This window comes from Marmota monax, unplaced genomic scaffold (genome assembly GCF_021218885.2).
Source record: "Marmota monax isolate L192 unplaced genomic scaffold, Marmota_monax_Labrador192_F-V1.1 WCK01_AAM20220418_F8-fsc00186, whole genome shotgun sequence".
Classification (NCBI taxonomy): domain Eukaryota; kingdom Metazoa; phylum Chordata; class Mammalia; order Rodentia; family Sciuridae; genus Marmota; species Marmota monax.
Genome location: NW_026694725.1, coordinates 1,987,673 through 2,045,421, shown reverse-complemented (window position 1 = coordinate 2,045,421; position 57,749 = coordinate 1,987,673). Strand labels below are relative to the sequence as shown.

Sequence of the window (57,749 nt, the reverse complement as noted above, 5' to 3'; positions counted from 1 at the left end):
CACTTCACTTGTCCCCCAAGTCTGTTTTCTCCTTCCCTTGTAATAGAGCCCTCATTTTTAGCTGACCTTATATATATATATATATATATATATATATATATATATATATATATATTTTTTTTTTTTTTTTTTTTTGGTATCAGGGATTGAACTCAGGGATGCTTAACCCCTGAGCCACATCCCCAGCTTTGTTTTATATTTTATTTAGATACAGAGTCTTGCTAAGTTGCTTAGAGCCTTGCTAAATTGCTGAAGCTGGCTTTCAACTCACAATCCTCCTGTCTTGGTCTCCCAGGCCTCTGGAATTATAGGCATACACCACTGTGCCCAACAAAAATAAATAAATAAATACTTTTTTTGTAAAGAGGTCTTGCTATACTGCCCAGCTGTTCTCAATTCCCTAGGCTTGAGTGATTTTCCTGCCTTGGCCTCCATAGTAGCTGGGACTACAGGCATGCACCACCATGCCCAGCTTTAGATACATAGAATTAATAGATATTTCCCAGCTTCCCTTGCAGCAGGGAGGTGACCAAATAACTTATTTTCATTAATAAATATAAATGAAAGCGTTAGGCCATGCGTCGTGTCACATACCTATAATCCCAGTGACTTGGGAGGCTGAGGCAGCAAGATTGCAAATTCAAGGCCAGCCTGGGCAACTTAGCAAGACCCTGTCTCAAAATAAAAAATTTAAAAAGGCCTGGGATATAGCTCAGTGATTAAATGCCCCTGGGTTCAATCCCCTGCCGGGTTTCTGTTCTCGAGACTAAAAGGCTCAGGGGTCACTCCAGTTAAACTGGGCTAACTGGGCTACACGAAATAACCACACAAGAGACACAAATACCTTTTTCTTTGGGGTCGCTCTGACGGCTCCTCTGACCTTAAGGGTCCACAGGAAGAGAGAGAGTGAGAGCACACACTGACCCCTTTTATTGAGGAGAATTTATTTAAATGAGGCAAGGGGTCAGGTTTCAGGGGGCTGAGTGTCTTCATAATGTCCACTGTCAGCAGGTTGCATGACACCTGGGTAGGCCACACCCAAGGGCACAGTAAGAGAAGGGGACACATACAAGGCACTTCCATGGAAGATTCTATCCTAAACAGGGAAAGGGGTTATATTACAAAGGAACAGGTGAGCATAGCTTCACCCATGGGGCTGTAGGAAGGCACACCCATGCACGAGACACCGACCCTCGCACCCAAGAAGGGTGCCACATTTCTGTGACTGAGAGCCTCAGCATCCAGCTGGGGAGTGTAACTCAGTTACATGTAAGGTTGACCTCCCACAAACCCCAGTACCAGAAAAAAAAAAAGAAAGAAAGAAAAATATTAGGTGCAACCTCTGGGTTGTTCCTTGAAAGAAGCCAACTATGGGGGCTGGGGTTGTGGCTCAGCGGTAGAGCGCTAACCTCGCGGTGCGAGACCCTGGGTTCGATCCTCAGCACCACATACAAAAATAAGCAAGTGAAATAAAAGTGTTGTGTCCAACTACAACTAAGAAAAAAGAAAAGAAAGAAAGAAGCCAACTATGGATATCCCTTCCTAAGGCTTTCTCCTTGAAGGCTGGGCAGAATAGGAATACCAGTCCTATAGCTTACAGCCAGTCTTCCCTCATTTACATTACCTAGCAGCCTCCTGTAGGCGTTTAAGTTTGTGTCCTCTGTTCTAGTCTAAACCTCTCCAATCATTCGTTCATATATTGAACAAGTGTTAAGTGTCTCCCAGTGCAAAGAACTCTGCTAGATGCTGGGGATGTGATGTTGGGTATAACAGATATTTTCACCCAAGCTCTGGCTTCTGACATGAACACTAAACAATGAATTATTTCATTATGAGTAGCCAAGTGCTACAAAGGGAGAAGCCCAGAGTACTGGGAGAGCTTATCACAAGGAAGCCTTATTTCAACTGAGAGAAGTGTATTGTAATCATTGTGAGTTTGGGTTCCACTACAAGTGAAAGAAAATCAAAATGAAGCTGGTAGTGGTGACATGTGCCTGTAACTCCAGCTACCAGGAAGGCTGAGACAGGAGTATCTTGAGTTCAAAGCCAACCTCAGCAACTTAGTAAGGTCCCAAGTAACTTAGAGAGATCCTGTCTCTAAAAAAAATTTAAAAAGAGCTGGATGTGGCCCAGTGGTTAAGTGTCCCTAAGTTCAATCCCTGGTATAAAAAATATAACAATAATTGTAGAAGTTCAAATGAGACTGTAATTTATTTCCCACATGAAAGAAGTTTGAAGGCAGGTGTTTCAGAGATGAGGAAGCACCATGCCATACCCTAGCCCCAGGATCTGGGTTTGTTTAAATCCCTGTAACTTCTATGATCATGACTTCCAAAGTTTGAGAAGGCTACCAAATTTCCTTGGCTGGAATGTGTTTCCTTTATGATAAGATCTCTCAGTACCTAGTGCTTCTCCCCCCTTAGTACTTGTCCACTCAAATGGAATGACTCACTGTTCAGTGTCTATCTCACTAAACAAGATCATAGTAACTGTATCTCCCTTTGTACTCTACCCTCAGCAAACTAGCAAAGCAGCTTGGCCACCTGGTAGATGCTCAGTACTTATTAAATGCTTTTTTCCCTCTCTCTCTCTTTCTCTTTCTCCCTTTCTTTCTTTTTAGGTACTGGAGATTTAACCCAGGGGCACTCTATCACTGAGCTATATAGCCCCAGCTCATTTTTATTTTTATTTTGAGACAGGGTCTCTAAGTTGGCAAGGCTGATCTCAATCAACCTTGTGATCCTCTTGCCTCAGCCTCCTGAGTTATTAGGATTATTCACCCTGGCTATAGATAAGACTGGCAGGATAATGTGATACAGGGAGAGTTTTGGGATAAGAAGACAGTCCATAAGGAGGAATCCTAACTTGTTGCTTCCGGGTTGGCTGGAGTTATAAGCAGGATTCGATGGCCCAACTGGTGGGTCACCTGGGGTTTGAGTCAAGGTTTTAATACGCATTCAGAATGTGAAATTGACCTTGTTGTTGTTGTTGATTTGGTAGCAGAGCTGTTAACTGATCAACTTCCCTTATCTCTCCTGCCCTCCATTCTCTGACCCTTTAAATTAAATTTGGGACATCCTAGAATTTTTCTCTTATCAACATGTTTGTGCAATCATCACCACCATCTATCTCTGGAACTTTTTCATCTTTCCCAACTAAAGTTTGGCACTCATTGAACACTCCTCATTCTCCCTCAGTTCCTGGCTATTGAATACTTTTTTTTAATTTTTTTAGTTGTAGTTGGACACAATACCTTTATTTTTTTTTATTTGTTTTTATTTTTATGTGGCGCTGAGGAACGAACCCAGCACTTTGCATGTGCTAGGCGAGTGCTCTACCGCTGAGCCACAACCTCAGCCCCTTGAATACTTCTTGAAGGAATGAATAAAGACTACCTTAGCAGAGGTCACAGTATAATCAACTTCAGGAGCCAGATAATATAAATTTAAAAAGCTGGCTCGGGCTGAGGGTTTAAGCTCAGCCCTCACCTGGCATGAGTGAGTCCCTAGGTTTGGTTCCCAGTACTGCCAAAGAAAAAGGAGAAAAAAAAAAAAAAAAAGCCAGGCACGATGATGTACGCCTACAATCCCAGTGGCTCCTGAGGCTAGAACAGGAGGATGGCGAGTTCAAAGTCAGCCTCAGCAATTTAGTGAGGTATTGAGCAACTCAGTGAGATCATGTCTTTAAATAAATTGTTTTTAAAAAGGGCTGGGATGTGCCTCAGTGGTTAAGCACCCCTGGGTTAAAAAAAAAGAAAGAAAGAAAGAAAGAAAAAGACAAACAAAGGAGGTTCATTACTATAAACAAGAGGGAGGGTAGGGACTGAGACAAACTGAAGAATACCACCTCATCTAATAAGTGCAGCTGCCACCTATGTAGCCCCAGTCAAGTAATACCAAAGTTGAAGTAATACCAAAATGTGAACCCAGAGTTGCCAGCTCTATCAAAATTTGTATAGAAAATGGAAAACCAGACCTTTATATAGTATCTCCTCATTTTAATGTTGGCAATGAATTTAATCTTGTTTTAACACTGAGCACTTCAAACAAAGCTTTCCCAGGGCTGGCTCTAGCTTCAGATCCACCAGTTTGCAGCCTATGGTGGACTTGTAAAAGCCTTCCAGCTCTGTGTCTGTATCTTCTGCAATTGTCTATGCAGATGGGTTCCTAGGAGTCAACAGACTCCAAGAATCTGGCTTACCCTTCAGGCTTTCCAAAGAGGAAAAAAAAAAAGGAAGAGAGAGAGAGAGAGAGAGAGAGAGAGCGAGAGCGAGCGCAAGTTCATAATGAACATTTAGCTGTGTTATTCTTTGTGTGGTTATATATTTTATTTAATCCCACAAAGTAATAGGGCATAGATATCATTTTCCAGACCATACAGATGGGAAAACTGTGACACAAAGAGTTCATAATTCTAAAAACTTGGGAGGCTGAGGAGGAGGATTGCAAATTTAGGGCCAACCTGAGCAACTTAGCAGGAGACACGGACTCAAAATAAAGTAAAAAAAGTTGGGCATGAAAAAAAAAAAGTTGGGCATGGCAGTACATGCCTATGATCCCAACCACTTAGGAGGCTGAGGCAGGAGGATCACAAATTCAAGAACAGCCTCAGCAATTTATCGAGGCCCTAAGCAACTTAGACCCTGACTCAAATAAATAAATAAATAAATAAATAAAGTAAAAATGGGCTGGGAATGTAGCTCAGTGATAGAGTACCCCTACATTCCTACATCCAATCACCAGTACTACACTCAAAAAACTTGGAACTTGGGTGTACCTCAATGGTAGGTTGCTTGACTAACATTTATAAGGCCCCAGATTGGATCTCCAACATTGAAAAAATAAAAGAAAAAAAAAGGAAAAAGAAAACAAATTGCTGAAGGTCACAGAGCTTGTAACCATAACTGGTAGAACTGGGATTTGAATTTACCTATTTGGATTCCAGTCCCTGGATTGTGCCCCTCATCACATTTGCCTCTCCTCTGCACTCAGAAAAGCAAATGGGAGGTGGGAACGGAATGGGGAAATGCAGGAGAGTGATATTGGCCAAATTATATAGTTATATTGTGTGCATGCATGACTATGTAACAACAAATCCCATCAATATGTACAACTATAACGCAACAATTTTGAAAATGTGGGAAAAAACAAAGAAAGGTGAAAATTATGGCTAAGAGAAGTCTTTTCCCATAGCAAGAGAGTGGGTTGAAGCCATTGGCCTCATCTGGGGCTTCTGAGACTTAGTATCACCATATCCTCACCTCTATAGAACCTTTTCCCATTTTAAAAAATTTCTTTTTTAATTGTACGTAACACAATACCTTTATTTAATTTATTTATTTATGTGGTGCTGAGGATTGAACCCAGTGTCTCACACATGCAAGGCAAGTGCTCTACTGCTGAGCCACAACCCCAGCCCCCATTTTCCCATTTTTAAAACACTTTCAATATGGAATCTAAACATTTACATTGAGGTTATAGCTCAGAGGTAGAGCACTAGTTCATAATGTGCAAGGCCCAGGATTTAATCCTAATAATAAGAAGAAGTTAAGAATAGAATGGTGGTTATCAGAAGCTGGGAGAGTAGGGCTGAGGAAGGGATAAGAAAGGTTGATCAATGAGTACAAGTTACAGTTAGGAAGAGTAATCCTGCTGTGCTATTGCACAGTAGGGTGACTATAGAGAACAATAATGAACTGTACACTTAAAGATGCTAGAAAAAAAGGATTTTTAAAGTTTTCCTGGGGCTGGGGATGTGGCTCAAGCGGTAGTGCGCTTGCCTGGCATGCGTGCAGCCTGGGTTCAATCCTCAGCACCACATACAAAGATGTTGTGTCCGCCGAAAACTAAAAAAAATAAATATTAAAAAAAATTTCAAAAAAAAAAAGAAAGTTTTCCCCACTTATGGGGAATGATGGATATGTTTAACCTGCTTTAAGCATTACATCATGCAAACATGTATCGTAACATCACTAATGTATACAATTTTTATGTTTTTATATACTAGTTAAAAAATAATACTGGGGGTGTACCTCAGTGGTAGAGCACTTGCTTAGCATATATGAGGCCTTGAGTTTGATCCCCAGCACTGCAAAAATAAATAAATAAATAAGATTTTTTAAAAATGCACTCTAACATACATTTTTTTCCATTTATTTATTTATTTATTTTTTGGTGGTGCATGCAAGTCAGGCACTCTACCAACTGAGCTATATCCCCACCCTTAACATACACTTTTGCACAACAAACTTCTTTTGGTAATATTTCTATTCTCATTTCATGGATGTAAGTAAAGTTTAACAATCTGCCCCATTACATGATGGTAAGCATGGAGCATGGGGCTTTCCCGTGGTCTGGTGAAGAGCTATTTTTTTGCTGTATGTATTCTGTGTCTTCAGGCTGGAGGAGGGGGAGTAGGCCAAGAAGAGAAAGAAGAAAATGGTAAGCAAAGGGACTCCAGCATGGTGGGAGGCTACAGAGTGCAGAAAACAGTTTATCAGAGAACGCAAAAGGTAGCAGCAGAGTAGGGAGGTTGGGGGAACCAGGTGCAGCCTTCGGTGACCTCCTTACCAGGGTCATCTGCAACTGCACTGACACACTCTGCAAAGGGGCTGGAGTTGGGACTAGGAGGTGGAGAAGGGTTGTAGAAGCTATTCCCTGGGAGGCAGAGTCTAGCAGGGCCAACCCACCTCCCCCTACCCACATTCTCCCAAGTTTCATAATTTTTTCTCCTTTCTTTCTGTTTTTTTCTTCAGTTATGGTTCTCTAAATTGCCCTGATTGATCTCCAGTTTGACATCTTCCTACCTCAACCTTCCAAGCAGCTGGATTTATAATTATAACCATGTGCCACTGTGTCTGGCCTCCATGACCACTTTCTGCAACTCTCAAAGTATAGTGCTTGGGCTTCCCCCACCCCATGGAAGGTTAGAACTGTCACATCTCAGAGCCCAGCCTGGGCTCAGCCAGCTGACACCTGCAGCCCCTGGAGAAACTGTCAGCCTCAGAGTGGAGTAAATAAAACCTGTCCCACCCCAACCCCATTCCCTTCAAAGGAGGAACTCCATTTTGTGGTGGGCCTGAACAGAGAAACCTAAGCCCTTTGCTCTTCTTCTTTGTAGAAGAATAGCAGAACCCTAACACTTCTGACTGATGGAGGATGTAGGGCAGGGCAATTTCTGGGCCTGCCTAGACTCCTGCCCTGTCCCATGGAGCTGAGACCAGTTCAGGGGCAGGATAGACACTGGCAAAAGTCTGACTGCACAAAATACTGCTTCCTGCCAGACACACTTGGCTTGCCAAGTTCTTGTACCTCTGTTTACTGCCAGAACATGTGAATAGTAGACAATGGAGGAGGCTGTCCATGAAAAGACTGGGGATAGCTGGGAATGGTGGCACATGCTGCTTAGGAGGCAGGAGAATTCCAACTTTCAGGCCATTCTAGACAACTTAGGATAAAACAAAATGATGAAGCTCAGGGGTAGAGCCTTTGCCTTGCATGGGCCAGGTTCTGGGCTCCATCCTCAGTACCAAAAAAAAAAAAAAAAATTACATGATGAGCTTGAGTGTTGTGACACATACCTTTAATTCCAACCAGTTGGGGGGCTGAGACAGGAGGATCTCAAGTTTGAGACCAGCCTCAGCAACTTAGTGAGGCCCTGTCAGTCTTTACCACTGACAGTACTTTGTGCAATTAGACCTGTGGCCTGAGCAACTTACTGAGACCTGAACTAAAAATAAAAAATAAAAAGGGCTGAGGATGTTGTTCAGTGGTTAAGCACACCTGAGTTCAATCCCTGGTACCAAAATAAATAAATAAAGGAATAAGTGATGAGAAAGTGGTAACTTTCATCTTGTCCACTCTATCCCTCAGGAGGAAGCCAGTTGCTATGTCATGAGAGGCTGTGTGGGAAGACTTTGAGGCCTCTGGCCCTCAGCCACCTGAGTGAACCTTTTTGTAGGCAGATATTCTAACCCCATCAAGCCTTCAGATGACCACTGGCTTGGCCACATCTTGGCAGTAATCTCATGAGAGACCCATTACTGAAATTACTCAACTAAGCCACTCCTGATTCCTGACTGTGTGAGATAATGTTTATTCTTTTGAATTATTAAGTTTTGGGGTAATTTGACAATAGATAACTAATACACTCCCTTTCTACTTAAGGACCTGAGATGATTCCCCACCCATTCTCCCACTGAAGCACTTGAGCTCCTTAACTCCTAATGTCTCTTCCTGTCCAGGCCTCCCTTCCAGAACACTGGTTTACAGAAATCCTGGTCTGTGTGGTGTAGCGCAGTGGTAGACCATGTGTCTAGCATAGCATACATGAGGCCCTGGGTTCAATCCTCAACACTCCAGTTAAAAAAGAAAGGAAATGCCAAATGAATTAACTCTTCTCTCTGGAGGCCTTAGGAGGCCCCCCAAAGAGCTGGAGATTATCCTCCTGGCTGGAGAGTGGGGTTTTGTAGGGAGAAGGTGGAAGAGTCAGGGATGTCACTCTCTAGGAGAGGCCTCAGGAGAAACATTGTATGCACAAGCCCTCGGGCCCCCTCTTCCTTCCGTCCTTTATTTTCTCTTTCTGGGAGGTGGAGCAACAAGGTGGTCCAGCACTCCGCTTCTGTCCCTTCATGAAAGAGCATGGGGAAGTCCCTGCATGAGCCCCAGCGAGTCTTTGATGATTCCTCTCATAAGCCCAAAGGGCATAGAATGTTATATAGTAGAAAGGAAAAAAGCCACCCACAGAACTTTCCAGGAAACCACTGCCCTGTGAAAGCATGGGGCTTCCACTAAGGCTGTAGAGAATAGGGTCCTGTGGCAGAGCTGTGGAATGTCCTCAGCAGCTCCCCCCACCCCACAGCAGGTGGTGGGAATGATGCTCTGGAGACTTTCAAAGAAGCCCTCAGGACTTTGTTTTAGTGTGATCATCCCTGGCAAGTGCTACAACTTCCTCCTCTCTGTGCAGCTGTTTCTCCACCTGAGGCAAAACAAGAATCACCACCACCATCTTGAGGCTCAAAACATCAGACTACCTCAAATGATTCATTATTCAGGCTTCGGAGGGTGGACCCCTTTCCCTAAGGCTTCACACAGAACGATGGTGTCACTCTCTCCATTCTCCGTCCCCAAGTCTGTGGTTATTGTATCTCCTATCTCCACAGAGACAGTCTTCAACCTCATTATTTGTCCCTTCATGTCACTTTGCACATGGCATACAGGTTCAGAGCAACAACCAAAAAGACAGTTTGTCAACAGCAGTGCATATGCCACTATGTACCTCCCACTCCTGCAGGCTCCCCACGATTTGCTTTCAATATTTTGTTCTCCTGTAGAGGGCTAAAGTTCCCTGATAGACAGAGCTGTCTGCAACCAAAATTTAGGGCCTCTACCCATTACAAATGGTGAGACGATATGCCATGGGCTGAGGCCCAGTGTGCTATGTTAAAAAGGCCAACTATATGGTCCAGAGGCTCTCTCCAAGAAAGACAGAGAGGAGCACAAATGGGCATGGGGGTCTTCAATATCATTATTGGCATAACCAGAACAGGCCCACTTTTTCCTTCATTCAATAATAGAAATTCAGACAAGTACATTGCATATGAAGAGCACTTCACAGTTTTCAAAGTTCTTTTATTATTCCATATTCACAACCCATTTTGGTGGGTTGTTATCATTATCCCTTTTATTTTTCTTTTTGAGATAAGTCTCACTATGTTGCCCAAGCTGGCCCCAAACTCCTGGACTTAAGCAATCCGGCTGTCTTAGCCTCCTCCGTAGCTGGGGCTACAGACACGTGACAGCACCCAGCCATTATCCCATTTAATAGGTGAGAAAACTGAGGCTCTAGGAGATTGGTGACAGTCACATCAGCAGAACCAGAATGAGAAGCCAGGGCTCCTTACTCTCACAGCTTCAGCAACAGCCAGTTGCCTAGATGCTGTTTTTCCTCCCCTTTGTCAAACTTGCATGATAACTCTGCAAGGGTCAGGGCTGTATCTCCTAAAACAAGCAGTTCGGTTCCTCTCCTGCAAGGTGTGTAGGACATGTGAGAGCTGTTGGGTGTACAGAGAATATGCATACCACAAAGCAGTGCCTGCACACCCTGTTGATCTGTGCCCTGCTTTATTCACTGCAGTGTGAAATCTCATAGTCGGCCCAGTGACCTCCTGTAGGGTGTAACAAGCAGTGACCACTGGGTGGCAGTGTGTTCTCATGCCTGGGACTAGAAAAGTGGCCAGGGCTAAGGTATGTGGGGGTGGGGCAGAGGTAGGAACTTCAGCCAACTGCCTAGAAAGGTTGTGAGAGACCCGCTCTCCTCCTGGAGGGCTTGACACGGCAGGGTTCCTGTGTGTGCTCGTGCGTGCGTGCGTGTGTGTGCGAGTGTGTGCGTGTGTGTGCGAGTGTGTGCGCGCGCGAGCGCGCATACGTGCCTGTGGCCGCGCGTTCCTCTGCTGCAGCCAGGGGGCCTAGAGCAAGTACTGAAATGCAGCTGAGCATGGGGTGGGCCAGAGGCACAAAAATCTAAAGGAATTTTAGGGCAGCCAGCACAATGTGGGCGGAAGGACGGAGGAGGGGGCTATAGAGGTAAGAGAGGGCTTTTTGGAGCTTTAGAAAGATGATTACCCAGGAGAGAGAAAAAGAGAGAGACCAAGGAAGAAACACAGCGGTCAGAAACAGAAAAGGGGAAGATGAGGGAGATTGGCTGGAGAAAATAGGTTAGGAGGCTGGCTGGGGTGGGAGAAGGGAGCCTCTAGAGGCCTCTAGAGGCTGAGGAGAGATTGGAACCTTCACTGGACAAGAAAGAGCCAGACTCAGGCTTGCTGCTGACAGGGGATTTATTTGGTCTGAGCTGCTGAGATCTGCTGATTGCCTCAGCCCCAGGTCAGAGGTGCCTTGGCTCCAGCTCTGACTCCAGCTCCAGTTCAGGCTCTGGCTCCTGCTGTGGCTCCAGCTCCGGCTGTGTCTCTGGCTCCAGCTCCATCTCTGGTTCTTGCCCAGGCTCCTCTATTTTGCTTTGAGACTGAGGAGGGTGAATCCCATGCTCTAAGGCAGAAAATCTTCTGGGCCTCCACTGAGAGAAGAGATGGAGAATGATAAAGGGAAAAGGAATAGGAAGGACACTGAGTCCTTCTATTTTTTCCCCAGTCCTCTGCCTTCTCCATCTGGTTCAGGGCCTTCTCTCAGCCCCTTCAAGCTTCCCAGGTATAAGAAGGTCCCTGTGGAAACTTATGAAGGAAGATGGAGGGCTGATGACAAATTCAGGATCCATTTTGATCATCTTCCCTGAGACAGGTGCCAGATAGCATTCTGAGGAAATTGAGAGAGGAAGCCAGTGGGGTGAGTATCCCCGGCTCACCTGTCTTCTCCAACGGTGAAAGCCAAGGGCTCCAGTCACCAAAAGGAGCAATGAGAGGGCACCAAGGATGAGGAGAGAGAGATGGCCTGCCTTGAGGGTAACTGGGGCTCTCCCAGAGCGTTGGGCACCTATAGACAAAACACAGAATTAGGAATAGGGTCAGGGATAACATGGACATTGTGCCACTCTCTCATACTTTACAGATGCAATAAGGTCCAGAGAGTTTCAGGGACTTGTCCAGGATGGTTCCACTAATTAGTAGGAGCAATGGGTGAGGCCTGGACTTGAGGTCAGGTCCCTGACTAGAACAGCAACTCAATTGGAGAGATATTGAAAGAAAAGAGCTGGGGATGGGGAGTGGCAGGAGGAGTTCTGGAAGGGTGATCAAGATGATTTGCTTTTGAGTTGGGGCCATGGCATTTTGGGGCCTTAGACCTGTTGAAGACAGCTCTGGGATGTACACCACTGCTCCGAGAAGCCTCTCTCCTTGGTAAAGTTGGCATTGCCAGGATTGGGAAAGGAGCCTGGCCTCTTGCATCTCCAACCAGGGTCCTGGGGTACTCCTGGACCTCCTGTCCATGGGGTTCCATACAAAACGCTCATATCCTGATGCTGGAGTCACCTCACATAGCAGTTTCCCCAGGGAGCCAGGTAACCCAAAGAGTTTAGGAGTCACTGAAAAAAAAAATTAGAGAGAGGAGATCTCTTGGGGTCCTGACCTGGTTATAATACCACAGATTCTCAGTCACCCTGCTTTCACCAGGGCTCTGGTAGGGCAAGGCTGGGAAGAAGGTTAGGGGTCATAGTCAAATTAATCTTGACAATGCTTGGTCAGATTTCCCCTTGCTCAGTAACATTCCAGATTCCCTATTGCCTTTAGAACATGTTCAAACTCAAACTGGCACTAAAGGCCACATAAGCAATATTATTTCAGATTCTTTTATATTACTTTCTCCTGAAATGCTCACACCATCAATATCAATCAGGTAACTTGGCTCCCAATATGCCTTGCAATAGTCCCCCTTCTGTGATTTGACTCACATCAGTGCCCACTGCCTTTGTGGTACCTCTGAATGAACTTATCCCCCTTTCTGAAAGTTTAGAAGACAGTGAACTGACCCAGTGGTTGAGAGACAGAGCATTCTCAAAGCTCTACAGGATATTTGGAGCAGACAAATGGTGAAGGGCCTTGACCTGTCTGAGTATGGCATATGGGGGAGGTAAGATTTGATGACACAGACACCTGAGTTTAGACAATGAGTCTGGCATGTCCCAGCTGTGTGACTTTGAGAACATTCCTTCTCCATAAAATGGGGGTGGGCTGGGTTTACAGCTCAGCTGGTAGAGAGCCTGCGTCACATGCTCAAGGCCCTGGGTTCAATCCCCAGCACCCCAAAAACAAAACAAAATATAAAATGGAGGTAACAATATCTCTCCAATTGAGTTGTTGCACATAAAATGGTTGGCCTAAAAGAAGACACTGGACAGAAGGAATAGGTGGGCTTTGGTGACTGACTGGACGTGAGGAAGGAGGACTCCAGGGTTAGGATGAGTGGAATTCCAATGGAGTTAATGACAGTCTAAGTGAGAAAGTGAATTGGCATAAGACAATAATGGGGTTCAGGATGAGGCTGAGGACTGTAGAAATTCTCAAAGCAGGTAGATATTTGGAATTGACTCTGAGGAGGCATATTATTTATTAGTGTATTCATTTATTTTTGCAACCAATATGCATTATTAAGCACCTACTAGGTGGTGCTACTGTTACTAAACAGTAACAGGTGACAGGTAACTACTGCAGATGTTGCTAAAATGTCATGGCTAATAGCTACCAATCAATTAACATATTTTTTGAATGCTTTTTTTTTCTGTTTGTTTTATACTGTCTTAAAAAACCCTTGCTCAGTAAATATTTGCTGACCAAGGGGCTGATTTATTAACTCCTTCCAAATCCAGGCAACTTCCTGAAACTTTAACCAGAGCCCTAGCCCCAAAGCAAAAAGAATTCTAGAAATATATTCTACCTACTTTGAATCATTCAAGCTTTTGTCACCTCTCGGAACTTCTCAGACCCTCCCACCAGTTCAGAGCAGGGGAGTCCCTTAGAGAACAATGGAACATTTATTTTGTGACTCAATGGGGAGATTTTCAGTTTCGGTTCTTTATGAAGGGGATGAATAAAGAAGCCACAACTTGTGATCCTGGCATCATGGAGTGGATTTGCAGTATTTGACCAGCCCTTCTCCCAGTCCCTGCTCCCCTGGGATGAGAACTACTCCTTTCCCACCTGGGGCTAACCTGTGATGACTGCCAAAGTGATGGTAGCACTCAGCTGCTGCCCCTGTAGGTGGATGTGGCAGGTGTAGGTCCCAGCCTGGGCCAGGCTCACAGCCTCTAGATGAAGAGTGAAGTTGCCATTGTCTCCAGCCACCAGGAGGTCAGGGCCTTCCCCAGGAGGGGACCACTTGGCAATGAGGGAAGACTGGGTTCCCACACCAGGAGGCAGGTGGCAAGGAAGCTCAGCCCTTGAACCTGCTCCAGCATACACTGTCAAGGGCACTGAGGGCTCAAGGCCTGGAGAGAGAAGGAAACCCAAAGTTAAGCCAAGGGGAATGTTCCAGTGTAGTGGGATGGGAATGCTGCAATTGTAGGGAAGGGAGGCAGAGGAGTGACATTGGGGCTGGGGATGCAGATCAGTGGTAAAGCACTTGCTAGGCCCTAAGTTCAATTTCCAGTACCACAAACAAAAAAAGGTGAGGCGGGCGGGCAGGGAGATTGGGCTAAGAAGAGGGCTAAGGAAAAAGTAAGGTGGATGAATTTAGGATGCTCAGAAATCCAGAAAGTGATTCTAACATGGTGGTACATGCCATTAAGCCCAGTAATTTCCGAAGCTAAGGCAAGAGGATTACAAGTTCAAGGCCAAGTTTGAGGCCAGCATAGGCCACTTAGCTTGACTCTGTCTCAAAATAAAAAAAAAAAAAAAAGAGGGTAGGTAGCTGGGGATATAGCTCAAGGGTAAAGTGATGCTGAGTTCTATCCCCAGTAACATATGGGGAGTGAGATCCAGAAAAAGTAAGTTGGGCAAGCAGGAAACCAAAGGTTGGCAAATGAGGCTGATGGCCAAGAGAAAAGCTAGAAGGGGAACTGGCAGTTAAAAGGCTGCCACATGGGGCTGGGGATGCAACTCAGTGGCATGCAGGAGACTAGGGTTCGATCCCCAATGCTGCAATAAATAAATTTTTAAAAGGTTGCCAGAGAAGAAAGGGGTCAGGCATGTAGGCCCAGAGCAATCAGAAGTGACACCAACTGCTGAGAAACTAACTAGTTTTGGGACCCATGAGTCAGGGGGGTGGGGGTGGGGTGGAATGTGGGTGGGGTAGGAAGGGGTAGTGGTCAAGGGTAAAGGCAGATTAGAGTAGTTACCCAGAATGGTGAGGTTGTACATGACGGAGACGTTAAAGCCATCACTGTAGGTAATGATACATCCCCAGGTCCCAGAGTCCAAGGGGCTGACTTGGGGCAGAAAGAGGAAGCTTTCAGCTAAATGGTGATGGGGGGACTTCTGGACAGGGACTTGGCTTTGGCCCCGGAACCAGCGCACAGAAGCTGGGCGGTCAGGACGACTGAAAGAGCAGTTCAAAATGACCCAATCTGAGGTCCTGAGAGATCCTGTGGGGCTAGCAGTCACTGCAAGGAGAAAGAAGACTTGATCAGCCCCAACGGAAACATATTCCAACCTAAGGGCCTAACCAAGCCAGAAGCTCCCAGAAACAGGGATCTTGTTTTAGATTTACCTTCTCCCCTCCCCCCCAACCTCTACTCCCCTCCAACTCAGTAGCTAGCACCTGGAGGAGTTTTAATGTGGATCACTAAGAGTCCTTGATTTCTTTCCATTATCCCCTGCCCCCAGTTTACTAGGCATCGCTTTCCCTTCTCTTTCTCTGGATCTTGCCTGAGGATGCCCATGAAGCCCCTCCATTCCAAACATATCTGAAATGAATCACTGTGGCCCCATGATCTACCCTCTCTCTGCAGAATAGGTGCCTCCCCACCTCCGCCAGGGCAGTCCTACTGTGGGTGGGCAAAGAGAGGGGGGCTCCAGGGGTGACACAATCTCTCCAAAGGGCCCTCCCTGCATTACACGTGCTTCTCCTGGGGCACCTTTCACTCATCAATCAAGTTCCCGCTGCTTCCTGTACCCTTCTGGAGGCCCTCAGGCAGGGCCTAGGGCCAGCCTCTACAGCAGCCCTTCCTGCCTCGGGAGCAACAGCGGGGAATGGGGGACCACCTCCCCCACGGCTCTCCCTCGTCCCGCCCCACCTACTAGAGGCCTGGCCCACACGTAGACGGAGCCGGCAGGCCAGGGTGCGGTCCTTGAGGCGCACTGCAGCGTGGTACTCGCCAGCGTCGGAGAGCAGAACAGGACGCAGCCACAGTGAGAAGTCCCCGCGCTGGAGGCCGCGTTCCTCCAGCTGGAAGCGGGGCTGCAGGGGCAGCCTCCCGCTGCGCAGGCCTCCTGGAGCCACACTCAGCAAGGTGTAGCGTTGGGGCCCCATGCCCCGGGGCGAGGGCACCACAGAGGCGAAGCTTTTAGACAAGGGACGGCTTAGGGTGGGAGCAGGCGGGTCACTGGGCAAGAGAAATAATGAAATTGAGAAATTAGGGGTTAAGAAGTCCCGGAGAAGATACAGTCCAAAAACGCTTTGAGGTAGAGGAAGCCCGCCCCCAAGAGATCTCTTGACTTCCAAAGCACTGCCCAACACACTCACACACCAACCCCATCCCCTTTCCTGTTGGGCCAGCACCATCCACTAATGGAGAGGTTACATACTCTGGAATGCAGATGTAGGAAAGCAGCCTGCAGAGGAAGGGTAGAAGGGGTGCATGAGGAAAGGGGAGGCTGTCACTGGTTTCAGAGGAAGTGACATCTCAGAGGAAGGAACCAGACTGGTTTGGATGTTGAGCTATGTCTGGATACCATTAGTGCTAGATTGGGAGGTTCTGTTGCCCATGTTTGGAGTACATACCTGTCTGGTTGATGCTGCCAGGTGACAACTCCTCTCCGAAGAAGACCAGGATTTTGGAAGGGGATTGTAAGTCTGCAAGGAAGGTGGGCAGGAGTCCCCTCCTGAGCCCACACCACCAGGACCTCTTTCCCAGGGTCTGGAGCCTCCGCTGGAGAAGCAAAAGAGAGGCCAATGGGAGAGGCCATGAGCCAAGAGACTTAAGAGTACAGAAGGACCTCAATGTTTCCCAAATGAGAAACAGGATAGAGGAAGGGCTTGGGTTTCTTTCTGCCTCTTCTCTGCCAAGGGAGAGACTGAAGAGAAGCTCTGGGAGTGCAAAGACTTGCTCAAGAAAGGCATTAGAAGACTCCACCACAGAGCTAAGGACCTCAGGATCTTTCAAGCCATGGAGAGCTCCCTGCTGGCCCCCTCTTGTTGGTCGGGAGGTCAAACTTCCCCCCATCCCCACCTTACCTGGAGCCACCCACAGCAGTTGCAGAAGCAGCAAACCCAGGAACTGAGCCTCCCACATCTCCCCTATGGCCTGGGCTGAGCTGAACCCTCCAAAAAAAGGAGGTCAGAAAAGGGAGTGGGGGTCTGAGGAATAGAAGAGAAATTCTACAAGGAGAAAGGTAGAGGGAGGAAATCTAGAGGAAAGGAGACCACCAAGAGGGAGGCCTGGAAAGAAGGAGGACCAATAGGCTGAATTTCAAGGGGAAAGATGGCCAGATAAGGCAGGGGTGGTACACCCCAGGGACCAGACTGTGAGTAGCAGAGGGCAGAGCAGAGGCAAGGTGGCTGTCTTGAGCTGGGATGTTGTTCTACTGCTCCCAGGGCCCTGGCCCCTGTCCTTCTGCTTTCCCTCCACCCTCCCCATTGCCCGCCCCCCACACCCCAGGGCTTATGGTTTCGCTTTGCAGTGGAAAGTCTGAGGGGGTTGATTCCCAGCAGCATTACCCTCCACCTCTGAGGTAGCGCTCCCCTTGTTTACTTCCTCAGTCTTGGGTCTCCCCACCACCGCCTTCTCACCCTTCCCCACCCTGCAGACTCTTCCCTCTCCTTGGTACTTCACACTCTTCTCTCCAAATATTTGAGAACTACCCACTTGTCCATCTCTAAACTACCTCCTCAGTCCCAGCATTCACACTTCCTTCTCTGCTCATCTTCTCCTTCCTTTAACCTCCCAGAATTTCATTTATCCCTGTAGACCTGTTCCCCAGCTGTCTATACAGTGTCTTCTGGGAACAAGATAGAAATGAAACTTCACTGCACCCTACATGACAGTAGAAGTGGGGAAGGGAATGTCAGTGTGTGAACAGCTACATTCTTTCAAGCCTTCATTCTGTGCCTGTCACTATATTGGACACTTTATATATAGTCACTCATGAAATGTTTCTCCTCCATTGCACAGATGTGGAAACTAATTCTCAAAAAGATTTAATAATTTCTCAGTGACTCAGAACAAGTTCAAAGCCAGCTTCGGCAACTTACGGAGGCCCTAAACAACTTTGTTTAGGGCTGTGGATTTGGCTAAGTGGTTAAGCACCCTTGGGTTCAATCCCCAGTACCCCACTCCCCCCCAAATTAATAATTTGCCAAAAATTAATAATTTATATGAAGGCAAAAGCTGTTAGTGTGTGGTCCTGACCCTGGGTGAATTGTGGGTATTTCCTTATCTCCAGTGTTGACAATTAATCAATCCCTCTTCCCTGTCCAAAGTTTCCAATCCACAGGTTCTGTACTAAGGGCAAGGGTGATGTAGACTTTGAAAAAATGCTAAATCTTATACCAGATCAAATTTAAGGCAGAAAGGTTAGAGAAAGAATGCTGAGACAGACAACTCTTGTTCTGAGCCCAAGGAGCCCAGCTGGAAGAGTTGGAGGGCCAGTGACAAGGAGACAGGCCTGGGAACAAATTCTGGAGCTCTCCCCTGCTTGTTGGAAAGGAGCTTCCTGTGCCAGGCAGAGGGCATCTTCAATGCCAGGAAGTTTTCCCTCCAGATCCTAGGAAGTAGAGACCCAAGTCTACTAGCCTCTCCCACTTCAAGGGCGGGACTTCCTGTTTCTGGGGCTGTTTCTATTTGCCTGGTTCAGCACAATAGAGCTGGTAGCTTTCCACTGGGCTCAGCAGTGTCTAGATCTTGTGTGGGTTAGCAGGGAAGTGTGTGCATTGCTGGGGAGGAGCATCCCCAAGAAGCCAAACAAGACATAAGTCAGCTCTCAAAAGAAGAGCTAGGCTTCCACTGCATCCCTGGAAGGCTGACTTGTCTTCTGGAATTGTTGAGTGTGAGGTCAGCCAGTCACCCTCATCCTTTTCTACCCTTTCAGTGTACTCTCTGGACCCCGGGAAAGCAGAAGACAGGTTAAAAACAGAAGCGCGACCATTTCTTTATTAAATTATACAAAAAGGGGAGGGGAGGGGGGCAGCTGTGGGGCTCGGCCCCAACCCCGGCCCCACCCCGGCCTGGCGCTGTCTGACAGGAGGGTATCTGAGGGAGACCCAGGGATCAGGCAGGAGAGGGATAGGGCAGGACATGAGGCTGGGGGATGCAGAGAGTAGGTAGGAGAGGCTACCCAAGGACGAGGACAAGTGCCATGGTGGGTGAGGAAAAGGAGGCAGAGAGCAAGGAGGGGAGAAGGGCCACTGGGGACCAGCTGGGGAGCTCAATGGAGCAGGTCAGGAGGTGGAACAATGGCAGAGTGAGGGTGGAGGGACAGTGTCTGGAGAGGCGGAAATGAGAAGGCTGGGGAGAAAGGGTGGCAGTTCTGGTGCAGGATCCAGAGCAGGGAGCCAGGTGAAGGGTGGCTGTACTTGTCTGTTCCCACCCACACCTCCAGGCCCTCAGGGGCCTACTACCCCCAGCCCATTGGCAGGGGGCTCATGCCGATGCCCCATTTTCTGTCTTCTGCCGCTTGGGATCCGCTTCATCCTGTGGAGAGGAAAAGAGTTGGGATAGTTGTAAAATGGGAGAGGGGACCTCCCCCTGTCCCGGCTGGCCATGCTCCAGCCCCCACCCGTGCCACCACTAGGATCTGGGTCCAAGTCCAAAGGGCACCCAGCCCCTGCTGCATCCCTGACAGCCCCTCAGGCCCGGCAACCAGCCCAAACCTCCTCTTCGGCAGCTCTCTTCAGCGCGGGCCCTTCGTCATCCTCTTCTTCTTCTTCCTCATCTGAGGAGCCAGAAATGGGTCATTGGGGAAGAGCAGGAAGCTCTGGCAAAGACCCCCTGTGGTTGCCCTCAGCCCTGTTTCAGGTCTTCAAACCCACCCTGACTCTGTTCTTTTTAGCCCTGATTTTTCCAGCCCAACCTCCACTGCCCCTCCCCACCTTCTTCATCCCCTTCATCTTCCTCCTCTCCATCCTCAGCAGTTTCTTCTTCTTCCTCCTCAGCTCCGTTTTCTTCCTCCTGAGGGCATCAAGATAGGGAGTATTGTTGGGCTAGCTGCGCGCCTCTACATACCATGGTAAGGGGGACTGGGTGACAACAGGCCTCAGGGTGGGACAGTGGGACATGGGCCAACACCCCAAGAAGGTAGCTGGAGGAAGGATGTAATAATGGGGAGGGAAGATGGTCGAGCACGTGTGGTCACCTCCCGCCTGACCCCTGCACACCTCTACCACTTCTTTCTTTCGCTCTTTCCGGCTTGCCTTCTCCTCCACCTTCTCCTTCTTCTCTTTCAGATCCTGCAAGGGAAAAAGAAGTCACCTTTATTTCACCACAAATGATGTGCAGGCCTTCAGTCCCTCCAGACTTGGTTCTCACTCTCTGCATTAAGTTTAGAGGTGTGTGAGTGAAGAAGGTGGCCACAGCTTAGAACAGAGGTACCAGGGTCCTTATATTAGGGCCACAGAGGGATTGACACCTGACACCTCTTCCCTAAGACCCAAGGGGAGTGAGAAAAGCCCCAATGAAAGGGGAACAGGCAGCCAAGGTAACTGATCCCCATCCTTGTCAAGTTCTTCCAAACCTCCCAGGCTGAAGAGTTCAGCTCAGCAAAGCAAATCCCCTCCATCTGCTGGCAGCCTCAATGCCCCACCCCCTTCATGTCCTTCCTCCTCCTTTGCCTGCCCCCTCCCACTGCCGGCTTTCCTCTGCCTTTTGTCTACCTCTGGGGCCTTTTCCTGAGTACTTTCTCTCTTGGGCATCTCTCCCAGCTTCCCCTTCAGCCCCTCAGGCCTTTGTTTCTCCCAATCTGTGTCTCCCTAATGATCAAGATCCTACATGGTCCTACATTATAGCTCAATGGTGGAGTGCTTGCCAGGCATGCATGAGGCACTAGGTTAAATTCTCAGCACCACATAAAATAAATAAATAAAATATTATGTGAACCCACAACTTAAAAAAAAAAAGTCCTACTTGGTCAAACTCTACAGAAAGAGAGAGAGCACCCCAGTATAATTCCAAACCTTACTCCCATTTTAACCATGCCTATCCCAAAACTGCTTCAGGAGTTTCCTCCTTCCTATCTCCATAGTTTATACATTGGTGTGATGGAAGAGTAGAAGTGGCCATTTCCGATGGAAATGTAGATAAAAGTAGGATAAAAGAAACATGTAAAGGAAAGACATGGTAGATGAAGAGAGCAAAAAACAGGGGAATGGGAAGATGGATGGGGCAGGTACCATCCAGTGAACCTTCCCACCACACTGCCCCTCTCCTTCACCCCAAGATGTGGGCAGGCACACACTTGTCCTATTCTGATCTGGCCCATGGGCATCTCCTATCCAATCTCCGGTGGATACCCATGTGGGCATCCCCTCTGGACACCACACCTGCCTTCTGATTCAGTCCTCTCCCTATCCCATCACTTGGCAGGTTCTGAGGACACTGCAGATATCCTCCTGAGATCTGATCTGGTGTTGGTGTACAACTCTGTGTACCTGATTCCATGTGGATGGAAGTTTTGTGTGTGAACAGATCACCCTGGGAGGGTGTGTCCTTCCTGGAACAGAACTGGGGATTAGAGAGGGGCTTGGTGCCAATAGGCTGGCCTAGGGCACACTCAATTCCCTTCTCACCTTCAAGGTAAGCATAGCACACCTGACCCTCTAACTTTAAGTTTCTATTTCATCCTACTCTGCTGTCTTCATTTCTTTGCCACAAGGCAGGTTTGGCAATTCTAACACCTAGTGGGCTTTTCCCTATATCCAGGATCAAGAGACCCAGGGGCTAATTCAGCTTCTCCCTAAGGGGCCTGTACCAGGTTGATAAGATCCTGGCCTGAGTTTTCTAACTGGGCAGTTGAAGGGAGGGAGGGAGAGGGAGAGAGACTACCAGAGTCCAAAGTCCAAGGGGCGGACCCTCTCCTCCCCTGTACTGTCCTTCTGGTCACTGTCCTTCCATGATCCCTTTTCCAGGAGAGTATGTGACCTGGGCTCTAGGTCTTGGGCTAAGCAGCTCTCTGGCCTCAACACAGGCACTCACTGACACAGGCTAATACTGATTCACACAGCCACAGAGGAGCGCCCACGCGATCTGGAGACACATGGCTCGGTGTTTGGGCATTCTGGCACACTCTTGAGACAGCACAAGAGCACAGTGGAGCTACTCGGTGCTCACAAAGCAACAACATGGCTCCAGAACGTCTACATCTCCACACGCACACATGTAACTGACACGGGCAGTCCCACACACTCGCTAGATTTTAGACATACAAAGACACCTACTCGTTGAAGTCACATGCCACCGCACAGCCCACCGGAGGGCCACACAGGCACACCTGTCAAAGCTCATACATGTGTCCTCTCCCACTGTCTTCCCCGCTTGTACTTCCCTGGCCTCCAAGAGAACTGTGTGACTCCTCAGCAACGCCCCCCCCCCAACAAAATCCAGCTCCCAGCCCCCAAACCCTGGCCGCATTAATTTCCCAAAGCGACACTCCGCAGGTTCCCTAGGGAAATTAGAGGAAGCCTGGAAGAGAGGCAAGGGCAAAGGGATGAGGCCGGGAAGGGAGCTGATGAGGGCAAGGACAGCTCCGTGCAAGGCCATGAAGTGCCAAGTCTCAGCTTTTCCAAAGGCTATTCCCAACCCCCTTCTGATTTTTAGGTTTTCAAGATTTTTTGGCGGGGTCGGGGGAGGCGAAAACGAAGAGAAAACTGAAAGCCGGTGCTGGGAAAGGAATGCATGGCGATGGACAGAAAGGAGGCAATGAGAGAAAAGAGGCAGATGCCGTCCGGGGAGAGAAGCAAGGGACAGGCCGCTAGGGGAGGGGCCCGAGAGGAGTAGCCTCCCGGGAGAGTCCTGTTTACACTTGAGGATCTCAAACCGCTTAGCAGCGGAAAGGTGAGGTCGGACTCAGAGGAGAGAGAGAGAAACGGGATGCAGGAAAGGGACAATGTAAAGCGAGGCACGGAGAGCTCCGACGGGAAAGCAGTCAAGGTAGAGGCGGGCGTGGTTGGGCCAGAGGGGGTGGGGACGCGGTGGTGGCCGGGCGCGGAACCGAGCGGCAAGGCCAGGACCGAGGCGCCGTGCGCGCAGGGAAGCTAGAGGGCGCTGGCGCTAGCTGCGCGTAGCGGGGTAACCAGCGCCAGGCCGGGCAGCTGGGGGAGGGCGGAGTGGGGTCCGCCGGGAGCGGGGCGCCAGGGCCGCACGGGGCCGTCGGGGGCAGCCTAGGGCCGTAGATCGCACCGCCACCAGAGACCGCGCGGAGGCCCGGCCGCCGCCGCCCCTGCCCGTACCTTGGCGCTCAACTCGGCCGCTGCTTCCACGCTCTTCTCCGACATGGTGCCGGGGCCGGGGCTGGCGGGGAGCCGGGGTCCCGGGGCCGAGACGGAGAAGCCCTGGACGGCGGAGGGTGGCCGCGGCCGAAACCTAGCGCGGTGGCGACGACGGCGGCGACAGCGGCAGCGGCGGCCGCTCGGCAAGCTGTGTCTCTGGAAGAGGCGGCAGAGGCGCGCGGGGTGGGGCGGGGGTGGGTCCGGAGCGGAGACCCGCAGGGCTGCGGCCGTCCGGAGGGCGGGCGGAAGGGCGGTGCGGGCGGTGGCCGGCGCGCTTTGGCCGCGGTCGCTTGGTCCTGAGCTTGCCGCCCCCGCACCAGCAGAGCTGCCGCCGACCAGCCGCTGCCGCCCCCGGGAAGGGAACCCGCTTATAAGGCGGCGCTGCCCGACGGGAGGGGCTTCCCAGGGGTGGGGCAGGAGAGAGCGGGGAGGAGAGGAGATGGGAGGGGGATAAAAGAGGAGGTTGGAGAGGTGGGGATAGGAGGATGAAAGCGAGGGGAGGGAGAGCGAAAGAGGCGGGAGGGAGAATGAGACCAGGAGGGGGAAATGGAGAGACTGACGGCCGCTGAGAGAGAAGAGTGGGGAGAGGAGGTGGGAAGGGGTGGGGTTCCTGCGGGGAGACACCTCTCCAAATCCCAACCTACTGCCTGCGAATGTGGAGTCTGGCTCTGGGGGCGGACTAGCGAGGTGGCCAGAATCCTACTGACCCCAAAAAGCCCTGAGATGTTGCCAAGAGGCGGGGCGGGGGTGCAGATTGGGAGGCCGAGCAGGTATTTGAGAAACCAAAAGCTTAAAGAAGAGGAGGAAGGTTGGTTGAAAGCTACTTCTCCATGACGCTAGATTTCCCATCTTAGTCGTCCATCCACATTCTCTGGGTGGCCTTGAGAAGGAAGGAAGGGATGGGAGAGCGGAAAAGGGCAGCCTGGCCTTCTCGCCTGATGAAACTGACCTCTGTGGCCCTGTTCCGTTTCCTCCCTTCCTGATTCTTTACTGTGATCTGCGGGGGAATCAGAGGCCCTGCAACCTCCTTTCCTCTCTCCAACTTCCACCTTTATTACTCGCCTCTCTAACCTCACTTTTATTTATCTGATTTTTTTGTTTGTTTGTTTCTTTTCAGCCCTCTTTATTCATCTCCCTAGACTCCTCTCTTACAACAATCTACGTCTTCATTCTTCTGAAAGCAATTCTCCACTTCTTACTGATCCTCTTCTACCCTTGCACCTTAGGACTCTTTCCCTCTCCTAGACAATGCTGTTTTTTGTTTTATCTGACTCAGTCAACCTGGCCCCATATCATTAGCTGATTTTCCTTAACTCCTCTTCATGTCCTTTTTTTTTTTTTTTTTTTTTTTTTTAACATTTTCCCTCTGTTTGCTTTTCTCTTTCTCCTGCTGCCATCTTTGCAAATATAATACACGTCCAGATCTGGAGTTCCAGCCCCACCCTATTCTGGACATTTTAGTCTCACCCTCAACCACGGTGTGTTTGGGTCATTTTGAGAAGCTTGGGATTTCAGGTCGGGGACCTGGGTTGTACTAAAAATCAGTAAGGTGAATGGGCTGGAGGTTGTGATTTGGAAGAAAGTGTATCTTTGGTGTGTCATATTCCATATTTGTCATTAATTACTCTTCACCTTTTTATCATTTCATTTTCTTAATAAAAGGGCATTCCTTGTTGAGCCATCATCATCATTATGATACAGTGCTTAAGTACACCATCTTTTGATTCCTTGATGTACACACCTCGCAATTTCTCTCTTGACTCTTCTATCAGTTTCTCAGTCTTGGTCTCCTCAGAAATCTTGGGGCTCCACCCAGGTTTTTCCTTGCCTGATACTATCCATCTTTTTTCTGAGATCTTTCCATTTCCCTCTCTCAATCTGTTTCTCTGACTCATTGGCTGATGTCTCTGGCGATCTTTCACCATCTCCATCTCTGTACTTTCTCTCTTGCTTCGTTTAGCTCCCTCTTTCCCCCTCTTTCGCTACCCGTCCCCTCTCTTAGCCCCCCCCCCCCCAGGTCTCCCAGTCTTGCTCCTCCTGGTCGGTCTCTTTCCTCTCCCTCCCGCCCTCTTTTCCTCTTTCCCCCCTTTCCACCTCCCTGCCCCGCCTGCTGTCTCGGACACCCTGCTGGGCTCTTACCCTGTTGCCCTGGTAACCGCCCCCCACCCCGGTCACCTCCACTCCCCTCCCCCCTCCAATCACCGCCACCAACAACCTCCATCCACCTTCCTCCTATTTTTCCTGAGAACCAATAGAAACCCTGTTGCCAGGTGGAATGCTCATTTGAATCAGCCAATGCAGGAGCCTAGCTGCTTGCCCTGCCTTATATGGGGATGTGAGGAGGGCCACTCCCCCCACTCCAGCCCCACAGGGGACCAGCCCCTCCACAGTCCTTTCTCCCCCGCCCTGAAGGGAGATGTGGACCCTCCTCACCCTTTCATAAAGTGTCTGGCCTCCCACTCTTTTAACTGAGACCACCAGGGTTAGCGTGGGGTGTGGGCCGGACTGTGGGCTGGGCCTAGGGCTGGGGGTGGGAATGAGGTGTGATTAGGGAAGGGGAGGCGGAGGGAGCCGGGAATTTTGCCCAGGGAGGGGTGTCTGGGAGCGGAGGCAGCTGCAGTGGAAAATTCCAGGGAGATGGAGAGGCAGAGAATGGGAATCCTGTCCCAAGGCCCAAGGGAGCGCCTTGAGAATCTAAGAGCTTGGACACTAGGGTCCACAGGGACTCGAGGGAGAAAATTTAGGAGGCTGGAGGCTGGATCTAATTCCTTTCCTGCAAGGGGGAAGCAACCCTTATCTTTTCTCTTGCTGGTTGGACCCCAGGCTTCAAGAGAAAGAAGCTAGAAATTAGATAGGATGAATTTGTAGTGAGTGAGATACTGGAAATCTACCCCAACAATCCTTGAAGTTAGTCTCTGGGGCCAGTGGTGTTACATGCCAGTTTTTGCTCCTTTTCATAGAACTACTTCTGAGCCTTTGTGGAGGCTTGCAGATTCCTGGAATTCTATTACTCTACAGCCCAATTGAGAATTTCTCCCATTGGTTGAATGGAGAAACTGTGCTGCTTACACATTTTCTGAAAGTGGGAAAAAGAAGACCAGGTGACAACAAGAGAGGCCTGATCCCTCTGATCTGACATCCTAGAAACTTACCTTACTACTGAATGTGGAAGAAAATTCAATTCTAATTACTTCCATGTTATTCTTAGTAAATTCTCCCTCTCCAATTTCCTGAATTTTTTCAGTGTGTATATTTAGCCCAGAGGTTAAATGCAAAGGAAAGTCTAGTTGTCATTCAAGGCATTAGAGGACAGAAACCTGAGTATGGGGCCATCTCCACTCTTTTTACTTTTTTATCCCCATTCCACTCTCAATAACCTATTCCCCATTTTTTCTTTGCTTCCCCCCCCCCAAAAAAAAAAAAAGTCTAGAGAATTGAGAAGAGATGGGCTCAGGGAGGTCGGGGTTGGTGGGGGGAAGAGAGAAAGAAAGAGAGAGAAACCCACTCAATCTAACTTTGGATCATATTCAGTATGTTATGCCCAACAGTGTTAAATAAGAAATAACCCTCACAACAATTCATCATGAATGCTATTAGTCTAATTGGTCTTTATCAGTCATCAAAATTCTACTTACATTTAAATTAATTTAAAAACATTTTAAGGACCCGGGCACAGTGGTGCACGCATATAATCCCAGTGCTTGGGAGGCTGAGGCAGGAGGATTGTGAGTTCAAAGCTATCTTTAGCAATTTAGCAAGGCCCTAAGCAACTTAGTGAGACCCTGCCTCAAAGTAAAATATAAAAAAGGGCTGGGGATGTGGCAAAATGGTTAAGCACCCCGGGTTTAATTCCCCATATAAAAAAAAAAAAAAAGGAAAAGTTTCTTTGTGCCCCTCCATAAAAAGCTTAACTTTTGCACTTCAACAAACTGTAATTGATCTTCTACTAGGTAGTCAGGACTATGTTATATGATGGAGACACAAAGCTGAATGAAAAAGACATGGTGCCTGCCTCAAGAAATAGATGGAGAGAGCTTGGTAAATCAAAGTACAAGCTGATAAGGGCTCACCCTGATAAGGGACCTGTATCCAGGACTCTTTTTCCATCAGTCAAATCTCTCTGTATAGTATTTCCTCTTAGTATTCCATTCCTGGAGTCTATCCCTGATCTCTCCCGACTTTGCAGAGCTTCATGTCCAGTGTTTCTAACACCAAACAGACTTCCTTGGTCTTCCACCCATACTGTTAATATCTTTTTGTGTATAATGCTAGGCACAAGAGGAAGAGCTCAATAAATGATTTATTTCCTGGCCCAGGGATATCATTTTGGATCCAATCTCAGAGATTACTTTTTAAAACCTTTTTTCTTTAGGTGGGGTGGGAAAATATACATCAACATACAACATGCTGCCAAGATACCAGGCTTGGATCTTGTCTGATTTGAGATTGTCATTAACTATTGATGTTCCAGTGGTCACTATCTTTCATGTTTGAACATCAGAACTAAAATTTCTCTGGCTTTTTTACTTCTCCCTGAACTTTCTCTCCAGTAAAAAGAATTGGTTTTATCATTATACCTATCCTTCAGATTCTTGACTGACTTTTCATATTCTTTATGCTCTCCTTCATGACCTCTTTTACACCTAGAATAGTTTGCTATTGCCCAAGCCTCTTCTGTCCTTCTTTAGCTTTCTTCCCTTATATGTACTCTTCAAAAAGCTTTCATGGTCTTCAGAAAAGCCCAGAAGGAGAACATCATTTATAGGTGCTTTCCAGCTCTATGCAATAAAACTTTCTGTGATGATGGAAATGTTCCTCATCTGTTCTTTCCAATACAGTAGCTACACGTAGTTATTGAACACTTGAAAATGTGGCTAGTGCATTTTCCGAGAAAGTGAAGTTTTTTAGTTTAGGTTTTTTTGTTTGTTTGTTTGTTTAATATTGGGGATTGAAAGGGGTGCCTCACCACTGAGCTACATATCTCCTTAGCCCTCTCCATTTTTTTGTTTTGAGACAGGGTCTGGCTAGCCTCATACTTGCAATCTCCCTGCCTTAGCCTCTTGAGTTTCTTGGATTACAGACTTGTGCCACCGCACCCAGCCAGTAAATTCTTTTTTTTTTTTTTAATGAGGTAACTTTTTTTTTCCATAGCTTTATTTTATTCATTTATTTTTTACGTGGTGCTGAGGATCGAACCCAGGGCCTCACATGTGCTAGGCAAGCGCTCTACCACTAAGCCACAATCCCAGCCCGTGAATTTTTAATTTTAATTAATTACTTCCTTTTTGCAGTGTTGAGGATGGAACGCGGGCCTCATGCATTCTAGGCAAGCACTCTGCCATTGAGCTACACTCCAACCCTAACTTTAAATTTTAATAGCCATATATATATATATATATATATATATATATATATATACACACACACATACTAGTGGCTACCAAACCTTGACTCTAAATTGCTTCTCTCTCTCTCTCTCTTTTTGTGTGTGTGTGCTGTGGATTGAACCCAAATGGCCCTAGGTTCAATTCACAACATCAAAAAATAAAACCTCTGTTTCCTTTTCTTTCTTTCTTTTTTTTTAAGAGAGAATTTTTAAATATATATATATATATATATATATATATATATATATATATATATTTTTTTAGTTTTTGGCAGACACAACATCTTTATTTGTATGTGTTGCTGAGGACTGAGCACATGCCAGGGGAGTGCTCTACCGCTTGAGCCACATCCCCAGCCCCCCTGTTTCCTTTTCTACCTCCTTTTCTCACCTGCTGCCCCAGTGATTTGTAATTAGAAAGCCAAAGGGCTAAGGATGTAGCTCAGCGGTAGAGTACTTGCCAAGGTATGCATGAGGCCTTTGCTTTATTGCCAGCACACACACACAGAGGACAATTACAGTTGCTGTTTAAGGTCATCTAGACCACTGTTGCCATATACTTTACCATAGGTGTGTGTGTGTGTTCAGATTTTCATGTTTAATGTTTCAGACTAAACAGACTGTGTAGACAGGCCCAGTGGCACACATCTAGTAATCCCAATGACTTGGGAAGCTGAGGAAAGAGGATATCTCTCTCTCTCTCTCTTTCTCTCTTTCTCTCTCAATTTTACTTGTCCTTGGGCTGGGAATGTGGCTCAAGTGGTAGCGTGCTCGCCTGGCATGCGTGCGGCCTGGGTTCAATCCTCAGCACCATGTACAAACAAAAAAAAATTTTTATTTGTTCTTATAATATACACATGACAGTAGAGTATATTTTGACATGGAGTATTTTTTATTCTAATGAGGATGAGGCAGGAGGATCTCAAGTTTGAGGCCAGCTTCTCAGCATCTTAACTAGACCCCTGCCTCCAAATAAATGAAAAGGGCAGGGGTTGTAGCTCAGTGGTGAAGCACACTGGGTTCAATCCCCAATAGCTATCAACCAACCAACTAGCAAAACTAAAACAGGCTGTGTGGCTGATCCAGGGGACCAATAAAGTGAACATGAAAACACTAGGGAAAATGGGACCAGGAGTGACAGTTAGAAACTTACTGAATGCAAAAAAAAAAAGAAAGAAAGAAAAAAGAAAAAAAAAGAACAAGAAAAAAACTGAAGGAGGACTTAATCACTATGAAGAGCAAATGGGTGCTGACTAAACCCTTCTAGGTGACTTCAGTCTCATAGGTCCTGTTCTTACTCTTTGCAGCCCTTTAAGCTATTCCACCGTGCATTTTCATGGTTTGAAGTCCTGTTACCAACACAGATCTCAAACACTGGTAACTCTCAAATCTCTAGCTTAACTTCTCTCCTGATCTCTAAGAGTCCTCACTCCAATTCCCTTCAGTTTCTCTCTCCCAGAAGCTCCACAGCTCACTTGTGTTTCCTATTTCAATTGATAGTACTCTCATCCACCCATGCATACATGGGAAGGGGCCATCATCCACCTTCTATTTCCTTTCCTTTTTCAGATTCTTTATAGTCCTTGAGGGCCTCCTCTTGACTCTAAGCCCCCTCCTCCCTCTACTTAAAGGGTCAGCATTACTCACTGACTTGAAGCCTAGGCTCCTTATTTTTTTTTGATACAGAGGTTTGAACCCAGGGGTGCTTAACCACTGTGCCATATTCCCAACCCTTTTTGTATTTTATTTAGGGACAGCGTCTCACTGAGTTGCTTAGGGCCTTGCTGTTGCTGAGGCTGGGTTTGAACTCATGACCCTCCTGCCTCAGCCTCCTGAGCACTGGGATTATAGGCATGCGCCACTGAGCCTTACTCCTTATGTTTTCAATCATGACTTAAGGATTTTTGTATCTTCAGCACCTATATCCATGCCTGGCATTTTATAGAAGTTCAAAAATATTTCCTGAAATGCAAAATCCACCTTTCTACTAAAAAACAGAATGTCATAATTACCCTATGTAACATCATTGCTCCACCTTCACTCTGTTCAAATATCTAGCTGCCCTGGGTTTGCTCCAGATGTGTGAACTCACACTTAAAGAAGGCCTCTTCTCTGGTCTAGCTCTACCCTCTCAAGGATTTCCTGACTTGGATCTACAAGATAGAGTAGTAAAGATAGGTTCTCTTCCTTCCCATTGATATTTATCCTCCTTTGCCTTACCCCTGGCAGGGCCTGATTTGCCTTCTATATTCATATTTATGGAAAACTTGAATGACTGAAGAATTCCTTGAAATTCATTGGACAGAGAAGGAAGGAAGATGGGCAGGCAGGGAGGGAGGGAAAGAGGAAAAGGGAAGGGAAAAGAAGCAAAAGGAAGGAGAGGGAAAGAAAAGGAAGGAGAAGGAAAGAGAAGGAATACAGGTATAAACTCTAGTTATTTGTAAAATTGTATGTATCCTTTCAATTCCTACAGTAGATAGCCACCTATATGGTAAGATAGAGGCTGCTGAATAAGCTAATACATCTCTGTCATCCCTACCTGTTCGACAATTTTTCTTTCCTTGGGATTGAACCCAAGGCCTCATACATGTTAAGCAAGTACTCTACCACTGAGCTATATTTCCAGCTTTCTTTATTTCAAGATAGGGTTTCACTAAATTGCCCAAGACTAGCCTCCAATCTGAACTTGTGATCCTTATCTCTTGGCCTCCTGAGTAGCTGGGATTACAGGCATTCACCATCACACCTAGTCTCAAGAATGTTTTTTCTCCTGAATCCAAACCTAGGCTTCAGCCTGGCAAGGTCGTGCACACCTGTAATAACAGTGGCTCAAGAGGCTGAGACAGGAGGATCGCAAATTCAAAGCCAGCCTCAGTAAAAGTAAGGCTGCTAAGCAACTCAGTGAGACCCTGTCTCTAATAAAATACAAAATAGGGCTCGGGATATGGCTCAGTGATCAAGTGCCCCTGAGTTCAATCCCTGGTACAACAACAACAACAAAAAAAAGACAGAAAGAAAGAAACCTTCGTCTTCAAGCTATGTCTCATGGTTAAGAGCTAAATTGTAATTTATAAATATTCCCAGGAGTGATAACACATTTATTTAAAATCATGCAAAGATAAAAATAATTGATATGAGATTCTTGAGGTTTGGAAGAAAGAAAAGGGCTGCAGCCACCTAAAGACAGTAGATATCATGTAATCAAATAAGAAACAAGGAGGCTAGAAGATTTTATGCCTCACATTGGCAGGGTCTGTCTTATCCTTTTCTTTTTATGTTTAGTACAATATACCTAAGAGACACATCCTTAAACATTTGTTGACTGCCTGGATAATAAAGAACTTGCTTTGGGGTTAGGGTGTAGCTCAGTTATAGAATACTTACCTAGCATATGTGAGGCCCTAGTTTAAATCCCTATCACCACAAAAATGAGAAAAGAAAAAGAAAATACTTGCTTTGGAAGGAGGAGAAGACAAAAATAAATGTTCTTAGTTAAGTCTGGGTAGAAGAACTTTCAGTGGGGTAACTTTCTTTTGGGGTACTGAGGATTGAACTCAAGGGCACTCTACCACTGAGCTACATCCCCAGCCCATTTCTACTTTTTATTTTGAGGAAGAGTCTCCCCAAGTTTGGTCTCAAACTTGCAATGCTCCTGCCTCAACCTTCTGAGTTGCTGGGATTACAGATGTGTTCCACTAGGCTGGGGTCACTGTCTTATTCCAAACTACTTTTCCTTTGGGGCAAGAGGAAAGGGCAGTTGCATGGTGGGATGTCCCCAGAAAAACTTAAGATCTTACTAAGTCTCTTTCCCAGAAATATCAATGGAAAACAAATTTTTTGTACTCTTCCGGTTTTCTTTGACTTTGCAAGTCTGGCTTAACTGTCTGCTCCTCCAGTCTCCACTATTGTTTTTTCCTTTTTAATAATAATCAAGTCCAAGGAAACCTTAGAAGCCCTGCTCCCAGCACCTTTTCCTGAGTACCAGGGACCATCTCCTCTTCCCACAGGGAATTGTGGGAACAAATCTCTCTCTCTCTCTCTCTCTCTCTCTCTCTCTCTCTCTCTCTCTCTCACCAGGGATTGAATTCAGAGGCACTTGAACACTGAGCCACATCCCCAGCCCTATATTATATTTCATTCAGAGACAGAGTCTCACTGAATTGCTTAGTGCCTTGCTGTTGTTGAGGCTGGCTTTGAACTCCTGATCCTCATGTCTCAGCCTCTGGGATTACAGGTGTGCTCCAGTCAGCACCAATGAGACTAAAAGCCAGAGTAAAGAACCAGCCAGAGTTGGAGTTTGGATGTGTCTGGTTCAAAATCTATACTATATAGTTGAAATCCCTGACCCCAAGGGGGAGGGCACTTCTCTTCAGCAGAGTCAGATTTTATGCAAGACATTTACTATGTCAAAGTATCAGTCCCTGGCCTTGGAGTCAGGTCTTCTAGGTCGCTTTTAGATTCACGGGGGGTGATCCTGGTTAACTGAGGTCTCCACCTCTTTTTCCCCCAAACTTTAGACCCTTGACCTATCTACCTAAATACAGGGAAGAAAGACTGGTGCGGGACTGGGAGCTTTTAAAGTCACAAGAGTTAAAGAAAGGAGAAATTAGCACTAAACGAAGATTTCAAGGACTGGGGTGTAGCTCAATGGTAAAGCACATGTTTGGAATGCGCGAGGCCCTGGGTTCAGCCCCAGCACCAAAAAACAAAACCTAACATTTCAGAAGCAGAGCCTTTGACATTCCTACCCTTCACAGATGGGTCACTGAGTGGTCCAGGAGCCTTGCCAACACCAATTCCCAAAGGGCTGAAGTTCCAGCCTGGCAGAGGAGCGCCACCTGGCGGCCACTCCCCCAACCTGATTCTCTTTGCCCCAGTCCGACTTTTCCAAGCCTGAACTAGACCTGAGCTAGAGAGTTGTCACCTCCTCCTCTACGTCACTCCACGGACCCCGCCCTCCCGAAGGGACGGGTCCTAATGCCTCCCGCGCAGAAAGGCTGTCCTCCCTCCTTCCCTCCCAGGCTAAACGCTTCTGTAGGCAATCTGCTTAAAGGGCCCCCCAGGGATCCGCCCCACCCCGTCGCCCACAGAGAGCTAGCCCCACCCCCCACGGGTGCCTGCCCCATTCTCTTTCCCCACAGAAAGTGCTGCACCGCCCAGCCCCCTCTCTTCGCGGTCTTCCCCGAGGAACCGACTCCCTTCCTCCTCCTCCCACCCTCACAGGGAGTCTCTTCCAGTCCCCAGAACCAAGATCCAGTTTATTAATGAGGCCTCCCCTTCATCCCCACAGGACTGGTGGCCCTTGGCCCCACTCAGCTATACCGCCCCCTCGCTTGCTCCCCACCCACGCCAGCAGGCGGGGCTCTTGGTGCTCGGCCCCGGGGCGGTCTGTCGTGACGTCACTTCCGTCCGGGCCTGGCCGAGGTTCGTGCTCCGCGGGCCGAGGGCGGGGGTACAGAGGTGGCAGCTGAGGGAGTAGGCGGCGCGGGAGGCCGTGGAGCTCAAGCCCAGACCAATCCGTGCGTCCCGGGCCACGACCCTGATCCTGCAGCGCAGTGAGAAGCGAAACCGGCTGGATGGGCCGCTGAGCCCGAGTCGGGGACCGGTGAGGCTCGAGGAGAGCGGGCCCGTGGGGCTGCAGGGTCTCTGAGTCTGGCATGCCTCAGGCCTCCCTCCTGCTCCCTCCGGCGGGGAGGCCGGAGCTGGGGCAGCCACGGGCAGGCGCGGTGGGTAGAGGGAGGCCCGCCGCCTGGTGGGGGCGGGGGGGGGTGACAGCAGCCGGGTGTTCTGTGGAGGGCGGGGTGTTTGGGGTCATTAACGGGGCGGAGGGCCGGCACTCGGGATTCTCGTGAAGGACTGGCGTTAGGGGAGGAGCGGGGAGTGTGCTCCAAGCTAGGGCTTTGGGAAACGGATGGCTTTGAGTGGGGGAGGCCAAAAATTGAGAGACTTGGGAAAATTTTCCATGGCTCTAAATGAGAGAGAGGGGTTTGGAGCGTTCTTCTCTCCTAAAGCGTTGTGGGACACCTGGAGAAGGGTCTCCCTGGAGTTTGGAGGAGTCAGTCAGCATTTGAAAGGAGCGTGCTCAGAGTCTCACTAACCTGAGCGGGTATTTTAGAAGCCTGGCTGCCTCTAAGTAACTGAGTCTCAACATCTTAACAGCGCGGAGCCCCCCTGAAGCTGAGATCAGGATGTTCCGCTTCATGAGGGACGTGGAGCCTGAGGATCCCATGTTCCTGATGTGAGAATTCCCTCCCCCTCATGCTTTAGAGCTCTCATCCCACTCCACTTCAGGTCTCTGAGCAGTTGAAACTGACATCTGGGTTCCCATGGCTGGGACTGGTTGGAATTGGCTGGATACTCAGCTACAGCTCCCACTTAGAGGGAAGTCGGCATCTGTGTCACTGAGTGCCCTGTGACTATTATTCTGGGGGTTGGGGGATGGGCGTTTGACAGCTTAGCCTTTCTGCCACCCATACCATATTTTCACTCAACAGGGACCCCTTTGCTATTCACCGTCAGCATATGAGCCGCATGTTGTCAGGTGGCTTTGGCTATAGCCCCTTCCTTAGCATCACAGATGGCAACATGCCAGGGACCAGGCCTGCCAGCCGCAGGATGCAGGTAACAGTGCTGAAATATACCTGAGACCCAGAGAAAGGTTGGGGGCAATTAGTAAAGTACATTGATTTTCTTGTACTAGAACCAACTTGGCAAGTGCAGTGATCTCCTAGGAGTGGAGTTGGGTCTGGAAAAAGTGTTTTGTGGCCCCTTTTAAGGATGGAAAAATAAAATGGAGGTTATGAGTCTGGTTTGGGGTGGTAAGGAGAAAGGATGTGGTCTCTAATTGCTGTTCATGTGTTGCTGTAGGCTGGGGCTGTCTCCCCCTTTGGGATGCTGGGAATGGTAAGTCCTTATCTTCTTCTGTTCCTCAGTCTTAGATACTATAACCTTAGATGTTATTTCCAAATGTGTCACTCAGGAATAGCCTTGTAGGTGGCCTCAGAATTTTTTCTTTTGATACTATTCACAAAACTTAAGAGTTGATGAGGTGCTAGGAGTCCTGTGAGCTAAAGATACTGCTCACTTCTGTGCTCCTAGAGGTACATACCCAATCAGAAGATGTAATTGTGTAGCAAAATTTGTTCTTTTGAGGGGGCAGGGGCAGTTGAAGAGCCAAGGAGATGGATTTTGGATTTTAACATTTTCTCAAGCTCTGCCTTGTGAGCTTAGAATCCATTGACTGGATCATTTCCAAAGACAGGGGAATATGGCAGTCAGGAGAGGGAAAATTGGATTACAGCAGCCATAGAGATTGAAGAAGGGGCCAGCAGTTTATGAAGGAGAAATGAATGTTCTGACTATGTTAATGGAAAATGATAAATAGCAGTTGCTAGATATGCAGGAAGAAGAGAAAGGGGATGTATAGCCAGGTTTCTGGAAGGTATCTGAGCAGCAACATTCCATCCGAGCCCTGACATTGCTTCCTTGACCCTGTCTTCCATCTCTTTCCTCTAGTCGGGTGGCTTCATGGACATGTTTGGGATGATGAATGACATGATTGGAAATATGGTGAGACTTTTGCACTACATCCTTCCCATGCCCCATATCCTTTCCTTAGTGATGGCTGGCAATACCTTGTGTTTTCTTTGGTGGGATTGGGGGACTGCTAGTGAGGGGGTTGAACTGGGTGAAATCACTGAATCAGAGCACTGGGATCCTGTATCTGCTCTCATGTCCAGATGTAAAGAAGAGCAGTATTCTTTTTAAATATGCAATTTGGGTTTTATCTCTTGAGTTTCTTCTTGTTTAGTGTTGGACTCAAGAAGAATTGGGCGTAGGTGGTTAATGATGTTTTCTCTGTTCTCACATTTGTGAGAAAGGTACAGGCAAGAACAAACAGCTGAAGGGGAAGGAAATCCCTCCTCCAGAGAGAACCTCTCCCCATTCAGTCCTGCCCTCCCTTTTCCTCCTCAGGAGCATATGACAGCTGGGGGCAATTGCCAGACCTTTTCATCCTCTACCGTCATCTCCTACTCCAATACTGGTGATGGTGCCCCCAAGGTCTATCAGGAGACATCAGAGATGCGCTCAGCACCAGGCGGGGTATGTGGGGACAGTGGCACCACCACCACCTTTTTTCAGAAATAAGTTGTGGGTGGTGTGTTCATCCTGGGATGTTGTAGCCAGAGCTTTGGAAGGGACAACCAAGTATGCCATGTTCTGCCTCATCTTAGATCCGGGAGACACGGAGGACTGTCCGCGACTCAGACAGTGGACTAGAGCAGATGTCCATTGGGCATCACATCCGAGACAGGGCTCACATCCTTCAGCGTTCCCGAAATCACCGCACAGGAGACCAGGAGGAACGGCAGGACTATATCAACCTGGATGAGAGTAAGCCTTCCTTCCCACATCCTGCCCAGCAGCTCCAAGTCTAGTTCCTCTGAGCTATATCATAGCTTTGTCTGCCTGCTCCCACAGATATTTCTTGTGCAAAATTATGGGCAAACCCTATACTTGAGACTTGTTGTCAGGTTAGGCACCCAATCAGGTGCTGGCATTGTCCTGCCAGAAGAAGACTTTGTCACTGAAATCAAATATTGTTAGTATTCTACCCTTTCTTATCCAGATCAGTTTTTTCCTTTCTCCTGCTATTATTTCACTTTTTTCAAATCAGTAAATATTTATTAAATACCCAGGGTGTGTATAATTCCTCATACTTTAGGCCTGCCAGTAGTGTCCAGGGACCATGTGGAAACCCAAAGAGCTAAGTTGTTCCCTTCTATGCCTCTGTCCCCCCAACCCCACCCTCCCTTTCATCTTCACCACTAGTTTTTATCTTAGAAGTCTTACTGTAGCATCTACCTCCAGCAGCATGCTATGTGGAGGTGTCATATCTGTTTTGTGTTTTCCTCAGGTGAGGCAGCAGCATTTGATGATGAGTGGCGAAGAGAGACATCCAGATTCCGGCAGCAGCGCCCTCTGGAATTTCGAAGGCATGAGGCATCTGTGAGTGGGGGTCGAAGGGCCGAGGGGCCTCCCCGCCTGGCCATCCAGGGACCTGAGGACTCCCCCTCCCGACAGTCCCGCCGCTATGACTGGTGAAGGCCCCCTAAGTCCTCAGCCTTTCATGTAAGTATCTAAGGGGGAGGAATGGTAAGGTGACAAGCCCAGAAGGGGGCTGGGGAGCATACCTATGCACCTTCCTCTGCCATCAGGCAGAAGCAATCCAGATTCCCAGCTAATACTTTTCTTAATAGTTTAACTTCTAGCTGGCAAAGAAAGAAAAATGCTCTCACTGGAATAGAGGATTAAATCCTAATCCTTGGCTTTTTTATATTTTTTTTCTTCCTTTTGATATGTGTTCATCTTTCTTCCCTTCCAGGTACAGGCTGAGAGGCTGAGAAATCATCCCCTGAAAAAACTTTTTCCTGTCCAACTCCCACCCCCAATTTAATATTAAATTAACAGGCAAGCTGGCCCCCACCTCTCCCTGGGGGTCTCAGGGAGAACCTTACACTGCCCTCGATACCTACATTTTCTGTCTTTAATCCCCCTACCACACAATGACTCCACTTGTTCTATTATCCACTAACTTGATTTTTCATTTTGCTGCTCCATCTTCAAACCTCATTTTCTCCATTGTACCCCTGCCATGCGCAGAAGGGGTGAGCTCTGGGTTTAGAGACCTCCTCCATCCCTTAGCTACCCTGGATCTTTGCCCACCTGTTCCTCAGAGCCCTTAGTACAGGAGTCATAGTCCTGTCCAGGGCTGTGGAGAGTTCCCAACTCTTGTCTCCTCCCCACGCTCCCATTCACTCACATCACAAAAACCTTCCCCATGCCCTTCTTTGCCTTTATTTTTTGATTTGTGCAACTTGTAACTAGGTGTTTATGGAATAAAGGAGAATGAGAAAAAAAAAAGGAGGATTTTGGCTATACTTTGCTTGTTCAACTTTCCTCTCTCCTAGTCATATTCTTACTCCTTTTTGTTTCTTGCTGTGTCTCAGCCCCTTTAATGGTGACAGTGGGGCTGTGTGCTAGCAGGGGAGGGCAGCAGCAGTCAGCTGGGCCAGGCTAGGGGATGAAAATGAAGCTACTATCTTGCCAGATCTCCTTCACTCTTTTTTCTTTCTTTCTTTTTTTTTAGTTGTAGGACACAGTACCTTCATTTATGTATGTATGTATGTATGTGGTGCTGAGGATCGAACCCAGTGCCCCCCCATGCATGCAAGGCAAGCGCTCTACCACTGAGCCACAACCCCAGCCCCTTTAACTTTACTCTTTAGGGGCATGTAGGGCATAGCTCACAGGTACCTGAGAAACTGACTGCCCGCAGAGTTACTCCCTGAGACTGTGGAAAGGAACACTTGTACAGAGCAGGCAGGGTCCAGACAACACAAAGGCCTTCAAGGGAGAAGAGCTCTGGAGTGAGCAGTGTCTTCAAACCCGCTACCCTTGTTGAGAATTTGAGCTCAGGAAAGAAACCAACAAAGAAAACTAACCTGGAACTTGAGCTGTGCTGGGGGAGCTCACATTTCTTAAAGATATTCACTCTTGATTTGCAGCCAAGTAGATCACTCTGTCCCTCTAGGGAACTTGTTTCATGATGGCAGATGCTTATGAGACCCTCAGGATTTTTTTTTTTTTTTTTTTTTTTGCTTTTTTTAATGCTGGGGACTGAACTCGGGGCTTCATGCATGCTAGGCAAGTACTCTACCACCAAACTGCAACCCCAGCCAGTCTATATTCTTCCTGAGCTGGGTGTGGTGTTGCAAGCTTCAACCTCAACAACTTAGGAGGGTGAGGCAGGAGGATTGCAAGTTCAAGGCCAGCTTTAGAAAATTAGACCCTTTCTCAAAAAGGTCTAGGGACGTAGCTCAGTGGTAGAGCACACCTAGGTTTGACTTCAAGTACAAAAATAAATATCTTTTCTAATGGGAAGGGCCAAAGGACACTCTTAAGGCTTTTGGGGCCTCGTAGGGCAGGGAGTATTTTCCCCATGTCTGGGACAAGTAGATTCAAAAGGATAAGGGGAGCCCTGTATAATGGTATATACCTGTAATGCCAGTTACTCAGGAGTTGAGAATGCAGGCTCGAGTTTGAGACCAACCTGGGCAAATTAGACCCTGTTTAAAAACAAGAGGGGGCCAGGTGTGGTGGCACACTCCTGTAATCTTGGGTTCAAGGCCAGTCTCAGCAATTTAGGCCCTATGTAAATTGGCCTCAAAATACAAACAAAGGTGGCTGGGAATGTGGCTCAGTAGTTGAGTGCCCCAAATTCAATCCCTGGTACAAAAAAAAAAAAAAAAAGGACAAGGGGGATTTGTCTAGTCACTGGACAAGAGAGAGATAAAGTTGAGCTCAGTAGCAGGCCCTGACTTCCTAGTCCAGTGTGTTATTAAACTTATTAAAAATAGGGCCAGTGGGGCTAGGATTGTGGCTCAGCGGTAGAGCGCTCGCCTAGCACGGGCGGGACCCAGGTTCGATCCTCAGCACCACATAAAAATAAAGGCATTGTGTTGTGTCCATCTACACCTAAAAATATATATATAATAAAAAAATAAATAAATAAAAATAGGGCCAGTGTGGATTCATGACTGGGTCAAAGGAACCCAGCAACTGAAAGAATCCAGGCATCCCAGCAGTCAAACAAGTGTAAATTATCCATCCACCAGCTAGATTCTGATTGATGGAGGCTGGAACTCAAAGGCATTACCAGCCCTCATTTTTAAGTGTAGCCTATACTCTGACCAGGTAGGGAGACTACTTAGGCTGGGAGACCAAACTACTGGGTTCTTATTGTGGGTCAGCCTCTGGGTCTTTGGGTAACTTCAATTTATATACTTGGACACTGGGCAGAAAAAAGGAGAGAAAGGATACTACTAGGATCTGGAGGGATTGTTCAGTGGGAGGGAAAATTTCCCAAACTAACAGATGAGTAAGGGTAATCCAAAATATTTGTTTCTACTTGTCAGTTTGTGGGCCAGAGGCAATAGAGAGGGTAAAAGGTGATGAGAGTGGAGAGCTGGGTACCAATTCCAGGCCAGGAGGATGATTTCCATACTGTGTCTAAAGCATTTTAGGAGCTGAGGATGGAGACCAGAGCACTGAAGGAGCAGACAGGGATGAAGTAATTAAGGAAAATGCTAGGAACAGAGAGCGGTCATTTATATCTGTGTATTGTGTCAAATGGTTTTTCTACACTAACTCAATACTCACAATTCTTAGGTATGAATATATGTCCTCATTGCCACCAGTAACTAGAAAGGACCATCTTACAAAGCAGAGAACTAACAGTGGGAGAGATGACGACTCCTTCTCAGTCTAAAATGCTTTAGACACAGTATGGAAATCATCCTCCTGGCCTGGAATTGGTACCCAGCTCTCCACTCTCATCACCTTTTACACCCTCTATTGCCTCCAGCCCACAAACTGACAAGTAGAAACAAATATTTTGGGTTACCCTTACTCATCTGTTAGTTTGAGAAATTTTCCCTCCCACTGAACAATCCCTCCAGATCCTAGTAGTATTCTTTCTCTCCTTTTTTTCTGCCCAGTGTCCAAGTATATAAACTGAGGTTACCCAAAATACCAGAGGCTGACCCACAATAAGAACCCAGTAGTTTGGTCTCCCAGCCTAAATATTCTAAGTCTACTTAACTCCATATATCTTTCTGCCCTATGCTCCCAGTCCTGAGAATGTCATTCTAGGGGCTGAGAGAACAGCAAGGGCCAAGGATTCCTTCACTCAAATAATTCCTGTGGGTTAGGGGTAAAAAGAGTAGTTTTTACTTGCTGTTCCTTTATATCACCGAGGTCTTCAGATGAGAGAGGCAAGGGACAGGTGCGGCTGCACTGGAGGGGGAGATGAAGATGAAGACAGTCATAGGAGGCCATAGGAGACAAGAGAAATAAACAAGGAGGCCAGGGCCTGGAGGAGTCCTTGTGTAGCTGGTTCTCCCAAGGAGCATTATCCCTGGGCAGAGCCTGGGGAAGGGGGCAGGGTACAGAACTGGCCCTGAGGGAAGGGCACAACAGAGGCCTGGGTGCAAAAGTGTGGCAGGGCTGCTACAAAAGGGGGTTTTTCCCCTACGCAGAGTGCTGGTGGCTCTGAGATGTCTCAGCCTCATGTCTGGTCTTAAATGGTACCTCTGGAGGGGCCAGAAGTAGGTAAGACATCCCCCTCTAGGCTCAGGCCCTCTGAACAATCCCTAAAAGAGGCAAGTTGGGTTAGCATTCAGAGTTCCTTAACCCTCTCTCTGCCCTTTAACATGCTATTCTTCCTCCCTGAACATTTAATCTTTTGGATGGGAATGCTCCTGGTTTCTTCCAGCATCCATCCCCTCCTTTCGTCTACTGTCACCTGCTATCTGAAGACCTTGCAGGATCTGTATCATTTTTCAAGGTATCAGTATCCTCTGCCAAGAGGGCCAGAGAAGTCTGAGGCTGACATCAAGTGGGAGGATAGAAAAGGGCCTGTAGGACTTGAATTGAGTCTTTTAAAAGATGGAGCCAGGGGCTGGGGTTCTGGCTCAGTGATAGAGTGCTTACCTAGCATGCGTGAGGCACTGGGTTCCATCCTTAGCACCATATAAAAATAAAATAAAGGTATTATGTTCACCTACAACTAAAAATATATTAAAAAAAAAAAAAAAAGATGGAACCAATGGGTGTGGTGGTTCACACCTGTAATCCTAGCGGCCCAGGAGGCCGAAGCAGGAGGATCACAGGTTTGAAGCCAGGCTCAAGAACTTAGAGAGGCCCTAAGCAACTTAGCAAGACAAGCTGAATCTCAGTGTAGATGAGCGTTATTTAAACAACCCAGTGTTTGATATAAATGACAATTTCAAAGTTGATGAGACTTTACAGATCACTTGCTCTGGGAATTCTGAAATGTGACAGTAGGACCACTTTACTTACAAAAGCAAAATCTTGAGGTTGCAAAGGATCCAATGCAGCAATTACAGATATCCAACCCCCGCCCCCCAGGCTCCTGTTTACTACTGAAGAAACAGGTGAAGGTCAATATCACACAGCCTCTTGCGGCCAGCAAGAGCCAGGACTCAAAACATTGACGTAAATGTTATTAATATACTGTACAGAATGATTTACCACTGGAGTCCTTTAAATAAAAAGTTTCTTGATGGTTTAAACACATTTTTCTATTAAAATTTACCCAAGTAATAGTACAGTGTTTGAAATAATAGCTATTAGTATGTCAGTAACTCAGTATGTCTGGTTTTTTGTTTGAAGTGGTTTCACTATGTTGCCCAGACTCGTCTGGAACTTCTGGGCTCAAGTAATCCTCCTGCCTCAGCCTCCCAAGTTGCTGGAATTACAGGTGTGCACCACCTGTGCAAGCTTCATTGTGGTTTTAATTTGCATCTCCTTAATGGCTAACCATATTGAGCATCTTTTCATATGCTTATTTACCATCATTATAGCTATTTATTGTTCTGTGGCACTGAGAATTGATCCCAGGGGCACTCTACCACTGAATTACATCCTCACCTACTCATCCTTTTGAAACAGGGTCTTGCTAAATTGCCCAGGCTGGTCTTGAACTTGTGATCCTCCTGCCTCAGTCTCCAGAGTAGCTGGCATCATAAGTGTGTGCCACCTTGCAAGACATGAATCATGTTTTTTATTTTTATTATTATTTTTTTTTAGAGACAGAGAGAGAGAGAGAGAGAGAGAGAATTTTAATATTTATTTTTTAGTTTTGCTACCGCTTGAGCCACATCCCCAGCCCCGAATCATGTTTTTTATATCATAAGAACTCTTTGCTTAACTATGAGTTGATTTCTCCTATAAGATCGTCTATAATTTTTATGGCTGTACATTTTGTGTTTACATCTTCTCTTGTGTGAGTTTTGGTAATTTTTGGCTTTCAAGATGCCTTAGACCCTTTTGTGCTACTATAACAGCACACCCCAGATGGGATAAATTATAAAAAAAACAGAAATTTATTTCTCACAGTTCTAAAGATTGAGAAGTCCAAAATCAAGGTGCTGGCAGTCTTGGTGTTTGGTGAGTTCCCAGTACCTGTTCCTAAGAAGGAACCTTGAATACTGCATCCTCTACAGGGAAGGAGTGATGTTCCTCACGTAAGAGTGTGAACCCAGTCTTAAAAACCCTTTCTATTACATCATTAATTTATTCATGAGGTCAGAGCCCTCATGACCTATCACCTCCCATTAAGCCCTACCTCCCAACATAGTTGCAGAGGGAATTAAGTTCCAATATGAATTGTGGAGGGGAAAAAAGATTCATACCACAGGACAAGGATTTGGCCAATTTTGCCTACTACTGAATTTGTGTGTAGAATTATAGGGTTCTCTTATTAACCCTTGTGATCTCTGGTAATATCCCCTTTTATTCTTGAATTGGTAATTTGTGTCTTCTCTCCTCCCTTCCTTTTTATTAGTATGGCTAGAGGTTTATCAGTTCTATTGGTTATTTAAAATGGTCGACTTTTGGGCTGAGCACACAGCACAAGGCCCCAGTTTGATCCCCGGCATGAAAAAAAAACAACAATATTTGGGTTTTTGGGTTCATTTTTTTAAAATATTTTTTTCTGCTGTCAATTTCACTAATCTCACTTTCTGCTTACTTTATTTTTGCCCTTATTTTATCTTTTTAAATACTTTTAAAGGACTATTAGCTCCTTCTTTTTGTTTTTTGGGGAGGGGTACTGGGCTTTCCCACTGCTATATATCCACCACCCTTTTAAAATTTTTCTTTCTGAGACAGTCTCACTAAATTGCTGAGGCTGGTCTCAAACTCATCATCTTCTGCCTCAGCATCCTAAGTCACTGAGGTTAATTGCAGGCATGGGCCACCGTGCCTGGCTACCCTTATGTTCCTTCTCAAGGTGGAAGCATAGAATACTGACTCCAGACCTTTTTTATGTTGGCCAGGCTAGCCTTAAACTTTGTAATCCTCTTACCTCAACCTCCTGAGCCACTGGGATTACAGGCATGCACCTGTGCCTGGCAGTTCATATTTTCTATTTCACTTAGAATGTTGCCTGACCAGTAAAGACCTAGTAAATATTAGCTTTTACTAACAATTATCATAGAAAAATAGATAAGCAAAAAGACAAAAATCACCCAAAATCCCAAAGCCCAAAAAAGTATATAACAAAAACTTCATGGCTGATATATTTCAGATTTTTCAGCCAACATATATTTACCAATTCAATGAAAATAAATAGTAAGTATAGGACCATATATGCCGATGCATCACAAAAGTTATGCATTTCCTATGAGGGATACAGGTTAAAGTCTGACATTCTTCCCAATTAAGATGCATCCTCCCTTCTCTTCATCAGGCTAACTACTACTTGGCTTCTAATTTCAGTTTAAAGGTCATGTCTTTTTCTGACCCCAGGCAAGATATAGGTCCCTGTTAACCACTTTCAACTTACTCAATACTTTTTAACACCTACTAAACAGATAATTTGTAACCATGCACTTAAAAACCTTAAAGGGCAGAATAAGTCATGCTTTCTTACCCTGTGTTAGGAACAGTATAAACGGCAGCCACACCCCAAAGAAAAACCTCAACATGGCGCCTACTTTCCCTTCTTTTCACTGGCGTGAAAATTTCCCGCCGGCGCCATTATTCAAATCCAGCGGGTGGGAAACATTAGCCCCAATAAGAATTAACTTCTTGGGCTCCAGAACTGACATCTGGAAGAACTTGCCAATAAACGGGTGACCCATCACTTACCTAAGCCCTGCCACCTCCCCTTAGATCTATATAAGCCCACAGCCTTTTGTAATAAAGCGGAATCTCTCCGGTGATTTGTGTCGTGTGGTGTCTTCCATTCATAGTGCAGTGTGGTGTCTTACACCCTGTACTCAAAATTTTATCTTTGCTCATTCTTTCTTCCCAGATGGTGACCTAGGCTCTTACCTGTTCATCCAGGACCTGCAGTAGAAACCGTTCATTTGATCCATGTTGACACTACCTGACAGAGTCAATGAGGGTATAAAGGCACATTTCCCTTTCACATCCTAGAGATTCTAATTTGATAGGAACTAGGGTAGGACTGGCTGCAAGGCTTACTTTCAAAAGCTCCCATAATGATTTTGATGCTGGTGGTCCACAGAAACACTGCCTGTGGCAGACAACTTCTAACATGGCTCTCAATGATTTCTGCCTTCTGACAGTCATACCCTGTCTAATCTATGTTCCTTGAGTACAGGCTGGCCTACTGAGTAAAAAGCGACTGGATGTCACTTCTGTGATTGTCACAAAAGACTATGACTTCAGCTTGCTAGTGTTGTCTTCTGGGCAACTTCTGGCCAATCCTTAGTCTTCTAATAAGGTCTTCAGTCCAATCACCCACGAAGAAGTGATTTTTACTGATGACCACTGAACCTAGAGAAGATTATGGCCTTAGCTAACACCTTGAATATAGCCTTGGGAGACACACTGAGGCAGAAAATAGTGCAACTCAGATTCTCTCCCCATAAAAACTGAGATAATTTGGGGGTTTTGTTGTTGTTGTTATTGGTACCAGGGACTAAACTCAGGAATACTTGAACACTACGCCATATCCCCAGCCATTTTTATTTTTTGAGACAAGTTGCTTAGGGCCTTGCTTAATTGCTGAGTCTGGCTTTGAACATGCAATCCTTTAGCCTCAGCCTCCCCAGCCACTGGGATTATAGGTGTGTGCCACCACATCTGGCTGAGATGTTTTAAGCCATTTAATTTTACTGTCATTTGTTGCACAGCAATGGATAACTAATATACTACTTAGATGCCCTTGTAAACTCTGTTCAATCTATCCCTGTTGGAAGAGTCATCTAAACTGGGAACTTTTTTCTTCTTCTTTTTTTTTGTAGTTGTAGATGGACAGCATGACTTTATTTTATTTGCTTATTTTTGTATGTGGTGCTAAGGATCAAACCCAGTGCCTCACATATGGTAAGCAAGTGCTCTGCCACTGAGCTCCAGCCCCCCCCCTTTTTTTTTTTTGAGACAGGGACTTGTCACATTGTCCAGACTGGCCTTGGACTCAGAATCCTCCTGCCTCAGTGTTCTAAGCAGCTGGGGTTATAGGTATACATTGCCATGCCTATCTAAGTGAGGAATTTCTAATCGCTAACGCTCTCTGATCATGCGGCCAGCTGTCAAGATGGTGCTGCAGGAAGACAAGAAGCCTAAGAGGACTACTTGGAAGTTTAATATGGACCTTACTCATCCTGTAAAAGATGGGATTTTTGATTCTGGATATTTTTAACAGTTTCTGAGGGAGAAGGTTAAAGTCAATGGGAAAACTGGAAATCCCGGGAATGTTATTCACATTGAACGCTTCAAGAATAAAATCTTAGCATTAGCAAAGCCCTGGGTTCGACCCCCAGTTCCAAAAAAAAAAAAAAAAAAAAAAAAAGAATAAAATCTCAGTTGTTTCTGAGAAACAGTATTTGAAATATCTTACTAAGAAATACCTTAAGAATAATCATCTTCGTGATTGGCTTCGTGTGGCTGCAATTTGACAAAGAGACTTACGAACTTTGTTATTTCCAGATTAGTCAAGATGAAGATGGATTAGAGTCTGAGGACTAACTGGTCTCCCTTTTTAGGGCTTTACTTTTTAATAAAACAAATGAAGTGTATATGAAAAAGAAACATCTAAAGATGGACTATCATTGAATAAAAAATTGTTCTCAAAAAAAAAAAAAAATACTCACAGTACACATTTTACCATTTTTGTGCATAAAGGTGTGTGCCCATCTAATTGTCATTTTTAGCTCCAGAGATTTTAATGTTTTTTTGTTTTGTTTGCTGTACTGGGGATGGAATTCAGGGCCTCACACTTGCCAGACAAGCCCTCTACAACTGAGCTATATCCTCAACTCCTTTAATTTTTTTTACATTTTGACACAGGGTTTTGTTAAGTAGCTGAGGCTAACCTCAAATATAATTCTTCTGCTCACCTTCCAAACTGCCAGGATTACAGAAGTGTGCCACTGTGCCTGATTCTTCCTACTATTAACATGGCATCCAGTCCTAAAATCATCTAAGATTGCTAAGCAGTAGGGATCAGCATGTATGAGCGTGCAAGTGAGTGATAAAATTCTTAGGAAGAGCCCAGTGCAGTGATGCATGCCTATAATCCTAGCTGACACAAGAGGAGTGCATGTTTGAGGCCAGCCTCAGCAATTCAGCAAGGCCCTAAGCAATTTAGTGAGATCCAATCTCAAAAAAATTACCTTGGTTACACATCGATTCCCAAAATCTTGAGCCAAATTTCATGGTCAAAACTGAGCCCTCATTACTTCCCAAAGAATGTGCTGCCCTTTCCCCATGCCTTGGTAATCAAGAGCTCTATCTTTGTAAATAAAAAACAAATTATATTTACCTGTCCCTAGAGATGTGAAAGGTTCTCTCTCCCTCTTTTGATGTGAAGCTGGGCAGTCGAGGCCCACTCTACATTGGACTTTAAGAGACATTCACTGAAGTGTGGAACTAGAAATTTCTAGGAGTGGGAAATTTAAGCAGCTATTAACTGGGGGGAGCCTCTGGGGGAAAGGAGATACTAAGTTCCAAAGGAAAAACTGGGGCTTGGGTGGTAGTTGGGGACAAGTTTAAATAAGCACCAAAAACTATCAACTTCTACACAATGGAGGGCCTAGGAGGAAGGAGTTTATTTCAGGGGTAACAAGCTCAACAAGTTTGTCTATAGCAAAGCTGAGAAGCCACAAATGTAAGCTCCTAAAATGGGGCTCACTGGATAGGTTTTGTTAAGTCTCCATTGCCCCCTCAAGGCTTAAGTTTATCTTGTCCACCTTAATCAAAAAATCAGAATTCCACTCCCATTTTCTGGTTCCATGACTTACAAAAGCTTTAGAACCCATAAAGAATGCTCTCTCCTAAATCTCCAGAGAATAGCACTAACTTTGGCAAGCAGCTCAGTCAACATTAAGACCACTTGGACTTGCAGAAGTCAAGCACTGTGGTGAGCCACTCCAAATGCATGCACCTTTAAGTCTTGATACACCAAGGGAATCTAAAAGATCACAGGTATGGTCCTGGGAGTGGCCCTAGGAGTAGGTGGCACCCAGAGGGATTGAGCTACACTCACCTGTTCCCTTGTAATCCTATCCCTTGCCTCATTTAAATGGCCTCTTCCCCATAAAAGGGTTCAGCATGTGCTCCTCTCTTTTCCCACGGACCCCTAAGGTCAGAGCTGTCACAGGACCCAAAGAAAAAGGTATTTTCTCTGTCTCTGTGTGATTATTTCATGCAACCCAGTTCACCTGGAGTGACCTTGAGTGTTAAGTCATGAGATACAACAAAGCACTTTGCATGTGGGGGCTCAACTGTCCCTCAGACTAGAGCTTCCTAATTCTAGAGAACACATAGCAGGAGGAGTCCAATCCTCCCAGCATACTTCTTGGGAAGTGCTAAGTTGGACAGAGGGCAGTAGTCCAACAGACATGGTACTTTTATCTGGTTTTAATGCAAAGATTCAAGAGCACTATCAACTCTTTCCCTTATAATTCTATGAGGTGGGGCTGGGGATATACCTCAGTTGGTAGAGCGCTTGCTTCACACGCTCAAGGCCCTGGGTTCAATCCTCAGCACCAAAAAAAAAAAAAAAAATCTGAGGTGGAAAGAAACAAGATGAAGTGAAGCTTCTTGAGACCAAGGACAGCAATGGTCAGTTTGCATCTCTGGTATCTATCATGTGTTGGTACTAAGTATTCATTACTTCTGAACACATGCTGAGACATGGAGTAACTTATCCAAAGTGAAAGCCCAAGAGCTAGGTGTCTTAGCTGTGGGGCTAGGACTATGCAAATAGTATCTGGTTCTCTTTATTTTCTAGTATTCTGCTTTAGAGTAGACTAGGAATGAGTCTCATTCCCATCCACAAATATCAATAACAGAAGATATTGAGTTCTGGGCATGTTTGTAGATAGACTTCTTATATTTATTTCTGTTCTGTTATAGATAGATATATGCATATATACTTTTTTTTTTTAATACAATCTATATTCCCTTCCCCACCAAACTCCAAAAGGAGATATAAATCTTTCCAGGATTGCCATTGGGCTTCCCAAGATGGTCAGAGCCAAGAAAGAACCATTTCTCAACATCTCAACAGCTGTCCTTCTTAGGCTCTAGAATCACTGAAGCAGCAGCATTCCCAGGATCCAAGGGGAAGATGGGGGAAAGGAAACTGTAGTGTGCTGGGACTCTAGAATGAAAGTGTCCAGTCACTCCCAGAATGGCAGACTGGCTCCCAGAATTCTCACGGTAAGAATTCTGGTAGGGCCCTCACTCTTCAGATGCTAGCCAATAGGCACGGGTAGGGAGTAGGAATCAGGTATTTGACATGCAGGGAAAGGGTGGTAGAAGGAACACCCGAGGCTTATGCTGGAGACTGAGCAACCTTCAGGACTACCCACCTACTCAATGACAGAAGTAATAAACAGGGACAGATGCTGAATTATTAAAGAAATAGAGAGGAGAGCATGACAGGGAGAAGGAACAATGAAACACATGGGAAAATCATGTAGAGCAAAAAGTACCAATAAAAACATGACCTGTACTGGCTTCTTCCCTAGAAAAGATGTAATCTATGTTTTGGGGTGCAGGAGGTGAAAGGTCATGAACTAGGATTATCAGCTGGCCAGGGGCACAGGAAGGCTCTCTGAGGATTCCTAAGGGGCAGGTAGGCAGGCAGCTGGGGCCCCATATCCCCAGGAAAGAAATAATGAATCCCTTCAGTTCGACTTGGACCAAATCTTGGCACTCCCTCGGAGCCTGGCAAGGGAGGAGAGAGAGAGAGAAAGAGAGAGGATGCAGGGGATCTCCCTAATCCCTGGAGGTTCCCCCAAATCCCCATCCCACACAAATGACTAAAGTAAGTGCAGCAGCCAGGTCCTTCAGGTAAAAGTGGGCCACTACCACACTGGCTTACCCCTTCCCTTTTGAGGCCTTCTTGCTGGGCTGGCGCTGGTTGGTGCCTGGAGCTGGGTCCCTCAGTTCAGTCAGGTGTTGCTCGGGGTCCTGAGATGTGGCTGCAGCAGCTGCTGCTGTTGTAACTTTAATGGTTTTTTTAAGGTTGGCAACCTATCAAGATGAAAAGAAGGGGACAGCAAAAAGGTTCCAAAACCTGACAGCCCCTACTTATCTTGTTTGCCTGCTACAGCCATGTCCAAAGCACTTGCACAGGCCAGGTGCCCAGACTGGGGAAGCCTGCATCCATCCTGCTCCTGCCTGCTCACCTCACTTTCAATCTGCTGCTTTAGGCCCAGCTGCTGTTCCTTGTGCTGGTTGGCACGGCTCACTTGCTCCTCGATACCTGACAGCACAACTTCACAGCCCACACACCTGCAGGGGTTAGGGGAGATGAGAGGCCTCAGATGAGGGCTACCATCAGACTCACTTCTCAGTTAAGATCCCTCAAGAGTGAGACACTCCCTCCCCTCTGACTTCCCCAACTACTACTCTCAGGATCCCCTCTACACCTTCCTTCAGAAGTCTGTAGAGGAATGAGCTCCTTTCCCTCCCTCCTCTCAGGTTCCACTTCTACAGCCCAGCCCAGGTCCTACCCTCTCCCATCTTGAAGCACTGCTTGCTTTCTTGGAGTGAGAAAAAAAAAAAGGGACAGGACCAGGATACAGATCTCACCACTCCTGCAGGGTTCGGGCAATGGCACTAAGGTCTTGGCGCTGGATGTCCCGTCCAATGCTGTAGTCAACCTCTAGACGCTGATTGCGTTGATCCAGTGAGCCGCGAAGCACATCAGCATATACAGCCTCAATCACCAGGTCTTCTAGCTGCCGCACATTACGCAGAGCAAGGGCTTCTAGCAACACTGCATATGGGATGCACTGGAGCCAAGGGTAGGAGCGGGGTGGTCAGAACAGAATTTGTTAAGTTCCTTAGCAGAGAAGGGCTTTCAAAAATAATCTTTTCTTATTTTCCCCTGCCCAGGCCCATCTGCTCTTCACTCTTATTCCTAAATCCTTTCCTCTAAAAGGCTGGTTCTGAAACAAATTAAATAAAAGTCCCCCCACCTCAAAACAGCATCATGAGAAGGATGGCTTAAATAAAGTACCAGACTGATGCTCCCCCAAGACCTTTATCCCCCACACCACACAGGGAGAAAGTGACTTCTGAATGGGTGTCATTCTTTGGTCATAGCTCAGGACATGCCACAGCCCTTGGCCAAGATCAGCCTGTCATGATGCAAGTATGTGATACTGGGTGAGGTCTGTAGTGATTCTGTTTATCATTTATATTCCGTCTGCTTTTCAGGCATCCAAAAGAGCCTGTTTTCAGTAAAACCAGGAAACAACTTAATGGTCTAATAACAATTGGGAGTTAAGGGGTGATATTTAACAAAAACAACCCAAGAGGAATATAGATATATTTTTGGGTTACATATTGCTTATTCTAACACTAGAAGCCCAGAATTTCATTAGAAGAGAGCCCCACTTCCAGCTATCAGACTTTGCTGGCATGAAACAATTACATAGTGGTTAGGAAAGCACTTGTTCACTGACACATGATTGGCATCTTAGTTATTACTATTTTAATCAAAAATACAAAAGATGTTTTACTTAGAACTTCAGTTGATTGAAGTTTAGATATAGACCTTGGCAGAGGGGAAGGGAAGGGCAAGAAAAAGCAAGTCTGGTCAAGGGCTATCCCGGTGGGACATAAAAGATGCTCTAGACCTCGCTGGCTTTGGACTGGGGGGACTGTCACTCACCTTGACTTTAGCAGCCAGGGTGACAACTGAGAGGTGTCGAAGTTTATTCTTCTGAGCTTCAGTGAGTGGAGGAAGATTCCTGGCTTCAGCTAGGGAAAAAGGACAAAGTTGTATGGATTCCTACTTTCAGTTTTGTGGGAAACTTTGGCCTTCTCCCCTTCTCCTGCATTTTTCCCCCGTTTTCCATGCCAGCTTAGGCTATGACTCCAAACCTTTATGCCCAGGGGATCTAAGTGCAGCATCCTATGAAGTTCTAAGTCCCTCCAGAAACTGCCCTTCTCCCATTTTCATTGCTCCAGAGCTCCAATCCCTCTTGGTTACCTAAGTAGTCGGCATATGTTCCATAAGCAAACACTGTGAGCAGCCGGAATGTGGAAGCAAAGTCACTTTCAGCCAGCTGCAAGAATATGAAGGAAGAGAAGAGGTGACAGAAGGGCCTCCCTCATTACCCTCCCAACCTTATCATTTTTGAACTCCATTTTCTGGCCACATTTTTTTCAATCAATGTTAATTCACCAAGAGGCATTCTCTGCCTCTCAATGATTAATCTTCCTACAGGAAGGGCTAACTTCCACTTCCAGGTCTTTATTATAGCAATGTTCTCTTCCTCCATCCACCATCCAATTCCTACCTTATATTTAGTGTTGAAAACGTTCTGTTTGGAATTTAACAGACCACACACACATCAGGCACTGTAAATTGTGTTGTTTGGCCATCAGAGTATATGCAATATTTCTGAATTTAAGTATCTTTAGGCAGTCTGTGGTACTCCAATTCACCAGGCTCCTGACTCAGCCTAGACAGACACCTATATTTGTGGCCTCTGCTTCAGACCCATCTCATGGATCCAGCTCACCAGAAGGATCCTCTCCTCCTATCACTGATCACTTATTCTGGCACTTAATTAATTCCTGCAGAAGGTTCTTACTTTAAGAATATCTTTCCTTTCATCAAGATTATAGATCCACCGGGTATGGTGGCGTACACCTGTAATCCCAGCAGCATGAGAGGCTGAGACAGGAGGATTTTGAGTTCAAAGCCAGCCTCAGCAAAAAGTGAGGCACTAAACAACTCAGTGTAGACCCTGTCTCTAAATAAAATACAAAAAAGTAGGGCTAGGGATGTAGCTTAGTGGTTGAGTACCCCTGAGTTCAATCCTCAGTACCCCTCTGCAAAAAAAAAAAAAAAAGATTATAGACCCAGTCTCTGGTATCCCACTAGCATTTAGCAGAGCTATTCATGTTACTGACTCCCTCAATAAATATTTGCTAAGTAAGGATTTACAGATTTATATCCATCCATCTTATCTTTTCAACTGAAATATAAGCTTTGAAAGGGTAAGCCTTGGGTCATGCACTTTTTTGGTATTCCCAGATCATTGGCAGATTATTAAACAGGTACTCAATTAAAAAGTGCTTCTTGGGGCTGGGGTGGTGGCTCAGTGGTAGCACACTCGCCTGGCATGTGAGGCACTGGGTTCGATTCTCAGCACTGCATGTGAATAAATTTTAAAAAATAAATAAAGGTCTATAATCAACAATTAAATAAATAAAATTTTGAAAAAAGAACAGTGCTTCTTTTTCTTTACCTTGATTGATATGCTTTTGTTCCACTGAATATGAAAGCAGGGTATAAAGATAACCACAGTTTTCCCCATACCACAGTGATCAAAAAAGGCTAAATCCAGGCTAGGGTTGTAGCTCAGTGGTTGAGCACTTGCCACGCTCGCATGGGTGAAGCACTGGGTTCGATCCTCAGCACCACATTAAAAAGATAAATAAATAAAACAAAGATATTGTGTTCATCTACAATTAAAAAAAGAAAAAGGCTAAATCCATTGATTCAACCATAGGTCCTCAAAAACTTGGCTCACCACTTACCCACATATCACTATCATAGGACATGGGCTGATGCCACAAGTCTTCATGACCCACCCACTATTGACTTGAAACTCTTTACACTTTGCCACTTCTATGTGAATGGTTCTCTCTGCTGTGTTCCTTCTCCTTTGCCTACTTTAAATGAATTAACATACACTACACTGAGGGAGAGAACAGGGCATGTCAATTTGGCCTATTCAATCCTTCCATCTGTACCAAACTTTACACTTTCTCATGATTTTATATGATTCCCACAATAATGGTTAAGTATAGTGTTATTTCCATTTGAGTGGGGGCAGTACTGGGAATTGAAACCAAGGGTGCTCTACCATTCACTAAAGCTATAGACCCAGCCATTTTTATTTTGTGATAGTCTCACTAAATTGGCCAGGCTGGCCTCGAACTTAAGACCATCATCTTCTTGCCTCAGCCCCTCAGAAGCTAGGATGATAACATGGTCCTTTGTTAAAAATGAAAAATATTACATTTTTCAGATTCCTCATCTCCAAAGGGAAAAAGAGCTTTACCTGCTTGTTTATTTTTGCAAGTTGCCATTAATCACCACAGTATCCTTGTTCAACTAAATGGTGCCAGGGTTGCCCACTCTTAAGTCAAAATTTTTGTCCCAAGCTTCCCTGTGGGTTACCCAAGCCAGCAACCCACCTCTCTAACATTGGGCATATCCAGCAGTTCCCCAAACACGTAGACACCAGGGGCCTCCAGCACCTGGTGGATGAGTGTGGCCAGCGCTGCCCCTTTGGCCGACTTGGCCAGGAGCAGAAATTGCTCCTGGTTCTGCCCTGTCACTTTCACCTCCGCACTCATGGCTGTACTGAGCTGTGGGAACCTTGGGCTCAGGTTGTCTGGAGCTGTAAGGAAAGAGGATGTGAAGCTAGAGGTTCCTAAACACTGGCAGGATAGGAAGCCCAAGGGTAAGGAGCCGGATTGTAGAGGGGCTAAATTACTACTGAAGTGAGGACTAAGAGTTGGAACGATCTACTTAGGATCTAAAAATCTTAGTCAGTTCACGGCTGCCACGCCCACCCTCCATTAACGGCCTCTAAACCTAATCCCAAGCCCCATCACGTGCACCCCACTGAACATCAAGGTACAGGCTGCAGCCAGGTAAGGGGTCTCACACAGTGTCCATCCCAACCACGAAGCACTCTCAGCTCTCCACGCGTGCCCTAACCACGTGACCTTACCAGCACTATCCTTACACGTGGCTCCACCTCCTCCCTTAAAGAGGCAGCCCTGGGACTGTGGGACCCGCCGACTGCCCTAGCCGAACCCTGGGCCAGACTGCGGACCGCTACCTGGAAGGTTCGTCTTCCAGCGCACCGGGTGGGCCTTCTGCTCCGTCACCTCCGGCAGCTGTTCCGAGCTTTTCCTGACACCCGCCCCCTCAGGGTCGCTCTAGCTACTCATTTCAATGGCCGGGTTCCGGTAGTGCTTCCGCTTTTACTACGTAGTTCCGGGAGGAACATAACCCGCTTCCGCCTTCGGACCGCCGATGCTCTGGGGAGGGATGGGAGCATTCTATTCTCTTGATTGGTTGCTGGAGAAGAAAGACGAGTGCCGTCCCCCCACCCACCCCGCGCTATGTTACAATAAAACTTTATTGGGGGAAGAGCGAGAGTCACCGAGGAACCCTCGGTCCCCTGCGGTGCGAGTGGCTGCCTCACTGTCAGCTCTAATCTTACCAGTCATGTGGCGATCCCGGCAGCTGGCGGTTCTTGGGAGGAGAGGAAAGCTATAGTGGAAGGAGTGAGGAAGCAGGAAAAAAGGGGGAAGAGACGTGATAGAGGAAGAAATACAAATTAGCGGCGGCTAAGATCATCTGGGTAGTTAAGCCACTCACCTTTTGAGGAGAAGGAGAAAATAAGTTAAAAAGTAAAACAGAAACAGCTATCATGCTTACTCTTGGTTAGACATTGAGAATTTTATCCAGTTAAATCCTCACAACTATATCGCCTCCCCAGTATGACTTCAGGAAACCTCGTGGTTACAACTGTGCTTATTAAATGATGATTTTAGTAGGTAGCCCCCACCCTGCCTGGGGATTGAACCCAGGGGTGCCTTAGCAGTGAGCTACATCCACGGTGCTTTTTGTTTTATTCTTAATTTTGAGGCAGGGTCTCACTAAGTTATTGAGTGCTTAAATTGCTGAGGCTGGCTTTGAACTTGAGATCCTTCTGCCTCACTCTCTGGAGTCACTAGGTTTACATGCATGCACCATCACCCTGATGGTACCTTGGTTCTAGTTTCTGGGGGAGGGGGAAAAAATTAGAAATTGGAGTTTACAAAACTCCAGGGATTCACCTGGAACCGAGGTTTTTCCCATCTACTTCACCATACTTTATTTTTGTCTTTGTTTTGTGGTGCAGGGAAGGAAACCCAGGGCTTCATTCATGCCAGGCAACATTTCTACTACTGAGTTACACCTCCAGCCCAGTAATATTTTAAAAAATCTAACAGCCAGGCGCGGTGATGCAGGCTTGTAATCCCAGAGACTCATGAGTATGGAATATCTCAGGCCAGCTTACGAACTTGGTGAATAACCCTCAGGAATTTAGTAAACTCCTGACTCAAAATTAAAAAGGACTGGAGAGGGGCCAGTGTTGTGGCTCAAAGTAGAGTGCTCGCCTAGGATGAGCGTGGCCCTGGGTTGAATCCTCAGCACCATATAAAAATAAATAAAATAAAGGTATTGTGTCCGTCCAACTACAACTAAAAAATATTTTTAAAATTACATTAAAAAAAGGACTGGGGAATATATGTAGCTCAATGATAAAGCTCCCCTGAGCTCAATCCTCAAATACAAAAATAAATTAGGAAACAAAAAACAGGTCTGGGGTGTAGCTCAGTAGTATAGCAGTTGTCTGGCATGTGTGAAGCTATGGGCTTATCTCCAGTACCACAAAAACACTTATGTAATGTTTTCTATTTCATACCAGGCTTGCAGAAGGACAAATTAAAGTTAATGCTAGTCTGTGTGGGTTTTTTTTTTTGGGGGGGAGGGGTGGAGTGGGAAGAGACAGTGTGCTAGAGATGAAAGCCAGGGCCTTTTGGGTGCTAAGAACTCTGCCACTGAGTTACACCCACCGCTCCCAGGTTAATGACATCTTGGAAGCGCCTTTCTGTTAAGCACTGAACTAAAAGCTTTACTTAATTCATTTCATATTTATAACAATCTAATAATTATCTCCATTTTCCACAGAAACAAAGTGAGGCCCAGGGCAGTTAACTAACTTGTAAGTGATGTGAAGTTGAGAAAGTGGAAAAAGAGAAAATCATAATACTAGTAGACTGAAATACTGGTAGGACTGAAAAGACTTTAAGTAGAGGTTTTTGTCCACATCTCTTGGCTTGTAATAGAAAATAGACAGAAACAGCTGGGCGCGGTTGCGCAGGCCTGTAATTCCAGCCACTGGGGAGGCTGAGGCAGGAGGATATCAAGTTCAAAGCCAGCCTTGGCAAAAGAGAGGTGCTAAGCAACTCAGTGAGACCCTGTCTTTAAATAAAATACAAAATAGGGCTGGGGATATGGCTCAGTGGTGGAGTGCCCCCGAATTCAATCCCTGATACCAAAAAAAAAAAAAAAAAAAAAGAAAGAAAGAAAGAAAAGAAAAGAAGCAGAAACAATGAATGGAAAG

At 46.5% G+C, this 57,749-nt stretch overlaps 4 protein-coding genes and 1 pseudogene across 8 annotated transcripts; 2 read left to right on the top strand and 3 right to left on the bottom strand.

The window, feature by feature from the left end:
* Positions 1-10,816: 10,816 nt before the first annotated feature.
* On the bottom strand, positions 10,817-17,245 carry Lag3 (lymphocyte activating 3). 2 transcript variants are annotated; one of them, XM_046424127.2, is made up of 8 exons: positions 16,836-17,244; positions 16,383-16,530; positions 15,680-15,984; positions 14,779-15,042; positions 13,654-13,929; positions 11,791-12,030; positions 11,356-11,483; positions 10,817-11,070 (listed from the first exon to the last, which is right to left on the bottom strand). In XM_046424127.2, the coding sequence occupies exons 1-8, from the start codon at positions 16,891-16,893 to the stop codon at positions 10,882-10,884; spliced, it is 1,608 nt and encodes a 535-aa protein (XP_046280083.1). In that variant the 5' UTR covers positions 16,894-17,244; the 3' UTR covers positions 10,817-10,881. The 2 variants fall into 2 exon arrangements, with proteins under 2 accessions (XP_046280083.1, XP_046280085.1); XM_046424129.2 differs by lacking the exon at positions 11,791-12,030 and having other exon boundaries at positions 16,836-17,245.
* Positions 17,246-18,723: 1,478 nt separating this feature from the next.
* Ptms (parathymosin) lies at positions 18,724-34,123 on the bottom strand. The gene is made up of 6 exons (XM_046424147.1): positions 33,809-34,123; positions 23,040-23,777; positions 19,974-20,045; positions 19,689-19,767; positions 19,470-19,531; positions 18,724-19,290 (listed from the first exon to the last, which is right to left on the bottom strand). Exons 1-6 carry the CDS (start codon positions 34,121-34,123, stop codon positions 19,240-19,242), a joined length of 1,317 nt encoding a protein of 438 aa, XP_046280103.1. The 3' UTR covers positions 18,724-19,239.
* Positions 33,871-38,388, top strand: Mlf2 (myeloid leukemia factor 2). Of its 2 annotated transcripts, none has more exons than XM_046424130.2 (9): positions 33,871-34,069; positions 34,624-34,702; positions 34,959-35,085; positions 35,332-35,367; positions 35,980-36,033; positions 36,439-36,567; positions 36,699-36,858; positions 37,382-37,596; positions 37,850-38,388. In XM_046424130.2, the coding sequence occupies exons 2-8, from the start codon at positions 34,653-34,655 to the stop codon at positions 37,567-37,569; spliced, it is 744 nt and encodes a 247-aa protein (XP_046280086.1). In that variant the 5' UTR covers positions 33,871-34,069; positions 34,624-34,652; the 3' UTR covers positions 37,570-37,596; positions 37,850-38,388. The 2 variants fall into 2 exon arrangements, with proteins under 2 accessions (XP_046280086.1, XP_046280087.1); XM_046424131.2 differs by lacking the exon at positions 33,871-34,069 and adding an exon at positions 34,127-34,190.
* An 8,178-nt stretch (positions 38,389-46,566) lies between these two features.
* Positions 46,567-47,159, top strand: LOC124079018 (ribosomal protein eL22-like; annotated as a pseudogene).
* A 2,239-nt stretch (positions 47,160-49,398) lies between these two features.
* Positions 49,399-55,564, bottom strand: Cops7a (COP9 signalosome subunit 7A). 3 transcript variants are annotated; one of them, XM_046424187.2, is made up of 8 exons: positions 55,410-55,564; positions 54,757-54,962; positions 52,535-52,610; positions 52,214-52,302; positions 51,127-51,329; positions 50,721-50,826; positions 50,414-50,565; positions 49,399-50,256 (listed from the first exon to the last, which is right to left on the bottom strand). In XM_046424187.2, exons 2-8 carry the CDS (start codon positions 54,916-54,918, stop codon positions 50,217-50,219), a joined length of 828 nt encoding a protein of 275 aa, XP_046280143.1. In that variant the 5' UTR covers positions 54,919-54,962; positions 55,410-55,564; the 3' UTR covers positions 49,399-50,216. The 3 variants fall into 3 exon arrangements, with proteins under 3 accessions (XP_046280143.1, XP_046280144.1, XP_046280145.1); XM_046424188.2 differs by having other exon boundaries at positions 55,299-55,541; XM_046424189.2 differs by lacking the exon at positions 55,410-55,564 and adding an exon at positions 55,233-55,289.
* Positions 55,565-57,749: the final 2,185 nt, after the last annotated feature.

What these genes read in the sequence shown, in the direction of transcription:
- Ptms (XM_046424147.1), bottom strand. Translation starts at nt 34,123, where the DNA reads ATGCCAGACTCAGAGACCCTGCAGCCCCACGGGCCCGCTCTCCTCGAG. An exon ending in AGCCCCGCCTGCTGGCGTGG is followed by an intron (nt 23,778 to 33,808) that starts GTGGGGAGCAAG and finishes TGGGGTCAGTAG; the next exon opens with GATTCTGGCCACCTCGCTAG. An exon ending in CGGCCGAGTTGAGCGCCAAG is followed by an intron (nt 20,046 to 23,039) that starts GTACGGGCAGGG and finishes TTTCCCTTGCAG; the next exon opens with GATCTGAAAGAGAAGAAGGA.
- Cops7a (XM_046424187.2), bottom strand. Translation starts at nt 54,918, where the DNA reads ATGAGTGCGGAGGTGAAAGTGACAGGGCAGAACCAGGAGCAATTTCTG. An exon ending in ATATGCCCAATGTTAGAGAG is followed by an intron (nt 52,611 to 54,756) that starts GTGGGTTGCTGG and finishes ATATTCTTGCAG; the next exon opens with CTGGCTGAAAGTGACTTTGC. An exon ending in AAGGCCTCAAAAGGGAAGGG is followed by an intron (nt 50,257 to 50,413) that starts GTAAGCCAGTGT and finishes CTCCCTTGCCAG; the next exon opens with GCTCCGAGGGAGTGCCAAGA.
- Lag3 (XM_046424127.2), bottom strand. Translation starts at nt 16,893, where the DNA reads ATGTGGGAGGCTCAGTTCCTGGGTTTGCTGCTTCTGCAACTGCTGTGG. An exon ending in ACTGCTGTGGGTGGCTCCAG is followed by an intron (nt 16,531 to 16,835) that starts GTAAGGTGGGGA and finishes TTGCTTCTCCAG; the next exon opens with CGGAGGCTCCAGACCCTGGG. An exon ending in TTCACCGTTGGAGAAGACAG is followed by an intron (nt 11,071 to 11,355) that starts GTGAGCCGGGGA and finishes CTCTTCTCTCAG; the next exon opens with TGGAGGCCCAGAAGATTTTC.
- Mlf2 (XM_046424130.2), top strand. Translation starts at nt 34,653, where the DNA reads ATGTTCCGCTTCATGAGGGACGTGGAGCCTGAGGATCCCATGTTCCTG. An exon ending in GAGGATCCCATGTTCCTGAT is followed by an intron (nt 34,703 to 34,958) that starts GTGAGAATTCCC and finishes TTCACTCAACAG; the next exon opens with GGACCCCTTTGCTATTCACC. An exon ending in CCTTTGGGATGCTGGGAATG is followed by an intron (nt 35,368 to 35,979) that starts GTAAGTCCTTAT and finishes TCTTTCCTCTAG; the next exon opens with TCGGGTGGCTTCATGGACAT.